The sequence below is a fragment of the Suncus etruscus genome, chromosome 4, assembly GCF_024139225.1.
Source record: "Suncus etruscus isolate mSunEtr1 chromosome 4, mSunEtr1.pri.cur, whole genome shotgun sequence".
Taxonomy (NCBI): domain Eukaryota; kingdom Metazoa; phylum Chordata; class Mammalia; order Eulipotyphla; family Soricidae; genus Suncus; species Suncus etruscus.
Window position 1 is genome coordinate 117,726,978 of NC_064851.1, and position 59,229 is coordinate 117,786,206.

General features: G+C 39.7%; 1 protein-coding gene and 1 pseudogene across 1 annotated transcript; one reads left to right on the plus strand and one right to left on the minus strand.

Annotated features, from left to right (window-relative positions):
* Window positions 1–2,741: 2,741 nt before the first annotated feature.
* On the plus strand, window positions 2,742–30,113 carry AADAT (aminoadipate aminotransferase). The gene is made up of 13 exons (XM_049771298.1): window positions 2,742–2,983; window positions 3,338–3,506; window positions 4,600–4,732; window positions 9,314–9,388; window positions 14,403–14,612; window positions 15,856–15,921; window positions 17,742–17,824; window positions 18,264–18,360; window positions 21,011–21,072; window positions 22,360–22,424; window positions 24,123–24,229; window positions 28,568–28,669; window positions 29,793–30,113. The coding sequence occupies exons 1-13, from the start codon at window positions 2,917–2,919 to the stop codon at window positions 29,832–29,834; spliced, it is 1,278 nt and encodes a 425-aa protein (XP_049627255.1). The 5' UTR covers window positions 2,742–2,916; the 3' UTR covers window positions 29,835–30,113.
* An 18,575-nt stretch (window positions 30,114–48,688) lies between these two features.
* Window positions 48,689–48,798, minus strand: LOC126007990 (uncharacterized; annotated as a pseudogene).
* Between the last annotated feature and the right edge of the window lie 10,431 nt (window positions 48,799–59,229).

Sequence of the window (59,229 nt, forward strand, 5' to 3'; positions counted from 1 at the left end):
TTCCTCCTGGACTAGCCCTCCACCTTGCCCAAATCATGAACCAATTTAGAAAAATAACTCACACCTGAGGCATTTTATCTACCATCCACCCCACCCCAGGCATAGCAGCTGAGAGAATTTGGTGCCAGATTTCAATTTAGAGCAGTGGTCTCTTACCTCATGACTTGATGGTCTTAAATCTGCTTTATTTACAATCTTGGGTTTTAATTGTTTTTTTTTAATTAATTTATTTTTTTTATTTTTTTTGTTTTTGGGCCACACCCGGCAGCGCTCAGGGGTTACTCCTGGCTGTCTGCTCAGAAATAGCTCCTGGCAGGCACGGGGGACCATATGGGACACCGGGATTCGAACCAACCACCTTAGGTCCTGGATTGGCTGCTTGCAAGGCAAACACCACTGTGCTATCTCTCCGGGCCCTAATTGGGTTTTTTTAATTTGATTTCTAGAATTCTGGAATGGAGAGGGTGGAAATAGTTCTGTTTGGTTTTGTTTTGTTTTTTCAGTTACTAATAGTTCATAACTTTTACAAGAATTTTGGATCTGGGCATGTATAAGACTGTAGAGACTTAATCGCAAAAAATTTCCTTGGGCCAGAGCTTGAAACAACTTTCACAAAACTGATCTCTACAATCAAAAAGTAAATGTTTACAAGAGTATATAAAGAAATCAGAGAGAGGGCTGAGGGGGTGAAGTAACATTAATATCTCTAGTCACATTTTATTAAATCATATTAACTCATTTAAATGTATTGAGAGCTTTGGAGCCAATTTCTGGACATTTGCAAAGTCCATCCTTTAAAAGATTAAAAAAAGGTGGGGGGAGTTTCTCAGAAGACTTTTGCTTGCATATATGAGTTGATTAAAGACACAATTTGTCTTGTAAGTTGCCCAATAATTCTTCTAAAAACATCTGGGAGTTGAGTCCCTGAAGATTGACTAAAGGAATTGCTATTAATTCTTTTATTTTTAAATAATTTTTATTGTGACCAAAAGTGAATAACAAATATTTAAAGTACATAGAATCAGGGCCATTCCCACCACCAGGGTTGTCCTCCCTCCACCCCTTTTCCCAGCATGTGTCCCATATATCTCTCCTTTGCCCCCCCACCCCCACCCAGAGTGCTAGTGTGACTGTTCCCCTCTGTGTATAACTTGTTGTAGATAAGGTCTGTTGTTGATTTTGGATTTGGTATTTAAGTCTGATCATTTTTTATTTCCACTCAAGGATCATATGGCTGTTTGGTCCTGATACCATTTTTATTTTTATTTTCCTCAATTTTATTTTCCCTCAATTCATGAGGCAGAACAAAATGAACAGGGGCACTTCCCACCCTGAACATGTGTCATGTGAACCCAATTTAGACTCCATGAGATTAGACAGTGGGATTGCTATTCATTCTTAAAGCCCTGACAATGGGCTACTCGAGCCCTTCACTTAGCCCTACTAACAGCTCCTGGAGAAACCCAAATCTGTCCACCTCCACCAGTTTCAGTGCACACACGCGTGTACATTTCTCCACCTTTGTTCCCTGGTCCCAGATCATATCAAGAAGGTAGCATTAATCCACCTATTATCTTGGCTGCATGTCAGTACTCAGCCAACAAGTATTCAAATGTTTACAGAATCAATGAAACCGGTTTTGGAAAATGCTAACAAAACATACTTTCAGACCCATTAAAAATAAAAGAGACTGCTTCACTCTGTCACTGAGTATCCACCACCATGCAGTCCGTCCTATTTTGATGTCTCACGAAGAAGAAATCTCACAGAAAACCAGGAGGGGTGAGTATTACAGAGGGCAAGGTGAGAGAGAAATGGCTGGATAGAAAACTACCTAAGTTTCCTAGGGAATGGCTGGTAGGTAAGTAGGTAGGTAGATAGATATAGATATATATATAGATGACAGATAGATAGATGATAGATAGATGATAGATAGATAGATAGATAGATAGATAGATAGATAGATAGATAGATAGATAGATAGATAGATAGATAGATGATACATAAAGAATGGTTGGTAGATAGATAGATAGATAGATAGATAGATAGATAGATAGATAGATAGATAGATAGATAGATAGATAGATAGATAGATAGATAGATAGATAGATAGATAGAAACACTGCGCTCTCGTGCTAACCTATTGGTAGTGGTCTTGCAATTCAGTTAATTGCAGGCGGGGGCTAATTAGGATGGCGAAGCTCTAGGTGACCTCCCCCAAGATAACACTTACTTTGGCATTTAGGAAAGGGCTGACTTGAACACAGGGTCTTTAGGCAGGTAACAGGGGCCCGGAGCTCACTGCATTGGCGCAGAGCCGCCGCCGGGGGCCGCCAAAGACAGTCGCACCACCAGCTCCCAGGCCAGCGCCGGGGCCAACCGGGACGCGGCCAAGAGCTAAACTAGGGGGCCGTAGTGGTGGCGCAAGCGTGCTAGCCTAGGACGGACCTCGGTTCGATCCCCCGGCGTCCCAGATGGTCCCCCCAAAGCCAGGCGCGATTTCTGAGCTCTTAGCCAGGAGGAACCCCTGAGCGTCCCCGGGTGTGGCCGAAAAAAAAAAAAAAGAACTGAGCTAGTTTAACAAAATTCCCGGGTCCCGCCCGCGCAAGCCTGGGGCTGGCGGGAGGTCGGTGTCCAGTTCGATGACCGGCCGGGGCAGGGAGGCGAGCGCGGCGGGCGGCGATAGGCCGGCGGCGCGGGGCGGGAAGGGGGCGCGGCGGGGAGGGCCGGGCCGGGCCGGCTCTTGCTGGGGCTCAGCGTGCAAGCAGGCGAGTCTGGGCGGGTTCGGGCCCCTGCGCGCTGCACGCCCCCAGTCCCGAGCTCCGCCAGGCGGGGGGCGGTACTTAACCCTGGTGTTTGGGGGGTGCAGATCGTGGGGGCCAGCTGCAGCTGTCGGCGGAGCAGGGAAGCGGAGACATGAACTACGCGCGCTTCCTCACGGCGGCGAGCGCGGCCAGAAAGCCTTCGGCCCTCCGAGTCCTAAGTGAGTTGGGTCGGGGCTCCCCGGCTCGGGCGGGTACCCCCCTCTTGCATGCATGCCCCGGAGAGTGGCGGGAAACGTGTGTCTGCAGGGAGGTGCGGGCTTGGCTGGACAGCTCCGGGCCTTTCTCCCAGCTCGGGGGAAGCTTTCATCCCGGGAAGAACCTTTCCGACTTCATTTCAGTGTTTCTTCTTTTTGTTTTGGTTTTTGGGCCACCCCCGGTGACGCTCAGGGTTCACTCCTGGCTATGCGCTCAGTGAGGACCATATGGGACGCCGGGGATCGAACCCAAGTCTGTCCTGGGTCAGCCGTGTGCTAGGCAAAAAAGCTCTACCGCTGTGTGTTTCTTCTTTGTAGATGAGCTGGTGAGCAGGTCGCCCAAATCTCTCATCTCCTTGGCTACCGGATCACCAAACCCCAAGATGTTCCCTTTCAAGACCTCTGTCATCACCGTGGAAAATGGAAAACCCATCCACTTCGACGAGGAGAGCATGCATCGAGCCCTTCAATATTCCCAAAGTGCTGGGTGGGTAGTCGGGTCGCAGAGATCCACTGATAAACTCATTTGTGTCTTTTGAAAATAGGGGTTTCATGAGCAGGAGCAATAGTATATTGTTTGCATGCAGCCCACCCGGGTTCGATCTCCCCAGTATCCCAGATGGTCTCCCCGAAGCAGCACTAGGAGTGATTCCCTAGGCATGGAACCAAGAGTAAGCCCTTAGTATAGCCAGGTGTGACCCAAAAATAAGCAATCCTCCCCAAAAAAATATTATTAGGGAACAGAGTCCAAGAGATTGTACAGGGAAGTAGGGAGCTAGTCTTGTAAGAGGCGGACCTGGATTCAATTCCCCAGCATCTGTGTATGGTCCCTGATCATCGCCAGGTGTGGCAAAATAAATAAATAAAAGTATTAGGAAACTTTAGAGACATGTTCGGAGTAAGAGCAGTAAAAATGTCGAATGTCTAACTCTTCTTATTGATTTTCTCAACTTTAAATGACATCAAGAGTCAATGAAGACTTCTAAAGAAGGGTGACAGGGAATGCTCTGGGGGTAGAAACAAATGAGGGAAAAAATGGTCCATAAAGTAGCGATTTTAATTCCTAAAACAATTGTCTGGTGTTTAGGCTCCTTTTCTAGACAGGCACCATTCAAATATGTTATCCTCCTTTGTTCAGATATATTTATTTTTGCCCTTTTTTTGGTTGGGGAGGACACCCAGGAAAATTGTGCAAAGCCTTTTAAGCTGGACTATCTCTCCTGACCTCCAAATATATAATATATATGGTTAACTATAAATTATATATATATTATATGTATATATTATATTATATAGATTTTTTTCTTTCACCATAAGTTTTAGGCCGTGTGTGTGTGTGTGTGTGTGTGTGTGTGTGTGTGTGTGTGTGTGTGTGTGTGGTCTTAAAAACAATCCAATGAAATCACTCATAAATTGAGTAAATTTTCTTAACCTTGAAACCTGTTGTCTTGTCTCTTCAGTAAGGAATTCATAATGATAAAAAGCGTTTGATGATAAAGTACTTGATGTAACGCTACCATTTAGTTTCTACTACTGTGATATTTTTCTTTCATATATTGAAAATGTATTTCATGCTTTAGAATTCCAGAGCTATTATCCTGGCTAAAAGAGTTACAAATAAAAATTCATAATCCTCCTACTGTCAATTATCCATCAAATAAAGGACAAATGGACATATGCATCACATCTGGCAGTCAAGATGGTCTTTGCAAGGTAAGACAATGGAAAGATTTCCCCATACTAAAACTCAAATATACATGGGTCTAGAGACACTGTTCAGCAATAAAGCATGTGCTTCACATAAGTAGGTAACCCTACAGAACTAGGAAAAATGGAGGGGTCTGGAGAGAGAGTACAGCAGATGGGGAACTTGCCTTGCAACAGCCTGAACCGAGTTTGATTCCCCAGCATTTCATGTAGTCTACCAAGAACCATCAGGAGTAATTACTGAGTGCAGGACCAGGACTAATCCCTGAGCATCACCATGTGTGGCCCAATAACAAAAATTTTAAAAATAGAATTTATAAATACAGTGAGCTGATGTCTTACCTAACCACAAGGCAATCTTTTTTTTAAATAAATTCTTTAATTGAATCACTGTGAGATATTAAACACACAGTTACAAAGTTGATAATAATTGAGCTTCAGTCATACAATTTCCAATATAGTGCTCCCATCTCTGCCTTAATTGCACTCCCCTCTTATTCTAGCCACTTCAAACATGAAATGGTCCTCCTGGCCCTTAACTCTATTGTCTTTGAATATTATTATTATCTTTTGTTTGTTTGCTTCTGAGGCAAAATTTTGAATGGGATTTTTTAAATATCTTTCTTCTCTTTCATTATTTGGATATAGTAAAGATTGGACTTTTGCATATTAATTCTGTAGCCTGCCACTTTGCTATAGAAATCTGCCCTAAAGACAATTAGAGTCTTTAGGATTGTCCAGTTTTTAGGATAGTACCATGTTATCTACAAAGAGTGAGAACTTGACTTTTTCCTTTCCAATCTGGATGCCCTTGGTATATTTTTTCTGCCTAATTACTATAGCAAGTATTTCCTATATTGCATAGAAGTGGGAAACCTGGTCTTGTGCCAGATCTTAGAGAAAAGGCTTTTAGTTTTTCCCTTTGAGTATAATGTTTGCCTCGTGGTAAATGACCTTAATTATATTGAGGAAAGTGCCTTCAATTCCCATCTTCTGAGAGGTTTCATCATGAATTGGTGTTTACTCTTGTCAAAAGCTTTCTCTGCATCTATTGATATGATTATATGTTTTTATTTTTACTTTCATTGATGTGGTGTATTATGTTGATTGACTTGTTTATGTTAAACTATGTTTGCATCCCATATTGAATCCTACTTGGTCATGATGTGTGATTTTTTTTTTTTGATGAATTGTTGACTTCTATTTGTTTGAGAATCTTTACATCTGTTTTCTTTAGGGATATTGGACTTTAATTTGTGTGTGTGTGTGTGTGTGTGTGTGTGTGTGTGTGTGTGTGTGTGTGTGTGTGTGTGTGGTGTCTCTGCTGCTTTTAGTATCAGGGTGATGTTAGCTTCATAGAAACTGGGAGTATTTCTGTTTCTTCAATTTTCTGGAGGAGCCTGAAAAAAATTGGCAGTAGGTCTTCTTAAAAATTTAAAAGAATTTACTCATGGGGCTGGAGCGGTGGCACACTGGCGGCACTAGCCTAGGACTGACCACAGTTGGATCTTCAGCATCCCATATGGTCCCTCAAGCCAGGAGTGATTTCTGAGCACAAAGCCAGGAGTAACCCCTGATTGTCACCGGGGTGTGGCCCAAAAAACAAACAAACAAAAAAAAATTTACTCATGAATACATCTGGGTCTGGGCTTTCATTTTTGAGAAACCTTTTGATTAGCATTTTAATTGAAGATGATCATGTTTTATGAGTTACTAGTAGTCTCTCTTATATTCACCCAGAACTAGCAAAGGAGAATGTAAAGCCATTCAGTCTAATTTTTCTGAAATAAATTATATGCTGGAACAATGAGTCATGAAAACAAAATCTCTTTAGGTCCAATCAGAAGTTGACTGACCACTGCTTAATTTTAGTTATCTCAAACACTCAGGCTCCATTTTATACCTGTGCTTATGAAATTTTAATATGAGTTTTAAATTTTTGGCCCCTGAGATGAACTATTTCTCACATGTTTGCTGATGTAGTCATATATTTTCACCAATCCTGCCCTAGTCTGTTTCTCTGCCTCTATGGATTGTCTGTGTCTGCTCTTTGGTCTGTCTCTCCCTCTGAGTTAGTCCATCTGCCTCTCTCAGGATGCCAGGAACTCCATAGATGGGAATTCCTCTATTTTTTTCCACAGTAAAGAGAAGGCACTTAGTTACCAGTTTTATCTTTTTTCTTTGGCTTTTTATAAGTAATTAGCCCTAGATAAACAGTCTCTATTCATCTAAATTAAAATATGATCATAAGAATAATATTCCCCCAAAAAATTGGGATTGAAGAGATAATACATTAGGTAGTATACTTGCCTGTATGCAGCTGACTTGGATTCACCAAGGTTCTATACCTCTATTTCTAGCTTTGTCTCTATCATGTTTTTTGAGTCATGTCTGAATCCCCAGTGGATATGTGGCACCATGAAGGTAAGGTGGGATTGCAGCAATTTAGTCACTAATTCGTTTCCCTTCTAGTTCTCTTGTTCCTTCCACTATATCTGTAATTTTAGTTTTGAAAGTCATCATGATGATTGAAATCAACTTCTTCCAAACCTCTGTGGTGCTACTATTTTGAACTCTTATGGATTACAAATATTCTTCATAGCATCACCAATGGGGAATCCTTTGCAGAAGGTTGCAATTGGTTCTGCTCCTATCCAGCAGAGAAATCCCCCGCCTTATGGCAACCTTTGTCTAATAATGACTTCTAATAAGACGTTTGTCTTACAAATAATGACTTATGAATAATATCCTATAAATAATGACTTTAACATTGAACTTATTCTTGACAGTGCAGCAGAATAGATGCTACTGTTGGGTATCAGTCAAATAAAAATATTGCTGGGGCTGGAGAGAAAGTACAAATATGCTCCCTGGCACCACATATGGTCCCCCACCCCCACCAGGGGTGATATCTAGGCACAGAACCAGTAATACGTCTTGAGGGCAGCCAGATATGCCAGATATGCCCTCACCCCTTGAGCCTCCTCATGACTGCTCTTAGGTGCACTGTCAATGAACAGTAACATTTTGAAGCTCAAGTTCTCAATAGTGGGCTAAAATTATTTCACAAGTTATGTTATAAAGTCATATGCTTATACCCTGCTTTGCTGTTACATTTCCAGAGCACAGGACACCATTCTTAAGGGCCCTAAGATCTTCAGCATAGAAAGGGCAATTGATTTTAGCTTAAAGTTACAAGTTACCTTAAGCCCTCAAAGAAAGTCAGTATATCCCTTGGAGTTCTGAATCCAAGTATTGACTTCTTTCTAACTAGAAAAATCCTCGGTGGCTTTTCTTTCCAATTGAAGGCTGGTTTTTTTCTACAGTGAACATCTATTTTTTTAGCATAGTCCCTTCATCAGAGATCTCACTCAGCTGGATCTTCCAGGGAATTTTCTTCAGCTTCCCCCTCACTTGCTGCTTCTCCTTGAACTTTCATGCTATTATGTTGGTTTCTTCACTTAGACCTCATGAACCAACCTCTGCAGTTTCAGTCATACATAGAATTGAAGAGAGGATGAATCTTGCCCTGCAACAGGCTTGGTGTTTGTTTGAGGACCACACCCAGCAGTGCTCAGTGCTTACTCCTGGCTCTCAAGAATCAATCCTTGCAGTCTTCAGGAACCATATGGGCTGGCTCAAACCATGGTCGGCTCTCCCCACTGTATTAGATTTTGTTTTAAGAGTCGCCAGTCTGATTGAATCTTCTGAGCAGACCATTCACACATTTCTATATTGGCCTGCGGCTCTCCCTTTCTTATCATTCATGCATTTTGTAGAGAAGTACTTAATTTCCTTCCAGAGGTCTTTCTCTGCAATTATATCTTGGGGGATTGTGAAGTTCAGATTTGGACTTATTTCAGCTTCCAAACTGCCTTTTTGAGCCTGGGGAGAGAGTTGAAAGGGCTGGTGCAGGTGTTTTTGGTGCATTAAGAAAAATCCCTGGTACTATATGTTCAGAACAGTGGCCCCTGAGCACTAAGCCAGGAGTAGCCTAGAGCTCCTGGATGTGACCCCAGTTTTTTAAATGCCTTCCTTACTGTTCAAACATTCCTAACTTTTGATTTAAAATGACACATACTTTCTTCTTTCACTTGAACCCTTATATGCCACTGCATGGTTACTTATTGGTCTAATTTTCATATCATCGTGTCTCAGAAAAATAGGTGTATGACTAAGAAAGCAAGGTGGGGATATCTGTGTTGGGGAGCCGACACTTATGTCACCATTTCATATGTCACGGTTCATGGCACCACAAAACGATGGTAGTGCGTGGTAACATCAAAGATCACTGAGCACAGTAGGTCACTTTAAGAGACAAAACAGTCATGAACACATTTGAATTACTGTATGAATAAACACCCCTGAGCGCTGCTGGGTGTGACCCAAAAAAACAAAAACAAACAAACAAACAGAAATACTGTATGAATAACCAAATGTCACCCAGACACAAGTGAGCAAATACGGGTGAGAAATGCTGCTGGGAACTAGATTATTTCAGTTTCCAAAAGGAATCATTGTATGCAAAGTGCAAAGCAGAGGAACAAGTTATATGCCAACTAAGATCCTTTGTGCTTCTTTTCATAGATGTTTGAAATGATGATTAATCCTGGAGATAATGTCCTCTACAATGAGCCCATTTACTCAGGAACACTTCATGCTGTAAGTACACATTTTTGCCAAATGCAGTTTTGTAACAAAGAAGCAGCAAATGTTGCATCTTTAATTAAAGGCCTTGAAAATCAAATATCATCTTTCACCTGTGAGTAGGAGAACTTTAAATTATATATGTGATGCCTAGTAAATTCAGCTTCGGCTTTATGTGTTTCTCTTTACAGAAGGATAAATGCTAAAAAGCACTTGTTTCAATCAAGTCCAGTTTTTTAATATCCACTTTAAATCCAACTTAATTTACAGAACTTATCTTTTTATTATCGTCTTTTATTGTCATCTTCCATTGTATAATTCTATTAAAATGTCAATTTAACCTGACTGAAATCTAATGTTATAATTAGGACTTTCCATTTCCAGTGTTAAATTAATGGGGCTGTAATACCTAGAATGAAGAAGTTCATGTTTTAGTTCTGCTATCGCCTGGTTAGAACATGCTGTTGAGAGTTTATTTGGGGCCTAATCCTATGTCTAGTTCTATGACTAGAGAAGAGTGATTATGATAAGTATGAATAGAGAACTGGAAACCACACTATATCAATAATGGTTATAGAAACTCAGGATACTTCCTCCCAAAAAGTGAAGACTCAGTAGGTACTTAAACTCTGCCCCCAGGCATATGAGAACATATTCTTATGTTGATGAAACTGGAACCAAAGGAGGGAAATCACATGGAAACAATGTCAACCCAGGTTAAGAATTTTCTAGCTTCAGCCCAGAAGAAAGTAATGCATTACCTACCATTGCAGTGTTTAACGAATGTTCAAATGTTCATTGATTTTTACCTCACAGTGTTATAAGAAAAACAAGTATAAGTTAGAATAGGGAAATTAAATGAAATTACCTTTAAATTCTTTTTTTTTTTTTTTTTTTTTGGTTTTTGGGCCACACCCGGCGGTGCTCAGAGGTTACTCCTGGCTGTCTGCTCAGAAATAGCTCCTGGCAGGCATGGGAGACCATATGGGACATGGGATTTGAACCAACCACCTTTGGTCCTGGATCGGCTGCTTGCAAGGCAAATGCTGCTGTGCTATCTCTCCGGGCCCACCTTTAAATTCTTATACAAATCTCTTTATGGATTTGTTTTCAAAGGATTAACTAGTTGTAGTTAAAGGAATATTCGGGGAGCAGAGAGATAATATAGCAGGTAGGGCCCTTGCACACAACTGACCTGGGTTTGAAATCTACTCTCCCATATGGTCCCCTGAGCACTGTCAAGAATAATTCTTGAGTCTCACTGGGTGTGGCCCAAATCAAAATAAAGTATTTTTTCAACATTGTTTTATTTTTGTTTTTGTTTGTTTAACACCTGGCAGTGCTCAGGGGTTGCTCCTAGTTCTGTATTTAGAAATCACTCCTGGCAGGCTCAGGGGACCATATGGGATGCCGGGGATCAAACCCTCGTCAGCCACATGCAAGACAAATGCACTCCCTGCTGTGCTATTGCTCCAACCTATGATTTTAGTTTTATTTTTTAAGAGATTGTCATTAGTCATTAAAGAAACCAAAATCAAAATTATTTGGAGATACTACTATGTACCTACTAGAATAGGTATTATTTTTAATTGAAAAAAGACACACTATGGGTAAACAGTGAGAAATTAAAACAATATAGGCATAAACGTAGGGGCTGGAGTGATAGTATAATGCCATGGCTGTCTTGGTCCAGATATGTTAAGAGAATTTCTCAGAACTGTCTCAGAAAAGTGGATGCACAGAGTTGGCAGATTATGAATTATAAGGAGCCACACACAATTGTGTGGGAGAACAGTATTCTGGTTTATTGCACAACTATCAGGGTATATATTGAGGATTTTTTCCAGTCACAGTTTTTATGGTATGTAAAAATGCTCATGTCTGTTTGTTTTGTTGCAAAGTAAAACATATCTCTCTTATTAACAGGAACTTTATCAGTATACACTGTTTGAGCTTCAAAACAATTTGCATGCCTCTAGGTGGTTTGCAGACACATTTCAATTAAGAGCCCAGAGGATGAAGAGAGGATAAATTTTAACATATCAAAGTTGTTTCTCCCTGGAGAGGCCCTAGGTATCAATTCTGATGTAGATTAAGGGATTTAAGCAAAAAGCCAGGTTTTTCTATCAAAGTTCCTTTTTACCTAAGGAAACAATTTCTTTCCTATAGGCTATTTAGTAGGTAACTAACTTCTTAAAGGTTGACTAAGAAACAGTTTTTAGAAAGAGTCATAAAAGAGACAAGCTTATTTGAAAGAGATGGCAAATCTTTACCTTGTAAAAGTTTTATAAACAATCCATTGCTTCTTCCAGGCCAAACTTTGGAAGTTATATCCAAAGTAAAAAATGAGTTAGCAAGTCACTCTAAGTCCCTTAGAGATGTCCCAAAACAAACATTCCTTTCATCTGACAGTGCATTCTGTTTAAAGCAACAGGGCTTTCTAAAAAACTGTGAGGATTATGGGGCCAGAGCAGTGCATAGTGGTAGGGCATTTGCCTTACACGCAGTTGACCTAGGATGGACCACGGTTCGATCCCCCAGCATCCCATATAGTTCCCCAAGCCAGGAGCGATTTCTGAGCACATAGCCAGGAGTAACCCCTGAGCATCACCAGGTGTGGCCCCCCCAAAAAAATTCCAAAAAGAAAATAAAAGACCATGAGGATTAAAATTGTTTTAAAGTATCTATTGGTGCTGAGTTTTCAAGGTAAAGAGAAATTTAATCAAGGCTATATTTACCTGTATTAATCCTTGTATTTTCAAGTAAATGTTCAAATATATACAGACATTACAGCAGAAGGGAGATTCATATTTAGGTCAAATAAATGTAACTATCTTGAGAAATATCACCCTTACTATCAGGGAAGTCTGGCCAGCTGTCCACATAGCCTCTCAGGGGACCTTCTGACAATATTTCTTTAGACCATGATGGTGAAAGTATAAATTATAGGTATTTGCCTTGTTCAACCCCTAGCATAGACATGGTCCCCAATTCTGCCAGGAATAATTCCTGGGCCTAACTGTACATGGTCCAAAAATAAATCAAAAAATTTTAAGTGACTGCAAAAATTATTTTGTCAGTTTCTCAAAATATTAAACAAAATTATCATGTGACACACTAACTCCATTCATTCTTTATATTTTAAAAGAATTGAAAAATAGGCCTAAATGGTAGCAGAAATGTCATTGCAGCTTTATTCACCAAGGCTAAAAGGTGGCGACAAATCAGGTATACATTGGCAGGCACAGATAAACAAATGTGATCTATAGATACAATGAAATATTATTTGGCCATATAAAAGAACAAAGTTTAGATAAATGCTACAGAAAGATAAATGGTATAAACATTATACCAGAGAATGGAAAGATACTACAGAGTTTGTAGTATTTTGTAGTGCTTAGAAAGATAGTAAGGTGCTTACTCTGCATGCAGCCAACTAGGATTTATTTTCAGAACTATAAATGGTTCTGCCCAGCACCACCAGGAGTGATCCTTGAACACAGAGTAAGCCATAAGCTCCTCCCCCCTAAATGAGGTAATTGAAAGAAATAAGGCCAACTGAGGCCAACTGAAATAAATAAGACACAAAGGGACAAATGCTATAGAATCCTGTTCCTATGGAGAATAGTATTCATAGGGGAAATTTTTAGAGACAAAGCAGATCTGAGGTTAACAGACTAGGAAAGTATCACTTAATAGATGCAGAGACTGAGGTCACTGAATGTTTTGGAAATTATTAGTCATGATACATGTGAAATGCACATTGTGAATATAATTAACACCACTAAGTTGTACATTTTAAAAAAGTTTAGGCCATGTCTATTTTACCACAATTTTTTAAGTAAAATAACATTTTATTATGGATAGGTTTTAATTTTAATTATTTTCTTAGATTCTTAAAACTTAAAGTCCTACTAATGCTTTGAACATATTTACAATAGAAGTTTTATGGGGCCGGGCGGTGGCGCTAAAGGTAAGGTGCCTGCCTTGCCTGCGCTAGCCTCGGACGGACCGCGGTTCGATCCCCCGGCGTCCCATATGGTCCCCCAAGCCAGGAGCGACTTCTGAGCGCATAGCCAGGAGTAACCCCTGAGCGTCACAGGGTGTGGCCCAAAAAGAAAAAAAAAAAAAAAAAAAAAGAAGTTTTAAACATTAATCTATCAAGTTAAACCTTTGAATTCCTTAAGAATAGTTCTCCAAGGATGCCCTTTCTGAAAAATCTGTATATGGATCATTTTTTGTCTGTGAAAATTTGGCCATTTTAGTAATTTATATTGGTTTTGTAAATTATATTCCCCCCTATAAAAAGTAAACATAAAAGCTTACTGCCTATAAATATAAAATTGTGTTTATGCAGACACACATGCTGTATAGTACTCAAAAAGAAACAATATTCCAGACTATGAGAAAATATGTGACTGTTTTATGGTTTGATGTTGATTCATTTTGCTTATAGTAGCTGTAATTTTAAAATTTAAATATTTCACATTTGTTAGAGGTAGTGTCTCGATTGTTTATTCCTGAATACTTAATTCTACATTTACTAAAAAAAAACAACAACCGTGTGTTGCTTATCTTTTGAAAAATTTTTTGTCTGGGAACCTCACCCAACTATTTTTATTTCTTGAATAACATCTTTCCTTTTTATTTATCTGAAAATAAAATTTTACTAAAATAATGTATTAAATTATGTTTAAAAGCAAGGCTATTACTTTTCCAGTTTAGTCTTTATACTCGGTAAATCAATGAAGACTTACCCATTCCTGGGTTTGCTGCTGCTTAGTGAGTTTTCATTTGGAACTTGAATAACTCAAAATGTAGTAGCCAGAGCAAGATACAGCCCCAAGCCTGATATATATGAGCCACATAGGGAACAGCCACACAGACCCTCAGGCTTATGGAAAATAGAGCTTAGGGTGGTTTACAAGTTGAAGGTATAAGTGGTCACCTTCTCAGATAGCATGAAAAAAAATTACATTTTGGTATCATTTTTGAATTTTGGACTTTCTTTCTTACATGTGCCCAATAGCTACAACCACTAGGTTGCAACTTTATTAATGTTGCCAGTGACAATGATGGGATTATTCCAGAATCTCTCAAAGAAGTACTTTCCAGATGGAAACCAGAAGATGCCAGGAATCCTGCCAAAAACACCCCCAAATTTCTTTATACCGTTCCCAATGGCAATAACCCTACTGGAGACTCATTTACAAGTAACCGCAAAAAGGAAATTTATGAGGTACTTGAAAGATTATGTAATATGACTATCCTCTTGTCTCTTTTTTGACTTGTTCAAAGAGTACTGTGCAATTTTCGTTTCTAATAACCTTTTACTTTCAATGAAGCTGTTATTTTAGTGAAGGAAGTCTTCTATACCAAGGGTACTAACAGAAATACCAGTCTTTTGATATTTAAGAGATTTTTATCTTTATTTGATATTTTCATAAAAATAAATATAGGGCTGGAGAGATAGTACAGAGGGTAGGGTTCTTGTTTTGTATGCAACAGACCAGATTCAATCCCCAGCACATTACTCTCCCTCCCCTAAATTCCAGACTCTATCCAACATCCAACATAAATTTGTGTAACAGGAATTTCATACATCCAGGGCCAAAGAGAACACTTTACTATGTCCAGCCATTCTCCAAAACCCCACCCACATTCTGCACTTATCTCCTGTTCCTAATAATCATTTCTTCTCCCTCAGGCCTCCCTGTAGCTAATTTATCCTGTGGGTACCAACCCCAAATTTACTCACATCTTCACCCCTGTCTTACTACCTCTGTCTTCCCAGTTGCCACCTTCTTTTATAGTCTTCTCTGGTTCTCTAATCTTTTCTTCTCCAGATGGTAGTTAGTCTGCACCTTCTCAGACTGACTTGTAAATTTAAAATTAGTTAAGAAATCCTCTTGTTTACAATCACCATATTTGGGCTTCCCCTGGGACCTAGAACAAAATACAGATTCTTGATATCTGTATTGCAAAGCTGTGTGACCTATTTTCAGGCCTTATCATCACTCCTGCAGCAGATACAATGACCATCTTTCTGTCCCACTGATGTGCCTTTTCTCTTGACTATCACTTAGAACAGAATCTTCTTCCCTGGTATTTGCACCAAGTGCTTCTTCCTGTCAATCTGAATTCTCATGTTATCTGGTCAAAGACAACATACAGAAATAACTTCCAATTTCAAATGTCATGTCATTCTTTAAGATTCTGCTTAGCCTAAATACTGCTCCCTGTTTAGTATTTCTTCTGTTTGTGACTGATTGGCTTATGTCCTATCTTTTTCCTTCTTTCCCACAAGAACAGGAGACCTTAAAACCTCTCATTTCTTTATCCTAAGTGTCAACTCTAGGACTATAGGTATGCACTAGCATTTTGGGTGACTGAGTGGACCTATGAAAGAGGACAAAGAATTAGGAGTCCCAATATTTCTGATAACTCTTAAAATACAAATAATCTAATTTGGCCTTTTTCAGCTGGCACAAAAATATGACTTCCTCATAGTTGAAGATGATCCTTACTATTTTCTCCAGTTCAATAAGGTAAGTGACTGTGCAAACTATTTCACCAGGAGAAGATAAATTGTCATAGAAGAATTGCACTGCAGTTAATGTTATTCCAACTGCTGAGTTTCAGCTGGTCCACCTGTACATTCGAATTTAAACAAATGAGACCCCACAGAGATAGTAGAACAGGTAGGGTATTTGACTTGAATGCTCTAACCTGGGTTTGATCTCTAGCATCCTAAAAAGTCCCTGAGCTCAGGAGTAATTCCTGAGTGTAGAGCTAGAAAGTGGTCCAAATATAAAACAAAACAAAGATTAAGTGAGTGTTTATTAGTTACAACATCAAGCCTTTCCCGACAGTTTTATCAAATATGTCAGGATAAAGTCATTGGCTTTATATGGACTACCCATTTTTGGTATTTCTAATCTCTTCAAAAATAATTTACCTTTAAAAGTTAATTTAAGGTTAATTTTTAATTTTTAATTTAATTTGGGCAAACAGGGCCAATCTTGTTGAATCTTCAAATCCTTCAACATCAGATGAGGGTGAAATAGATTTCATCCTGAGTTTCAGCTTCCGTCTCTTGGTCAGGGCTTCTTGGAAGCCTGTTTGGGAGAAGAATCTGGTTGCTGTATTGAAACAAAAGGTGAAAGGGGGAATGTGCTCCTTCATGATGTCATACTGAACATAGGAAAAGGTTTTCCAACTCGTGTTCACATACTTTCACCACTCCAACTGCCCAGATTCTCTGGATTTCTACATTCTTTTTCACAGTTCTTCACACTAATTCCTTATTTTTCCTAGTAGATAGTGGTGCAGGCTCTTTACGTCTAAACCTCTGTAATCACTCTCAGGGCTGCAAAAAACAAATGCATCCCCTCAAACCTCTTGAAAGAAACAAAAACTCCCAGATGTTTTAAGGAGCTTGAATAATTGAATGTGCCTACTTACCCTCTGTCTTTAACAGGACCTTGACCCCCTTTCTTCTTTGTATCTACTTTTGAAGTAAATATTAAAATTAGTACTGAAGGGGGCTGAGCCACAGTCCAGTGGTTAAGGCGCAGGTGGCTGACCTGGGTTCAATCGTCGGCATAATTTATGGTCCCTCATGCACTACCAGGAGTAGTTCCTGAGCATTCCTTGCTGGGTGTGGCCCCAAAAACAAAACCAATAAATAAAATCAGTGCTTCAGGTTTGTTTGTTTGTTTTATATCTTTGTACTTGCTTCAAGGATCTGCATTGTCTATAAAGCCATGTTTCACAAGGTGGGCAATCCATTCCTTTTGGGGATCAGCAGGGCTTAACAAGGGAAAGCAAGGACCTGGGGTGCACTTGAGGGCCCACTTTTTGATTATTCAATTAAAGCCTGTAGATTTTATGGGGTGGGGACTAGAAAGGGTGAGATTGCTCACTGGAACGATTATTTTTTTCTAGAAATGGGTGGTAGCCAAATGAGTTTGGAATCCTTTGTTTTAATAATCCTGACACTCTTCATTTTGGAGCTTATCTAAATTAGTATTTCTTGACTCCTTCCTTCTAAATCAATTCATCTTGAATTTCAACCCTTGAGGTACTAAGGGCTTGTTTGAGATTTTCCTCAATTCAGTTTGATGTCTCCTTTGAGATTCCTTAAACATGGTCTCTTGGGCAAAGGAGAAAACCCTAGTGCATGTTTTTTTGGCGAAAAGGTCTTGATAGACAGGCAGATGCTACTGAAGGAACCTCTGTCTCTGGTTTCATGTTAAAGGCAATGAGGGGGTGATTTGCCACATTTATTCAAATCATCTTGTCCTCAGTCTCTACCAAATTACAGTTGCTGTCCAAAATCAATAGTTTAGTTTTGTTTCCTTTCTAGCCCTGGGTGCCAACATTTCTTTCCATGGATGTTGATGGCCGCGTCATCCGGGCTGACACTTTCTCAAAAATCCTATCCTCTGGGTAAGTTTCTGACTTAAGGTGACATGGGGATGGGAGACACACAATACCTAAGATCCAAACAATGTGGTTACTCAATTTGCTTGTATTTTGCTTGACTTCAGACAACAATCTAATTATTAACATGACTGTAGACCTATTCCAGTTTGTCCAAGGTTGGGGAGGGGCAGGTGAGCTTTCTAGTTTGCTGTCCAAAAGAACACATTTAATGAGACTTGATTAGACTAGTAGTATATATTAACTATCCATCTACATTTCAGTTTGCATTTTAAACTAAGTGTAGTTCATTTTATTAGCTTGTTTTCATGGTCTGGGTTCATTTGTCCTCAGTGAACCACCCACTTAATGGAAGCAATGAAGTGAAATGCAATTAGTTGTTAGTACAAGATTAAATTAAGCTTCTTTGTTGTTATTGTTTTTATTTGTTGTTATTTGTTTTTAGGTTGAGAATAGGGTTTCTAACTGGCCCCAAACCCTTAATAGAGAGAATTGTTTTACATACGCAAGTTTCAAGTGTCCACAGCAGCACTTTTGCACAGGTAAGAATAATTTAATAAATCAGAGGGTGTTTATCTTTCTTATTAATCAGAATTGAGGGTAGATATTGGCTCCAAAAAAATGAATAAGTAAATAAGACTGTTAAGGTGATGAAGAGAAAAGTCATTGATATAGATTTACAATACAAACTGAATTACAAGACCACATACTGTTGCTGGTGACTCTAAATAGCACATGAGGAGCCAGAGAGATGCAAGCACCTAGCAGCCAACCAACCTTATTTCACCTGGTTCCTTGAGCATTATTAGGTGCAATCTTGGAGACCTGGAAGCACCGTCAGAGAATTCAACATAACAGGTACAAGGCCTAAAGCAGCAGCACATGTCTCAGTTCATCCCTGGAGGTCTCCTAAATACTGGTAGAGAAACCCTAACATTTAATAAATATAAACAGAAGGCACATGAGGATTGAACTCACCTAGTGTTATTTGTGGTAAGACCAAATTCCTTGGGCCAGAGCATTAGTATAGCAGGGAGGACACTTGTTTTGCCATAAGTAAGCCCAAAGAATTGCCAGGTGTGACCAAAATAAAAATAAAAATACCCAGATCAAATGCCTGATGAGACAGGGTACCTTATTCATGTTTTATCCCTAGTATCTTGCCCAGGGAATCTAAAAATCTTTATTGATCAGAAAATAGAAATAGGGATGATAAAAGAAATACAAGTGAAGAAATAAGCTCAGGGACAGTTGGGAACCCTGATTTTTTATGGCACATGACTTTGCACTATTGTGAATGCACATGACAGTGCCGTGAGCCTAATGAAGAGCAATGAAGAATAACTAATAAATTAACAATTATCCCAAGAGCCTTTGTTTGGACTGATAGTTCTGGAGTTGTAGCATCTTATCTATGTCATTCTACTTCTGGAGTATTTTCTTGAAAGAAATCACCAAGCTGAGTTCTTTGTTAATCCTGTCTCTGTGAACAGGCGGAAAATACATGTGAATATCTACATTATGGCAGATTTCCCTGACTCTTGCCAGTTCTTTATACCTCTGGGCATCTATACTTTTGTTTTTGAAAATGAATACAATTATACAATTTATATTTTACAAAGAGCTATAAAATGCTTCAACAGTTAGAATTGCTTTATAATAGAAAGTATTCTTGTGGAACATTTATAATTGAAGTCTTCCATTGCAATTTTTTGAGAGAAACTTTTCAAAATTATTTAATGATTTTCCTACTCTGTTAAATGCCTTTTTTATGTTTATAGTTTCAACATTTTGTAAAATCTTAAGACAATTATAATGATATTATGCCCTTGCAGATTTTTGTAACTTGTAACAGTTTTTGTAACTTTTGTAACAGTTCTTAGTTGTTGGTTGTTATTTCATATGCATCAAGATAACTGTCAATTTAATTTAGTCAATTTAATTATCTAAAAATTATCTAGTATTTTTATGGAAATAAACAGATTTTGAGGATACATAAGCTTCAAGGAATTATTGAATGAGATGTTCAAGATGTTAAAGATGATATAGCTACCTAAAAAACACAAAAGCATTAGGAATGAAAACTATCTGGACACTTATGAATCAGAGAGAAAACTCTCTGAGCCTGGGTTCAGTTATGAGCATCACATGGTCCCCCTGAACACAACAGAGAATGAACTCTGAGCCATGAGGATCAAGTCTGCCCTCCCAAATTTGGATACCCTTGTGATACTGTACATTTCATAAATAAAGATATGCTTATGTTTTACCACTTTGAGAACTTTTTCATATTTTGTATATTATCAAAAAAACTTCACAATCTATTTGTAGCATTGAGAACTTCTTTTTTTTTTTTTTGGTTTTGGGGCCACACCCAGCGGTGCTCAGGGGTTACTCCTGGCTGTCTGCTCAGAAATAGCTCCTGGCAGGCACGGGGGACCATATGGGACACCGGGATTCGAACCAACCACCTTTGGTCCTGGATTGGCTGCTTGCAAGGCAAATGCCACTGTGCTATCTCTCCGGGCCCGAGAACTTCTATTCTTAATTTAAAAAAAAAAAACTCAAATAATTTATAACCTTATAAAGATACTATTTAACACCGAAAAGGTCCTGCAAATGTTAATAATTAAAGGCCTGGATCTGGAGCTGGACAGCCTGTCTCAAATCAAAGTCCTGTGACTTACCAGGTGTTACCAGTTGGACTCTTCTGAGGCCAGAGCATTAGTACAGTGGGTAGGGCGCTGGCCTTGCACAAGGCTAATCTGGGTTTGATCCCCAACACCACATTTGGTCCTCCAGTCCCATGAAAGAGTGATTCCTGAGCACAGAGCCAGGAATCCAAAAAATGAAATAAAAAATGAAATAAAGAAAATGTCTATCTTCTGCCTTGACTTTCCCACCAATAACAACTAAACTAAGTCACAATGGCAAGTAGGATGATTAAGAATCCTGAATTGTCTAAAATCTGTTACTATTTTACCATCTTTTCAGGAAAATAGCAAGAACTGAGTAAATGCTTGCTATTGGTTATTGTTAATACTTATCGTTTGTGATAAATCACTCTATAAAGCTAGGTTCTCATTATGTTTTTTTCCTTATGGTGATTTGCATGTGACCGAGAGAGATCGGTCAAGAAGCACATTTTTTAAGGATGAATCATGCCATTTGCTATGGTTTTGTCTTTTTCAGATGCTTGTTTCAGAGCTGCTATACCAGTGGGGTGAAAAGGGATTCATGGATCATGTGGAGAGGTACTGGCGCATTTTCTCAAATGTCTATGACCAGCAGAGGATCCCAGTGGCCATAGTTTATGGCATTGCCTCATTGCTCTACCTTCCCATGTACCCTAAGACAGACAGGAGGAAGAGTCTATTAGAAGCCAACATGTGCTTGTTTTAGTGAGTCTCCACCTAGTAAATCTGCAAGGATTATCCTGGGCCCAGTCTGAAAGTCGTCCCCAGCCTACCTAAAGTAACCAGTAATGCCTTGCACTTTAGGGCTCACTGATTTAACTGATTTTGAGGGTTTAGTATCCAGACACCTATGCATTTGATTTTATTTAACACTCTGTAACTGTGAGGGATAAGATTTAGATCCAATACAAATGAGTGAGAATGTAATTTCTCTAATAATCCTCCATTGGTGCACATTATGAGTTATGCCAAAATGTTATATACTGGGTGATTGAGAAATAAGGGAGAAATGTGATATCCATCTTCATTTTGATCGTATTTTCATTGGTTCTGAGAGGTCTCTCTCTCTTTTTTTTTTTTTTGGAGGGGGGGTCACATCCAGTGATGCTGGCTATGCAGGGAAATTGCTCAGAAATCGCTCCTGGCTTGGGGGACCACATGGGACACTGGGGGATCGAACCGTGGTCCATCCTGGGTCAACCATGTGCAAGGCAAACACCCTACCACTGTGCCATCACTCCGGCCTCGCCGAGAGGTCTCTTAACCCACAATTGATGATTATTATCTGGACCACTCTTTACCAAAGTGGGCAAAACCTGTCATAGGGCCACTGGACTTAGCACTTAGGAATTGCTCCTGACAGACTTCAGGGACCCTCTGAGATATCAGGGATCAAATCTGGATTTGCAAGGAAAATACCACTTGCAAGGAAAATGCCCCACCTGCTGTATTATTTCTCCAGTCTCAATTTCCTTTTAAAATTATTCCACTGCAGAGGTCTGAGCGATAGCACAGTAGGCAGAGCGCTTGCCTGTTACGCAGCCAGCCCAAGTTCAGTCCCCAGCATCCCAAATCATCCTCTGAGAACCACTGGGAATGATGCCTAGGCATAAGCCCTGAGCATTGCTGGCTGTGGCCACCAAAAGAAAAAAAAGAGAAAAATACTGTAATTATTTAAAATTTTCCACCAAACAGATCAAATGAACATGCCCTAATCTTCCCTTATAAAGCATGTTCGATTGTAATCAAGCTAGAAAACAAATTATTTGTTTGGACTTTATAGTTTTTGCATTTCTCCAAGTAATGTACTAACCACATACATTTCATTGCTTTTTCTCCTCCTAGGGTTACTGAGTTCTATAGGTCCCAGAAGGACGCAATGCTGGCAGCTGCAGACAAGTGGTTGAGTGGTATGTGATAAGGAAAAGTAGCTTTAGGGGGTGGTGAACACTACATAGGATTGTTAATTCTAGAGAAAAGAAACAAGAGTTCAGGGTTACTCTAATTTTTTTTTAATATAAAATCTTTATTTCAGCACCATGATTACAAGCATGATTATTGTTGGGTTTCAGTCATAAACAGACAACCCCCTTCACCAGTGCAACACTCTTGACATGAAAAATGTTGCCCTATCAATAATTTCAGAAGTAACAATCTGAAAGCTTTGGCACAAAATCTACCTTCCTTTATCGATAGCTCAAAGAGCTTGAGTGATTTTTGGAAAAGTCCCATTAATCAAAAATCTATCAACAGGGCCAGAGAGATAGTACAGTGGGTAAATCATCTGTCTTGTAAGTAGATGATTCGGGTGTGATTTGAGGTGTGGCCCAAAAAACAACAACAAAAATCTTAACTTAATACAAAAGACCATCTAAATGCAAAAGGTTTTAGACTTAACTCAAAGTTCTATACCAAAGAAAGTGTCAAACAAATAATACATTGCTTTTATATAGAATGTCAAAATAGTAAATCTAGAGTGGTTCTGATAATACAAAGTATTTTGCTTGCCTTTTGTTTTTTGTTGGTTTTGTGTTTTTTTTGTTTTTTTATTTTTGTTTGTTTGTTCTTTGGGCCACACCCTGTCAGCCTCATGGGTTACCCCTGGCTATGCATTCAAAAATCACTCCTGGCTTTGTTCTCAGGAATTACTCCTGGTAGTGCTCAGGGGCCCATATGCTGGGGACTGAACCCTGGTCAGCCAGGTGCAGAACAAGCACCCTACCCACTGTGCTATCTCTGCAACCCTAGAATTGTCTTTTTGATGAAAGTACTATTCAGTCACTTTGTAGTGTGAGTATAAAGAAGACTTGATTCAATAGCAAGTTTAAAAAAAAAGAAATGATTCAATCAAAATAATTATTTTTCTTGGCTTTTCTTTTATTCTTCTGTTTTATTTTGTAGGCCACTTCCAGCAGTGCTCAGGGCTTACTCCTGGCTCTGCATTTGGGAATTACCCCTGGCAGACTAAGGGGATTATAGAGGGTGCTGGGATCAAACCGGGGTCTAATGCAAATGTGATTTTCATCTTAACATTCATGAAACATAAATCCTAAGAATGCACCTGGAAATTTTGAATTGTAAGCACTTCCTTATATAATCAACTATTTTTTGATTAAAATTCTTATTCATTAGACTCCTAAACTATTGCATATGTGAGAAGACTTATTGAAATTCTATCATTTACTAGCTTAGGTACTTCCTAACTGCCAGGAAACATTAGCACTAATAATATAAATTATTAGTTCTTCTCTTCATCTTCCCTTCCTTACCTTTTGAAATGAAACTCAAAACATCAATTTTCATTAGTCCCTAAAATTAAATATAGTTAAAGTCCCATCAGTTGGAAGCAGAGAGAGAGATCACAAAGATCTAAGTGCATGGAGCACCTATATTGTATCACAGGAGACCCAGGTTCAGTCCCTGGCACCACACGGCCACCTGAGTACCACTAGGAGCAAACCCAGAGCACTATTCTGGGAGTAACTCCTAAGCACTGCCAGTGTGGACCAAAACATAAAGCAAATAAGTATAATAAACATTCTTGAAAACTTACAGTTAGTGTTATTACATCGTTGTAGATGACTTTAGAACGTGTTCTTTGTTTGTAGGTTTGGCAGAATGGAATGAACCCACCGCGGGAATGTTTTTATGGGTTAAAATTAAGGGCATTTCTGATGCAACAAAACTGATTGAAGAAAAGGCCTATAAGAAAGATGTAAGAAGGGAAGGGGGGGAGGGGTAATACATTTTCCTTAAAGTATTTTCTAAGCAAAAAAAAATGGCAGGCGATGTTTGTAGTTATCCAGCATCCAACTCATCATGTTTTAATATCAAAGATCTTATCTCACTGCTAAAAATAAGAACATTATTTTAGTTACATGTTTTTTCTGCTGGTTTAAATCAGTGATATCTGCCGTGATTTATTTCACTACTATTCATTTATTTCACTACTATTATTCATTTCACTACTATTTAGTAGCTAAGATATGAATCCACATCCTTTTGCTTAAATCACAGTCCTATTGCATGCTAGATATGTGGCTCTGGGTAAGATATCCTGCAAAATATTTATAAGAGCGAGATAATAAGAATCCACCTCAGATTGCTGTAATGAATCACAAACACAAAGGACCTAGACTAACACCTGGTGCATATTAAAATACTGCCTTTAGTAGTAGTATTGATTATTAATGACTATTACTTATTATTAATCATGACTATGATTAATAATATTTATTTTTCATATTATTTAGTATCTTTAGAAATTTCCTGATTATGAAAGTAAAACATACTCATGGCAGGAAATTTGGAAGGAGCATATGTGTGCAAAAAATTATTAAATAATTCCTGCTTTTACAAGGGAAAATTTACAGAGAAAAGCTTTAATTCTTTTTTCTTTTTTAGTTAAAATGAGCCATAGTATTTCTTCTAGGCTTGCTTTTCTCCATTTGCACTTAAATCGTAAGTTTACTTAAAATATCATTAGGGATCTCACTTAAGCTGGGAACTCTTAAATACTTACCCTTAAATATGTGTAACTTCCCAATATACCAAACAGATCCTTTCTCCTTTCTCTATTAATGAATTCTTTTTTTTGGGGGGGGGTGTCACACCCGGCAGTGCTCAGGGGTTACTCCTGGCTCTATGCTCAGAAATCGCCCGTCAGGCACAGGGGACCATATGGGATGACAGGATTCGAACCACCGTCCTTCTGCATGAAAGGCAAACGCCTTACCTCCATGCTATCTCTCTGGCCCCAAATGAAGAATTCTTTATCAATGATATCAATGTTGGGACTGAAGTGATAGCACAGCAGTAAGGCATTTGTCTTACATGTGGCTGACCTAGGACAGACCCGGGTTCGATACCCAACATCCCATATGTTCCCCCAAGCCTATCAGGAGCAATTTCTGATTTTTTTATTTTTTTGGTTTTTGGGCCACACCCGGCGGCGCTCAGGGGTTATTCCTGGCTATCTGCTCAGAAATAGCTCCTGGCAGGCACAGGGGACCGTATGGGACAACCGGATTCGAACCAACCACCTTTGGTCCTGGATCGGCTGCTTGCAAGGCAAACGCTGTTGTGCTATCTCTCCGGGCCCAGGAGCAATTTCTGAGCCAGGAATAACCTCTGAGCATTGCCCGGTGTGGATTCCACCTCCCAGAATGTAAAAATATAATTTAAAAATATATTTCAAAAATTGATGCCAATATTTTATAAACACTATACTCTTAGATCCTGGTTTCTAAGATGACTTTAGCCTTGAAGCAGTAAACAGAAAAGAAAAAATTGTGTTTTCAATATTTGGTCTGTGGCAAGTGGAAAAAGCTTGAAATCTCTGAGATCTGAATTTTATCAGACTAGGGAGTGGTTAAGCATAAGCCCAACATGTTCAAGGCCCTAACTTCTACCCATGACACAACATGATCCCCCTCACCTCCACTGATGTAGACATGTAGCCCACCATCCACTTCTCTGGCAAACCTCTGCAGGACTGGCTTCCAGATCATCAACTCTGCCTACTGTGCCCTTAAAAGAGACACCAGCAGAATTAAGCAGAGGCTTTGAAGGAGGAGCTAGTTGGGGTTATTTTTTGGGTTCAGGGACGATACCTGGCAGTTCTCAGGGCTCCTGGCTCCGTCCTCAGGAATCACTCCTAGTAGCAGTCAGGAGACCAAATGGGAGGCCAGAGATCAAACCCAGGTCATTAGTTTGCAAGGCAGACACTATCTCTCTGGCTCCAAAAACAGGCTTTTGATCTTTTGGTTTTTAACCTTTTGCACCAGCAGATAGTGAAAATAAGAGAATGATTTTTCAGATCACTAATGCAGAAGTGAAAAGCATTTATCTGTAATTGACAATATAGCAATATTTATAGTAGTACATGCATGATCATTGAGGCATGCACTGTTAAGCAGCAATCATTTTTTTCAAGGGTCACTAGATATTACTGAGCATTTGTGTCAGTTGAAAACAACTGGTCTAAGGTTAGATGTCACTTCTAGGCCTGCTGGACCCTGGCACCAGCTCCATTTCCTGGGGAAAGTCATTTAACCTTCTTACAGTTTTACGCAGCAAGTGCTTTGTAAACTATATTCTCATTTATTTCAAAACAATATTTAATTTTGGAGAGAGAGAGAGGAAAGGACCCACACCCAGCTGAGCTCAGTGGTTACTCCTGGCTCTGCTCTCTTGAAACAGTATTTGGGGAACCAATATATTTGGAATACTAAATATATAAATATATGGATGCTGGGATCAAGCACACATCAGCCTATGCCAGGCAAGTGCTTTACCCACTGTACTATCATTCTGTCCACTCGAAACAATACATCTTAGAGTAATAATTCAAGGTTAATGTTTACTTTGCTTTTCTACCAATGTCATTATCATCTAAAGTTGTTAAAAGTCTATTTATATCTCTTATCTAATTTGATCTAATCTGACTTCATATTTTATAATTTTTAATATTTTCACATTTATTCCATATATCGTGCTGTACAAGCCTTTTACCAAATACTCTCCAAGTTGATCAAATTTTTTTAAACCTGACTTAGTCCCGACTGATGACCTTACAAAGAGATTACTACCATTCATTTTTTACAGCAATTTTTTAATCAGATCTCCTAATTTCCTTCCACTCTATTTGGAGAAACAACCTTCACTTTATTAATGGAACATACACACACACAGAAATTCTGCCTTGAAATATTTTCTCTAGGGACCACCAAATCATTGTCCTCAGCGCCTCTTAGCACTGATGTATCTGATGCAACAAAAAGTTTCTTGATGGTTTTGAAAATCACGATTACAGGAAACAATCTCAAAGATTTAACATTTTCAGTGGGTTCGACTTGTAACTTCACATCCAGTGTTTAAAGCTGTGACCTGCAGGGGCCATACTTGCACAGCTATTCTGTCCCTTTCCTCTTCAGTGCCTGAATCCCCTGGTGGAGGGTCTATGGAAAAGGTCTCATGGACCACCAATGAGAAGATAATTCAGGGCAAATCTGAAAGTAGCACGCAACACTTTCATCCACTGATGAAGATTTAGTTCCGTGGCACACAGAACTAGAAAGGGGGCTAGGAGGAAAGTGTGCTGATTGCCCACAGCAGAGGAAGTGAGTTCACAGTCAGCCACCTGCAGCCGGTGCCCCACCCTCTGTCTTGACACAATGTTTTGGGTTTTTTTGGGGGGGTTTGATTTGGTTTAGGGGCCACACTCAGAGTTACTCAGGGGTTACTCCTGGCTAGAGGAAACATGGGATGCCGGGGACCAAACCCCAGTCAGCTGCATGCAAGGCAAGCACTTTCCCCACTGTACTATCATGCCAGCCCCCTACAGTGTGTTTTTATTCCTTCACTTTATATATGATCATTTCTTTCAGCTCCTGTGAGCTTGCTATGTAGTAAATCTTCCTATCTTAGGGCTTTACCCTCTAAATCTTCTCCCTAAAATATTCTTCCTTTACCGTTGGCTTGGTCAGTACAACATCTCTTTCAGGTCTTGGTTTAAACATTATTTCCCAGTTGGATAACTTTTAAAAAGTACCTTGGGTTTAGAGTAAGTAAAGTTGTTACAGAGGGCAGGGGTTTCACTTGCACATGCCCACCTGGTTTTTGATTCTTGGAGAATTTGTGAGTGTAGAGCCAGAAGATACCTCCCCAAAAAATTACTTTAAAAAATTGTTTCTCATTATTTTAGTATACATGACTTCTCTAACTGGACCTAACATGTGTTAGTGTTGATTATTATCTTCACTTTTAGACAGTTTCCTTTGCTGCTCATGTAAGCAAGAAATTCAATATTTTACATCTCAATTGCTGCATATTCTTTACATACAGCAATGAGATGCATTAGCCTTGCTTCAGTCAAACACTTTTAAATTTTGTATTTTAGCCTTTTAATTGTATGATATACAGAATGTTGAAACTTTTCTCACAGTTTTAAAACTTTGTTTTTAAACTTAAAAAGGTCTTTTAAGATTACATTTGCCTCTACTTCCCTTCACTGTTTCCTTAATGTTCACTTATTTTCCTTAAACTGTTTTAGGTATTAATGGTTCCTGGAAGTGTTTTCTACAATGACTGCAAAGCTCCCAGCCCTTACTTCAGAGCTTCCTTCTCTTTAGCTTCTCCAGAACAACTGGATGTGGTGAGTATGATGTTCTCTCTAGAACAATGTTAGTATCGTCAGGAAAGCTTGGGTTTGTGTTTAGCCCAAATGACAAGAATCCAAGAAGCAATTCCCTGAGAAATGCATATATGAGAAACCAAACACAAGTGCCATATATTTTAACAGTACCATTACCCTTGAAAAGATTTTCAACTTAACATGGAGAAGTTTGGTCTTTTATGCCTTCTTTATTTCATATCTCATGTCATTAGAGATGTATTTCTTTTTTGTTTGTTTTTGTTTTTGTTTAGATATGTATTTCATTGTTAACTCTACTTTTGTATTATAGAGTTAACAGGAACTATATAGAACATAGGTTAGAGAGTATATGAAAATATAAGAATGTATATTGTGGAGAAAATAGAAAATAATAAGCTTGAGAACTGTATAAAATATCCCGGATGAGGACAGGGAGCAAGTGGAGTAGGTACTCAGCATCCCTTAAAGTTCCCTCAGCACCACCAGGAATGATTCCTGAGTGCAAAGCCATGAGTAATTCATAAGAATGGCCAGGTGTGACCCCCCCAAAAAAAACACAAACAAATATTTTATACATCTTATATATGGATATATCTTGGAGGGCCCTAAGAGATAGAGCACTTGCCTTGCACACAGGCAACTGGGGTTCGACCCCAGGACCCTAAGCACAAAGCCAGGAGTAAGCTCTGACCACTATTAGATGTGACGAAAAACAAACAAAAACATCTTTGAAATATGACAGTCTTGCATCCATGTAATTAGGGCATTAACATAATCTTACCCAAATAAGACTATATTATACTTGAGTTTTCTTAATTGAAGATTAATACTCTGAACTTTTTAAATTATTAAGTTATTGCTTAACTTCTTGAGTAGCATCTAGAATTTTATTTTATTTTATTTTTGTTATTTTTGGGCCACACACAGCGGTGCTCAGGGGTTACTCTGCACTCAGAAATCAGTCCTGGCTCAGGGGACCATATGGGATGCCGGATATCGAACTGGTATTTATCCTGAATCAGCCACATGCAAGGCAAACACTCTACTACTGTGCTACCACTCCAGTTCCATTGAGGGATCTGTTCTCGGGATTTTATTAATTAATATGTTTTTGTAATTCTAGGCATGCCAAAGATTAGCCGAACTCATAAAAGAAAATATATGAAGAAATTAAAGTCGTCGCATAGAATTAAAGTATTTGTGGATTTTTTGAGTTAAATCATTTTTGATTTATCAGGAAGAAATGATGATTGGATCAGACTTACAGATTTAATTTCATCAAGTATGTTATGTCTGTAATAATTTGAACACTATTTAAAGCTATCAGATTTTATATATATTTGTAATCCACGCAGATCTTTTGATAACTGTTCAACTTGCAAAATATCACTTTTAGTCTGAATTTTATACAGAATTTTGTAGATGTTTTATAATTGCCCATAAATTTTATTTGATGCTCTCATTTTACAATAAAATATTTTGAAAAAAAAATTTAAATTATGTATAATGTGAACTTCTCTATTTTTAAGAAAATATAATGATAAAAAGGCTATTGTAAAAACTGCTCGCATTTGACCATCACAAATGATTTTTAGTAACAGTGCCACAGAAAATAATATATTCCCACAGAAACTATTTAAAATCAAATTCTTAAATTAAACATACCTAAAGATATCAGATCTAAATTAAGAGATACGATTAAGGACTTAGAAACTATTGCGGGGGGGGGGGGGGCAGAAGCAATAGTACAGAAGGTCAGAAGGTAGGGTGCTTCCCTTGCATACAGCGAGCTTGGGTTTGATCCTCAGCATCCTATATGGTCTCCTGAGCTTCATAAATAATACTAAAATAATGAAGAAATGTTTCAACTACCAAGCTGCACTGCCTGAGGCCAACTCTGAGTTCCCAGACTCCAATCTGAGAAATTGAACCTTTTGCAATAGTCATACCGATGGTCCTTGAGATGAAAAAAAAACATGAAATGTCTTGCGAATGATAATTGTTATAATGTTCAATAATTTGTGGAAACCTAGGAAGTATCAAGAAATCTATGGAATATTGTTTCCCATTCTGTTTTCCTCTGCAGTACTGAAAGAAACAAAAAACAGTAAGTGAAGTAACAAATTCTAACCGGTAGGTGGCAGGGTTGCCTGCGATCTTCAGTTTTCCAAAAGGATTAACAGTAAATTTTTGGTCCTAAGAAAGCATTTTAAAATGTCCCCAAATATCTTAAATCTAGCAAGAATTATGAGGACAAAATTATTTAACCATAATGTATCTTGTAGTTGTAGGAATAAATATTGATTCAAAGGTTTAATCAATTATCTAAAAGAATAGAAGATAATACATGCAGGTATTAATGAATTTAGCATCAAGACATTTCTGCACTGAAATAGAGTGCGATATGTAGACCATTCTAAATGATGGTGGTGAGAAATTATACAGTGACATTTATTTTCTCATTAAGACCTTTGGCATTTTGTCTACCTATGTAATTTATATTACATACCCTACAAAATTTCTATTTTTATTTCTAGAAAAATATTAAAATTTATACTCAGTTTTTAAAATATTTATTTAGTATGTTGTTGATGATCTTACAATATTAAAAGAACACTTCACATACTATTTATAATTAAAGTGGCAAACACCATGGGATGATCATTTTATATATACTCTCAGAATAATTATGTACTTATATAAATATATTTTACCATCAGAATTTTTATTTACACTAATATAAATTTATATTTAATCTCTTTATATATATATATATATATAAAATCCTTCACCAGTGCAACCTTCCCATGACCAATATCCCAAGTGTCCTTCCTCCCCACCCCACACCGGCCTGTACTCTAGACAGGCTTTCTATATTTAATCTCATAGTATATTTACATTACCATGAATTTATATCTACTTTCAGAATAATTGCTGAGTCTTATAGAGAAATGCATTTATTTTATTTACCTTCATTTTATTTGGGGGGGGCACACCAGGTGACGCTCAGGGGTTACTCTTACTCCTGGCTATGTGCTCAGAAATCACTCCTGGCTTGGGGGATCATATGGGATGCCAGGGGATTGAAGCATAGTCCATCCTAGGCTAGCGTGAGCAAGGCAAACCTTACCGCTTGCGCCACTGCTCCAGCCTCTACCTTCATTGTAGTAAAACACTTTGTGGCTTTCTTAAAACAGTTTATTACTAGTATAATAAGGTAACAAGTACATCTTATTAACTTGCATCAGCTGCTATGAAGGAAAAGAGAAATATCCTTCCTTCAAGGAATATATATATATATATATATATATATATATATATATATATATATATATTATATATATATATATATATATATGGCTTTGTTCCAGAGCCAAGACCAATAGAACCTTACCAGCCTAGAAACTTTCTCAAAGTCCTGTCATATTTTAGTGAACCTTCTAACTATTGATGGCAATAAAAAATGTAGTGACTCACTTCAGGTCAATGAATAATAATAATAATAATGATAATAATAATAATGAAGATAATAGTTTGCAGGCTTTAGCTAACAATAGTCTTAATGATGACATGCCTATTGCAGGATAGCTACAAAGGCTTGAATTACCAAATAACAGAAAGCAGCTAGTTTGATCTATGGGTTATAAATGGTTATCTGGGCACACATTAACTTGATTAACCACTACCACCTTATCACTCAGATAGGCCCTCACACATTATCACATCTCCTAAAGATCACAAAATCAATACACTTAAGTCTGTTACATTTCTGAATAAGAACACAGAAAGAAAATGGAATTTAAAAGAACAATCCCATTTTCAATTATTTCAAAAATTACTGCCATGTATTTGATATCTTTTGAAATAACTGGAAATGGGATTGTTCTCTTAACGTGGCAGTAATCTTTATAAATGAGGTGAAAAACCAACACACTGAAACTTGAGATGTTTCTAAAAGAAAAAGAAGAGGCCCCCTAATTGGAAAGATACTCTCATTCATGGAAGAATAAATATTATAAAATTAGTCTTCTTACCCAAAGCAATCTACAGGTTCTATGCAGTAACTATTCAAAATACCAATGACAGTTTTTGAGGGAAGAGAATAAATGCTTTAAAATTGTCATGAAACCATGAAAGTCCCCAAATAACCAAACTAATTTGGAGGGAAATAATTTAAAAAAGAAAAGGAAATTGTGTTTTCTGACTTTAAACTATGCTACAAAGCAGCAATTTCTAGGAAGTATGCTACTGAAATTAAAATGGGCACATAAACTAATGGGACAGACTAGAGGACCCAGAAATGAAGCCACAAATATGTGACCATCTAATTCATGACAATACAATACAGTACATGCAAGTAATGGCAACATGTAAAAGCAAAGGAAGGAAGAAAGGAGGGTGTCACTACAACTGTCTAAAGAAAGCTGTCAGAAGGCCTGCTGAGAGGCCCTTCCTCAGTGCGGATGGCTGACCAGACTTCCCTGATCGTGAGGGTGATATTTCTCATACTTAATTACAAACATTTTTTGGCTTAAATATGAATCTCCCTTCTGCTGTACTAAGTCTGTATATATTTGAGCATTTGCTTACAATATAAGGATTAATATAGGCAAATAGAGCCTTATTACATTTCTCTTCCCCTGGAAAACTCAGCACCAAGAGATACTTAAAAACAACTTTAATCCTCTAGTCTTTTAAAACAAAACAAAACAAAACCCTGTATCTTTAAGCAAACTGCTCTGTCGGATATAAGAAATGTTTGTTTTGGGACATCTCTAAAGGAATCGGAGTGACTTGCTGACTAATTTTTTACCTTGGATATAACATCCAAAGTTTGGCCTGGAAATAGCAATGGGTTGTTAAGAAAATTTTTACCAGGTAAAGATTTGCCATCAATTTCAAATTATTTTGTCTCTTTTTTAAAAATATATTTATTTAAGCACCATGATTACCAGCATATTTGTAGTTGGGTTTTAGTTATTAAAAAAAAAATAAAAAAAACCTTCACCAGTGCACATTCCCACCACCAGTGCCCTCCATCTCCCTCTTCCCCACCCCTTGCCTATATTCAAGACAGGCATTCTGTTTCTCCCCTTAGTACCATTTTTATGGTAGTTGTCAGTATAGTTATTTCTCTAACTGAACTCACCACTCCTTGTAGTAAGCTTCATATTGTAGGTTGACCTTTTAGCCCTCATCTCTATTATCTCTGTGTATTATTACAATAATGTCTTTTATTTTTCTAAAAACTCATAGATGAGTGAGACTATTCTGAGTATATCTCTCTCTTCTCTGACGTATTTCATTCAGCATATAGTTTCCATGTCCATTCATGTATAAGAAAATTTCATGACTTCATTTTTTTCTGATGGCTGCATAGTATTCTATTGTGTATCATGGTTTCTTTAGCGGTTCATCTGTTGTCAGGCATCTGGGTTGTTTCTAGATTCTGGCTACTGTAAATAGTGCTGCAATGAATATAGGTGTAAGGAAGGGATTTTTGTATTGTATTTTTGTGTTCTTAGTATATCTCTAGGAGTGGTATAACTGGACCATATGGGAGCTCAATTTCCAGTTTTTTGAAGAATCTCCATATTTTTTTTGGACTAGGCGGCATTCCCATCAGCAACGAATGAGAGTTCCTTTCTCCCCACACCCATGCCAGTACTGATTGTTCTTATTTGTTGTGATGTGTGCCAGTCTATGTGGCATGAGATGGTACATCATTGTTGTCTTGATTTGCATCTCCCTGCACGTGCTAGACCAGGTGCGATCCCCAGAATCCCAGATATACTATCCCTCAAGCTCCCCCATACATATATACATATGTATATATGTATGTATATATATATATAATAAAACAAGCATAAGTTACCACAACAATAAAAGCAAGCTGGATTAAAAAAATAAAAGACCCCAGTAGACAAAAAAAGGCTTACAGGTGGCCCACAAATTTATTAAAAAATTATCTCAAGAGGGGCCAGAAAGCATTAGAACAATAGGCAGGCCATTAGCCTTGTACCTGGCCAACCCAAGTTCAGTTCAATCCCCAACAACTATATGTTTCTCTGAGCACACCAGGAGTGATCTTTGAACACAGAGCTGTGAGTAAATCCTGAGCACCACCTATTATGACCTCCCAAAAAAATCTCAATATCCCTTACTGTTAGGGAAATGTAAATCAAAATAATAGTGAAATATTGGAAACAATTATTGGCAAGAATGTGGAGATAATGTAAATTGGTGCCAACTATATTAAAAACTGGATAGAGGTTTATTTAAAAGATAAAAATGGAAATATTGGGGGGTCAGAGATATAGTATGGTGGGTAGGCACTTGGAGGCAATTGGATTCAATACCTAACACCCCATAAGGTCCCCCAGTAATTCCAGGAATGATCCTTGAGAACAGAGGGAAGTAAATACTGAGCATCACTAGGTATGGCACAAAAATAAACAACAACAAAAAAAGGAAATATGGGCTAGAATACTAGTCCTGGATACTTATCTGAGAGATATGAAAACACTAATTTGAATAGGTGTTTGCAGTCCTGTATACACAGCAGCATTATTTGTAATAGTCAAAACATGGAATAAACCTCAGCAACTGGGAGGAGCCTGGATAAAGAAGATTTGGACAATGATATTACTGCCATTAGAAGGGATATAATTGTACTATAGGCTGGAATGATGATTTTGCTCTGTGAAGTAAAAATAGGAAAAATGGGCCAGAGAGATAGCATGGAGGTAAGGTGTTTGCCCTGCATGCAGAAGGACGGTGGTTCAAATCCCAGCATCCCATAAGGTCCCCCCCGAGCCTGCTGGTGGCAATTTCTGAGTGTAGTACTACTGGGTGTGGCCTCAAAACAAACATTCAAAATGGACTTGCATTCACTATAGACTTTCAAGATTTTTTAGTACCTCTATACGACTGTAGGATTCACCATGCTTACCCTCAGCATTCCAGTACAATCCCATAACTACAAAGAACCTACTCCCCATTTCTGCTAGTTACTCCATTTCCTCCAGTAACTGCCATATCTTTTTCCTAAGGCAGTTTTAATTATTGGGGTATGCTTAATTTAGGTATTTATATTGTACATATGGTAAAACTACAAGGTAATTGTCTTTTATATTTTTTTGTTTGTTTGTTTTTGGGTCTCATCCAGCAGCGCTCAGGGGCTACTCCTGGCTCTGCACTCAGAAATAGCTCCCAGCTTGGGGGACCATATGGGAGGCTTGGGGGACCATATGGGATGCAGGGGGATCAAACCTCGGTTCATCCTAGGTCAGCTGCGTGCAAGGCAAATGCCCTAATGCTGCACCACCGCTCAGGCCCCACAAATTAGAATTTTTAAGTCACAGAACATTCTCAAATGACAAATGCCAGAAACATAGTAAATGCAGACATGAGAAATAAGTAGTGTACATTTTTCAAATGGCAGTTAGGATAAATCAGGGACCAGAATGAATCAAGTTACTGAAGACTGGGAGTGCAGACTACAGATTCAGAGATAGACACAGTCTCTGCCTGACATTAGCAAAAGGAGAATTTCTTATGGCAATCAAGGTAAATTGATGGGAAATTTTCCGGAGAAAAAGAAGAGGAGAGAATTTTTCTGTGAGGAAAGAAGGGGGGCCAGGAAACAAGATAAAGGAGCTATAATATTTCAGAATATTTAGGGGGCTTGTGACCTCATTTTTAAAAATACACTATTTACTATCCATGGATATGTTTTAAGATATGATTTATACCAATGGCCTCCCAGGCCCTTACAAGTGTCAATCTTCTGGGAGCTGATCATCTTAGTGCCACATTCACTGTTATATACCACCAGCCCAACAAGCTCCACCCAATTAATATGCTGAAGTTCAAACCGAAAGCCCCTTGAATGTGTTCTCCTTGGAAATTGGGTTATTTGCAGGAGTAAAGAGCAGATATAAGATAAGATGTCACCTTATCTTATTAACATTCTCAGTGGAATGTGACTGAGTGGACCTTTAACCCAACAGGACTAATGTCTTGAAAAAAAAAAAAAAAAGGAATTTGGAGGAGCCAGAGTGGGAGCACAGTGGTAAGGTGTTTGCCTTGCATACAACTGAACCAGAATGGATGTTGGTTCCATCCCAGGCATTCTCTATGGTCCCCCAAGCCAGGAGCAATTTCTGAGCACAGAGCCAGGAGTAATCCCTAAATGCCACCAGGTGTGACTCCCTTCCACCACAATAATAATAATAATAATAACAATAATAATAATAATAACAATAATAATAATTTGGAACGGTTGGAGCAATAGTACAGAACGTAGAGCATTTGCCTTGAAAAATGCTGACCAGAGTTTAGTTCTTAGCACCCTGTACTCCTCCAGAAATAATCCCTGAGCACCACCTGGTGTGACAAAAAAAAATTTCTTTTTAATTTAGACACACAGAAACACTAGAATGTTCCATGACAACTGGAGTGATGCACCACTAGCTAGAAGAAATGCTTAACAAAAAAAAAAAAAAAACCCTGCAATAGAATCAAGCATCTTTAAAAGTGACACCCTAATCTTATACTCTGAGCTGATAGAGTATGAGACACATTTCTGTTTGGACCACTTGGCTTATGTGTGGTACTTTGTCATAGACACACCAGCACAGGAATAATACACACCAACCAACATACTGATAAATATTCACCAAAATGTACAATAAAAGGGCTAGGTGCATGAAATGGAGCAAGGAAAGTCTTTTCAATAAAATGAGGCTGAGAAAACTGGTTAGCCTCATCCAAGAAAATAAAACCAAAGCCCAATTTCACACGAGCCATGAGACTAATTCCAAATGGATTCAAGACCTTGTTCTCTGGCCCGCATCAATAAAAGGTACTGAGGAAAATGTATAAGCAGAGAGCTCCGTAATCATAAAGGGAACCTTCAAAGAAGTGGGCCCACTGGCCAAGAAAATGAATGCAGAAATAAACAAATGGCACTATAGCAAATTAAAAAGGGTTGGCATGAAAAAAATAAATCAGACTCTTTAGACTGGATATTTTCAAAGCTATAAAATCCATGGATCACTATTTCAGACTGACAACTATCAAGGCTATTATGTAAACTGGAGATTTCACTCTTTTAGTCAACATAAATAAGTGACAGGAAAGGACCTTCACCCATGTACTCCTTAAAGATTTAATGGGTGACATCTTTATGGGGGAAATGTTGCTGGCAAATAGATGGGGGAGCTGGTAGTGGGCTTTTAGAAAATAATAAATCTGGGGCCGGAGAGATAGCATGGAGGTAAGGCGTTTGCCTTGCGTGCAGAAGGTCAGTGGTTCCAATGCCGGCATCCCATATGGTCCCCCAAGCCTGCCAGGAACAATTTCTGAGCTTGACCCCTGAGTGCTGCCGGGTGTGACCCCCCCCCCAAAAAAAAATAAAAAATAATAATAAATCTAAGGAGAAATTGCCAAACCCTGAGGTAACCCTAAGTCACAAGGTACATAGTACTTTTGAGATGTCAATTCTGGGCATTTCTAGAGGAACTAATACACCATCAGAGAAGAGAAGAGACAAGAGACTCTGAAGATCATCCTAAGAATGTGGAAGGGACATCATGAGGGCAAGGTTAGGCTAGAGCTGTTAGACAAATAGTACAGCAGGGAAGCTGCTTGCATTCATCATGGTCAACCCAAGTTTAATCCCTAGAACCTCAGTTGAACCCCTCCAGGACTGATTCCTGAGTTCAGAGCTATGTTGAATTCCCTGAGCTCTGCCAAAAAACAAAACAATAAAAAGGATTTTGTGGCTTTTCTTGTGACAACACCCAGATTAACTCTGTTTTGGGGCTAAAGTCATAGATGCATAGATGTGCATGGGATTACTCCCTGCTCTGCACTCAGGAATTACCTCTAGTGGTGCTCAGGGTGGGGGTGGGGGGACATAGGAGATAACTGAGATTAAACACAGGTAGGCTACATGCAAGACCTATCAGCTATACTATCTCCAGCCCCAGATTAATTTTTATGTATGCAGAGAACTCCAGGCCAGGACAACATTCTCTCAATAGCCTTTCTCTGATTCTCTCTCTCTCTCTCTCTCTCTCTCTCTCTCTCTCTCTCTCTCTCTCTCTCTCTCTCTCTCTCTCTCTCTCTCTACCTTCTTTCTTATTACCTTGGCTCTCTCCCCTCACATTTCTCAAAACCTCCTTTTTATTATTACATTTGTCTTTTAATTTTTAAGAGTAATTTTAATTAAAACACAAAGTAATCCATTTACAAAGTAATTCATAGTTTAGCTTTTGACATTCAATATTCCACACTAATCCCACCACGTGTGTCAACTTCCCTCCCATACCTCTGCCTCCCTGCTTGCCATTTTGACAAGCACCTTTTAAACTATGGTTGTTAAAGTTTGAATCTCATAATTGCTTGATGGTTGAAGTTCAATTTTCAGTGATGTTGGCTCTGTGGTTTGAATATTTAGATATGTACTTTAATATCATCAATGTGCCTGACTCCCCTTGATCCCTGCCCTTCTCCCACCTCCCCATTGTTTCACATCAGTTTTTATCCCCTTTATTTCTTTCCTTCTCTTTAATATACTTTGGGGCAAAAATGATCTAGACAGCCCTCCTTTAAACCACTATATTCCTTCATGCAGCCATTCTAAATACCACACATAAGTGAGATTATCCTATGTTTGTTGTTCTTCTTTCTTACTTCATTTAACATGATATCTCCAGTTTTATCCATGCTACAATAAATTGCATGACTGCATCATTTCTTATAACTATGTAGTATTCTATTGTATGTATATACCACATCTCCATAATCCACTTATCTGCTGTTGGACACCTAGGCTGATTCCAATTCTTAGCTATGTACTGTGTGCTGCAATGAATAGCAGTGTGCATACATCCTTTTGAATCAATATTTTTCTGTTCTAGGGATACCCAGAAGTAGAATACCTAGTCATAGGGCAGCTCAATTCTGAGTTTACTGAAAAAAAAAATCTCCTTAGTGTTTTCCATGTGGGTTGGACTTTCCCACCAAGAGTGGATGAGAGTTCCCTTTTTACTTCAACCCACCACACAGATTATCCCCAATAATTTTGGTTAACATATTGCTCTTCTGTATTTGTGATTTTGAAAGTCTTGGGACGGCCACCTCTGCTGGTTGTTACATGACCCTACAATGAAATATTCTGGGTGATGTTCCTGTCACCCACCACATGATTTCAAACAAATAACCTAACCTTAGTTACCCTACTTCCGCTGAGCCTCTGAGTCCAATAATGGCTAATAAACATTTGAGCTGCTCTTTGGTTGTGAGCCATAGAATAATCCCTCTTGCCAAATAATTATATTAAAAATTTTAATGTGCTATTCTTACTGGTAAAAGATGATATCACATTGTCTATCTTTAGATTTCCCTAATGATAAGTGATGATGAGCATTTTTTTTCATGTGCCTATGGCCTTTTAAAGCTTTTTCAATAAAAACACTTCCGCAGATCCAGAGAGATAGAAGAATGAGGGAGGGCACTTGTCTTACAGGTGGCTGACTCAGGTTCAATTCTCAGCATCCCATATCATCCCTTATACCCACCAAGAGTAATTCCTGAGTGAAGAAATAGGAGTACTTGAGTACTTCTGGGTGTATCCCAAGACGCTTAAGCAAAAACAACAACAACAACGAATATTTTTCTCCACTAAACAAAAGTAAAAGAAAAAAACCCTCAGGTAAAATCAAAAAACCTTAAATAATGGAAGAAAATATTTGCATCAGGAAAAGGGCTAATATCCAAGATATATAAAGCACTCATATAGTTTAACTACCAAAGCAAATAGCCCTGTCAGAAATGGGACTGGATAGAGAGATAGTATAACTGTCGGTTGGTGCTTGTTTTACACACAGTTGAGCTTGGCTCAAGCCCCAACACCATATAATTCCTGAACATCGCCAGAAGTGATCCCTGAGCACAGAGCCAGGAGTAAGCCTTGAGCACAGCTATGTGTGGAGTCCCCAAACCAAAACTTAGTTAAGAATAGTTAGTAAAAAACGAAAATTTCTTCATTATTGGTAGGACTAGTATCTTTATAGGTAATGGTTTGGAGATTTTTCAAAAAATTAATAACAGAACTTCATATGACCCAGTACTAACAATCATAACCATCTACCCCCCAAATACTAAAACATTAATCTGCAAGAATATATGCACATCTGGGCCAGAGTGAAAGAGAGCACAGTGGGTAAGGTGCTTGCCTTGTACATAGCTGACCAAGATTCATCCCTGAAATCCATATGACCCCTTAAGTCCAGCCAGGAATGATTCCTGAGTTCAGAACCAGGAATAAGTCCTGAGCACCGCTGACAGTGACCCAAAAACAAAACAAAAAAAGATATGCACTCCTACTCCTATGTTCACTGCAGCATTATTTAAATTAGTCAAGATCTGTGCTAATTTAGTGTCCCCAAACAGATGAATGAAGAAACAATGATATGTACAAAATAAAATGCGACTAAACTATAAAGAAATATTTTTGTTTGTTTGTTTGAGGGACACACTTGGTTGTCCTCGGGAGTTACTCCTGGCTCTGCTCTCAGGAATTAATCCTGATAGTGCTCAAAGGACCCTATAGGATGCCAAGGGGACATATGGGATGGGATCCAGTAGATCATATACAAGAAGAGCACCCTAACTGCTGTACTATTGCTCCAGCCCCTTAAATTTTTTTCTTTTTATTATTTTATGGTTGTTTTTGTTTTGTTTTGTTTTGTCAAATTTAGTGGTGCTCAGAGCTGAGCTTACTCCTGGATCTTCATACAGGAAATCAGAATTCAGGGGACCATGACCTATGTTGAGATCTTACCCAGTTGGGCCATGTGCCTACTGTAGAATTACTTCAATTCCAATAATACTTCTTCTTTTGGGGGAGGGAGGGTTATTTTGCTCTTCTGGTAAGAAATGCTCTGAATTATCCAGATTTCTCAAGACAAATAGAAAATAGAACCACTTGTTCAACAGAGATAGTGCACATTACACCAGATCAGAATTTGGTACAGAACACATGCAAACCGCTCCATGGCAACACAGCAGGCTCGATCTGGGGCGCCTCATTAAACTGCATCACTTCAGAAAATCAAGCTTCTCAGTCCCTCCCAGGGCAGCGCAGTGCACCAACACCGCCACCAAAGCTGGTCCCTTCTTCATTGGTTACATCCTGTGCTGCTGCAAGCTGGTTCTTCTATAAGAGAGGCATGAGTCAGAGGAATAAACCTGAAGGATGATACTAGTTCTAGACAAATGTTTTCTGGAAACATATTGTCTTAGTCAGCCGGAGTTGCTATAATAAAACGCCAGACTGGGGGACTTAAACAATAGACATTTATTCCTCACAGTCTGAAAGCTCGGAAGGCGGAGAACAGGAGCCAGATCTGTCAGGCTTTGCTGAGCATCCTCTTCCTGGCTGGCCTTCTGATTGGCATCCTCGCTTGGTGCAGAGAGAGAGTCAGGATGCCTTTGCTAATAATAAGGCCACTATTTCTGACAAGAAGTTCTATCCTTGTGACCTCATTGCTTTCCCACTCCACGAACCAACATCATCTCATGGATGGGTCCAGCTTCCACCTGTAGATTTGGCCAACACATAACTCATGCAAATCACAGAATCCTGTGGCAGGGAGGTCAACCTACTGAGGTCCTCTCGACCTCATTACTCAGCTCTCTAGACCAATGTCAACTGGCACACAACACAATCCCAGCAGGACTAGAATACCAGCAGGTTTGAATCTGTACCTTCCACCTCCCAAGGGCTGGCATGTTTGCGTGCATTTGAGGACAGGACTTTAGACAGTAGACACCCTTACTGCTGCCACAGCCACATGCAGGAGCCTGGGAGAAGACAAGAGTCTGACCTTCTCAGAAATTGAAAGAACTCAAATGGGAAGGGGGCAAAGGAGGGAAGGTGGAGTTTGTCCTTGGAAGGGGAGGAGGTCAGAGGGTGCTGGCCGGAGAAGCAGTAAGCAGAAGACCTCACTCCTGAGTAAGTCACCATGCGGGGCCCAGCTATTCTTCTGCTGCAGTATATCAGGTCTATTGGAAAAAGGCTTGATTAGAAAATATTATCTGTGAGTAAAATACAAAGTTATTAGTTGGGGGACCAGAGAGATAGTACAGTGATATGCCATTTGCCTTGCACACAGTCGATCCAGGATGGACGGTGGTTCAAATCCCAGCATCCCCTATGGTCCCCCAAGCCTTCCAGGAGCAATTTCTGAGTGCAGAGCCAGGATTAACCCCTGAGCACTGACGCCGTCGCCGGGTGTGATCCAAAAACAGAAACAAAGGTCATTAATTGGTGAATTCAGCTTTGACTCACAGTCTTTTAAGTATCGATGCCCTAGTACCCCATAGGAAAATGTTGAACAGCTGACGTTTGTTTGCTCTAAACTTGGCAGGAAATGTCATTGCTAAAATGGACCAACATGGTCTTTGATGTATGGAGCTTAAACTTAGGTCAGTCTTCCTGATGACTAGATTGTCAGATTGTTTCAGGATCCATTCTCTGCAAGCATTAATCAACCCCAGTTCCCTTTTATTATTTTTGTGGTGCGGGGTCACACCTACCAGTTCTTAGGGCTTACTCCCAAAGATCCCTCTTAGGAGGGTTCAGGTGACCCTATGTAGTGCCGGAGGTCCAACCTGGGTCAGCCACGTTGTCAGAAGCCTGTCAATATTTACTGGAATTATCATTAAACTGCCAAAAGCTGAAAACAGTGAGGTGTTCTTGCCCCATCAGGCTTTGCACATGGACCCTAAAAGGCCCCATCACCAAGATTTGTGACAAATGCCTGTCTTGCAGCTGCACAATCAGCTTCAAATACATCGTGCAAGGGGATGGGAAACTTGGGGCAGGGGGGCCTCCCTGGAAGCTGATCAACAAGCTGTATCGCTGGGCGCTTCTCCTTCCTGTGGCCCAGTTCCAAGGCAAGGCAATTGCCCTACCTGATGTACTATCTCTTAAGTCACTCAACCAGATGCCTTATATAGTTTACAAACAGGGTCCTGGATTGCACTTAAATTGATAAGAATGTCACTTAGCAAAGGCTAATAAATATTCAGAGTGCCCAGATGGATGGGACAGAAATATGATATCTTCTTCCAAAAATAGCATCAATGGTGAACCTTAGATAAAATAATTAACTTCAAATTGCCCACAAAATTTTTTTGTTCATTAATTTTTGTTTTGTTTTGTTTGGGGCCACACCTGGTAATGCTTAAGGCTTACTCTTGATTCTGTGCTCAGGATCATTGCTAGAAGGCTTAGGGGACCACAGAAGGTTCTGGAGATTGAACCCAGGTCATCCATATGCAAGGTAAGGATCCACCTACTGTGCTATCTCTCTGGTCCCTACTATTATATTTTTTATAATAGTAATGGCATGTTACATACCAATCCATTGTACCTTATGCCACTTCCTTGTAGCCATCCTTAAAAATGACTGGACTGGGGCCAGAGAGATAGCACAGTTGGTAGGGATTTTGCCTTGTACACGGCCGACCCAGGACTGATGGTGGTTGGATTCCCAACATCCCATATGATCTCCCAAGCCTGCCATGAGCTACTTTTAAACACAGAGCCAGGAGTAACACCTGTACCCCACCAGATGTGACCAAAAACCAAATATAAAATAAATAAAATAAAGACTGGACTGAGTCTTTCTAAAACCTCAGAAAAGTGATACTATGGGCCAGCATGATAGTGCAGCGGTAGGGCATTTGCCTTGCTCATGTCTGACCCAGGACAGACCTGGGTTCAATTGCTGGTGTTCCATATGATTTCCATGCCAGGAGTAATTTCTGAGCTCCTAGCCAGGAATAACCACTGAGCATCACCGGTGTGGCCCAAAAACAAACAAAAAAGAGTGATATTAAATTCCACACATGGATGATATGAATGATGTCTTGGTTTAGCTCTGACCCTGTAGGATGTTGGAGTCTGAGAGCAATAACTGAATAAGCCTTCCTTAGACCATTCAAGATGAGTGATAACACAATGGGTAGTATGTTTGCCTTGCACATGGCCGACCCAGGTTTAATTCCCAGCAACCCATATGGTCCCACGAGCCTGCCAAGAGTATGAGCACAAAACCAGGAATAACCTCTGAGCACTGTCAGGTGTGACCCCCCCCCCAAAAAAAAAGACGTATCTAAACCTATCAGCCTCAGTTTCACTCAGAATAACCACTACACAGAGTTACAATCCCCATGTAAGTTAACAGAATCAAAGGAGTGTGTGGATTCATGAAATTTCTTCTCATTATCAGAAAAATTCATATGTGAGCCTCAGAGGATGACTCAGTGACTAAATGCATCTACCTTGCAATCATAAGGCCCCGAGTTTGGTCCCTAATGCTGTCCAAATGTGCCAAGTGTGGTTCCCACAGCACTGCCATCTGAACCCATGGTGCTGCAATAGGATGTTGGAGATTTGGCCAATAAGTTGTAAGAATCACAATTATAGAGGTGTGGGCGCCACAGTCACCCTGAAGAATACTACAACCATATTATACATAAGAACCACAAATAAATCAGTTTTCCCCAACCCCCACCAGGAAAACATGTCCTGGTACAGTAATTAAGATGGTACTGGGGGCTGGAGTCACAATATAGGCAGTAAAGCTCTTGCCTTGCACACTACAGACCCAAGCTTGCTTTGTTTTTGTTTTGTTTTGTTTATGAGCCACACCCAGCAGCAATCAGGGCTTACTCCTGACTGCATTGAGAAATCTCTCCTGGCAGGCTTGGGAACCATATGGGATGCTGGGGATCAAACCCTGGTCTGTCCCTGATCTGCCATGTGCAAGGCAAATGCCTACCACTGTGCAATAACTCTGGCCCCTGACCCAAGATTTGATCTGTGCCACCCCATAAGGTGTTCTGAGCCCCCAAAAATGTGTGTGTGTCTGTGTGTATGTGTATGTCTGTGTGTATAAAGTATTCAACCTCCAGAAGCTTCAACTACCAAGTGTGCAATTTCTGATTATCTTAAAAACAGTAACATAGGAAAATTCTCAGGATTTTGGTTCTGCACTCAGGAATCATTCCTGGGGGTGTTCAGGGGACCATATGCAACCAGGATTTGAACTCTAGTCAGCCACATGCAAAGTAAGTGCCTTACTCACTGTGCTATTTCTATGACCCCACTCTTTATAAGGTCAAAAGAAATTGAATATCTAATTTCAGTATCTGACCCCCTATGCAAAATAGGGAAAACATGATTTGTGATTAGCTTAATCCTCAAAGTGAAAAACTACAAAGAAAAACTATAAATGTTTCCTATTAAGCCAAAATAGAGTAAATCTTGTACACAAGCAAAATTCCTGGAATATCTCACCCTAACCTGCATTTTCCTGGGAATCTCATAGGTCTAAAAATCTGGAACACATGTATGGATACTTTGTTTTCATCACCTTCCTTTAAAAATTTATTACATAGGGGCCACAGCTATAGCACAGCATGTAGGGCATATGCCTTGTATGTGGCTGACCCAGGCTAAAAACCCCGGCATCCCATACGGTCCCCAGAGTCCGCCTGGGATAATTTCTGAGGAGCCAGGAGTCTGAGCCAGGAGTAACCCCTGCGTGCTTCTGGGTGTGGTCCCCCACACCCAGATTAAAATTGATTAGCTATGCAACCGGTTTGTGACATTTTATGCTCTACTAAAGGGATTTTCTAGGTTGATTTTCACCAGATATATACTCTTTATAACCTACTAGCATATGAAACCTCCTCCCCAAAAACCTACTCCTTAAACAAACATTCTATTGGGAAAAGCAAAGCAAGAGTAGAAAGCAGCTATTGAGAATAAAGTCACTGTTTTCCTTTCATTACTGCCTTTCCTTATATAGACTAGCTTCATTGAAAGTGTTATAAATTGCTAATAAGTCCATATTTTATTTAACAGACCTTCAGCAAGTACCTGTCATGTGTAGAATGCAGGGGCTGAAAAAATATTTGACATACCTCACTTCTAAAGGATTTTTTAACTAGTTGAGAAGAAATGGCTCTGTGTGTTAAACATAAATTGCATGATAAAATCATTTTAATGTACTAGATAGAAACAAAATCGCTTAATTTTCTCTTTAGCAAAATTCCCCAGACTGATTAAAAATATAAAATCCACTATATTTTTATTATAATAGAATTTATTTCAGCTTGTAATAATGTCACTAAAAATTCATTCACAATTTAATATTTTTTATTAATCTTCAACCATAAATAACTCATGGGATGAAAGTCATTCTCAACTCGTTTTATGGCTTTGTTAAAAAAAATGACTGTACATGTTCTGTCACTATAAATAATTCAATGTTTTTCAATTGTTAGATAAATCTGGCATATTTGTTTTATAATAAGTTAAAGTGTATGTTCTGGACTTGATTTTTCCACTTACCTGCAATATTGGTTTTGCTGGCCAAAAATATTGCAACTAATACATTCTAAAATTCTATGAATCATAGAACTAATTTCTTGTGCTGATAAATTCTATGGTTGTTCAGACAGCATTGCCAACTGACCCCCTTATCATAGCATGAAGTGAAGGATGAACAAGTTAATGTGTAGAACAATTCAACCAAATGCAGGAAAATAGCCTTAACTCTAAGCTTCCAATAGACTTTTATTGATAAGATATTGATTCAGTTTCATTGTTTTTTGTTTTTGTTTTGTTTTGTTTTGTTTTTTTACTTTGGGGCCACTTCTAGCAATGCTTAGAGGTTACTCCTGACTCTGTGCCTCAGGAATCACTCCTGGTGGGCTCAGAAGGCCATATAGGATGCCAGGGATTGAATTTATGTTGGCCACATGCAAGATCAGTGCCCTACCCTCTGTACTATCACTTCAGTTCTGTAGGTTACACCTTATTTTATCTAAAACAAAGACCATCCTTGGTTCCTTTGTATGTTTGTTTACAACTTGGATTCACCTCAAAACAGAAATTGTCTTACTTGTAAACCTGGGTGGAACTGGCTCAGGATAGCCTGAGCTGTCTGTTCTTACTGCCCCACCCAGGAGTGGTCTCTGTACTCAATAAAAATGGCAGTCCTGGCAGGCAGCAGGCTCTTCATACTAAAAAGAAGACTGTTAGAATACATGTGTTTTACCCTCAGCCTGGTTTAGATTTCATGAGTGACCCTAATTCAGATTCATTCACCTGGGGTTCAAATTACTGCATGTGGGGTGATTATATACAGTCCCTTTGATTTCATTTAAAAGTCATATAGTAATGGATGAAGTCATACAGACTCCCATTTAAATGTGTCTTCTATCTCACCAAAGATGTAGCTCTATCTCTCTCTCAAGAAACTTAGGTTTGGCTAAATTGATACCTGTTCCTAGAACTCTAAGCTAGAACCTTAGAGAAACTTTAACTCCTTCAAAGATACATTTGTCCCTTCCCTTCTTAGTTTTAGGGTCACACCCAGCATTGCTCAGGGATCACATCTGGCTCTGTATTAAGGAAATATTCCTAGGCTTTCAGGGAACCATATGGGATGCCTGGGATAAAACCCAGGTCTGACAAGTGCAAGGCTACTTCTTAACCAGTGTACTGTCTCTTCAGCCCCCCTCCCTTTTTTTTCAGCCATACCTGTTTGATGCTCAGAGGTTACTCCTGGCTAAGCACTCAGAAATTGCCCCTGACTTGGGGGGGACCATATGGGACGCCGGGGGATCGAACCGCGGTCCTTCCTTGGCTAGCGCTTGCAAGGCAGACACCTTACCTCTAGCGCCACCTTGCAGGCCCCCTCTTCAGCCCCTTTTCCCTCTTTTTTTTACTTATATGTTGTCATTTTTAGTTTTAGGTTTGGGGTGAGGGGAGGACATTCAGTGGTGCTCAGGGTTACTCCTGGCTCTGTGCTTAGGGATCATTTTTGAGTGTGTGTTTGGGTGAATACAGCAGTGCTGAGGATCTGCCATAGTCAACCTTATGCAAGGTAAGCACCTTAAACCCTATACTATCTCTGTTTTTTTATTTTTTGTCCCCCAATTCACAATACAGACCAGGCAAAGGGCCTGTGTTGAGGTGTATATGGGGTTCATTTACTATACAGTCAGTGTAAAGAACACAGCCTGTGGTAAGAATTGGGAGGCTTTATCTTGTTTTTTTTTTTGGATATATATATATAAATCCTTCACCAGTGCAACATTCCAATGACCAATATCACAAGTGTCCTTCCTCCCCACCCTACACCGGCCTGTACTCTAGACAGGCTTTCTACTTCCCTCATTCAGTCACATTTTGTTATGATAGTTCTCAGTGTAATTATTTCTGGGATGGCACTAAATGATCCCTGTGGTGAGCTTCATGTCAGGAGCTAGACCCTCCAGTCCTCCTCTATTTTGTCTCTGAGAATTATTACGCATATGTTTTTCATTTTTCTCAAAACCCATAGATGAGTGAGACCATTCTGTGTTTATCTCTCTCCCTCTGACTTATTTCACTCAGCATAATAGATTCCATATACATCCATGTATAGGAAAATTTCATGACTTCATCTCTTCTGATGGCTGCATAATATTCCATTGTGTATATGTACCATAGTTTCTTTAACCATTCATCTATTGAGGAGCATCTAGGCTGTTTCCAGGGTCTGGTTATTATAAATAATGCTGCTATGAATATAGGTGTGAGAAAGGGATTTTTGTATTGTATTTTTGTGTCCCTAGTATATATCCCTAGGAGTGGTATAGTTGGATCGTATGGGAGATTTGGAGAAATCTCCATATCACTTTCCACAAAGGTTGGACCAGATGGCATTCCCACCAATAGTGAATAAGAGTTCCTTTCTCTCCACATCTCCGCCAGCATGGCTTGTTCTCATTCTTCCTGATGTGTTCTCCAGATATACCAACACCTAATTTTTAATAAAGGTGCAAGAAATCCTAAATGGAACAGGGAAGGCCTCTTCAATACGTGGTTTTGGCATAACTGGCTAGCCACTTGTAAAAAAGCAAATTTAGACCTCCAGTTAACATCATGTACAAAGGTAAAATCCAAATGGATTAAAGACCTAGATATCAGACCTGAAACCGTAAAGTATATAGAACAACATGTAGGTCAAACACTCCATGACATTGAGACTAAGGTATCTTTAAAGAGAAAACCGCACTCTCCAAACAAGTGAAAACAGAAATAAATAAATGGGACTATATTAAGCTGAGAAGCTTCTGCACCTCAAAGGAAATAGTGCCCAGAATACAAGAGCCACCCACTGAGTGGGAGAAACTATTCACCCAATACCCATCAGATAAGAGATAAATATCCAAAATATACAAGGCACTGACAGAACTTTACAAGAAAAAAACATCTAACCCCATCAAAAAATGGGGAGAAGAAATGAACAGACATTTTGACAAAAAAGAAATACAAATGGCTAAAAGGCACATGAAAAAGTGCTCTGCATCACTAATCATCAGGGAGATGCAAATCAAAACAACCATGAGGTACCATCTCACTCCACAGAGGTTGGCACCTATACTATCTCTGAATACCTGGTTTCCTTAGAAGGTCTGAGTTAGGTGTCCCAGCTTTTGAAGCTGGGACATCATCCTATGCGTGAAGAAACAAGCATTAGAGGAAGGAAGACAGGGGAGGTGGCATTTCATCCTTGATTTCGGTTTTAGGGATCTCAGGTGAGGGTAGTCAAGAACAGAGGTAGAGACCATGACATTCTTTTATCATTTCAGTCCAGCAGGAAGGAGATAGGGGCAGAAAATAGCAAGAATGGAGACAACTGGCTGGCCCTAAGGCACTGGCCATCTCTATTTCTTGGCTCCAGGAGAGAAAGATTTTCTGAACCAGGATCCAGAGAGAGGAAGACCTCTGTAGTGCCCAGGCAGGGATGCTGGCAGCTTGCACAAAGGAACCCTACAAAGGTATTGGTAACATAGTTGCCTCTTTAAAGTCAGCAAGCTGGTTTGTTATGTTGGGTTGTTTTGTTGTTGTTGTTGTTGTTGTTGTTGTTGTTTTTAACCAATTCAAGGCATATGGATCCCACAACTCTGATGGACTTTTTTGTGAGGTTCCAAAAGTTCATAATTTTGTGCCAGAGCATTTGTACAGTGGGGTAAGGTACTTGGCTTGCACACGTCAACCTGGGTTTGATCCCCAGCCTCCCATGCGGTCTCAGAGTCCACCGGGAGTGATCCCTGAGCACAAAGCCAGAATTTAGCCCTGAATACTGCCAGATGTGTCCCAAAGCAAACAAAAAAGTTTATAATTTTATAATTAGTGTCTGTGATGTTCTGTATGTGCCTATTTAACCAGAGTTTTAACACTTTAGGGTAGAGAACCAGCACAATTGAAAAGCAATAAAAGTTTGAGTCAAATACCAGGAATCAATCGATTCAAGCCCAAGTATGTGGTGTCTGGGAACAAATGTGTCTGTCCTGAAGTCAGGCCACCAGGAGGACTTCGAGTGGCTGGCTCGCCTCTGAGAAGGCTATGAAGATTCCAGTAATGTCTCTGGATCCCTATTTCCCCAGTGGTCTCCTCTAGAGTCTTCCCAGAATATTGTGAAAGAAGAGCAACAACACTCTCAAGATAAATAGTATGATGGTGAATATGAGCCAAAACCAGAGGCAGAAAACAAAATAGTTACCTGAACCCTGAGCACCAGATACTGGAAGGGGGACAAGAACTAAAGCTATGATCCAGCCAATAAGTGCAGAGTAGAGAAGGAGGAGGCACCTTTGTGATGCTAACACTCTCAGAACTGTCTCTGGTTTTCTTGTTTCCTGGTGGCTTCAGAACCCGGTTCCCAGTGCCTATGTAAATTATGGTTTACTAAGTAAATGGTTCAGTGGGGACAGTTTTGCTCAAGGGCACCTGGTAATCATTTCTCTTACGGACAATATGCAAAAGAGGACTTTTACAGTAATTAAATGTAATATTCATGTGTCAAAGCTTCTTAAAGACAAAGTGAGTATTCCCCTTTCGAGCTGGGTCCATTTTCAGTAATTAATGCTGTGGGCCAATTCACACATGGATTTAGAAATCCCAAATCAATTACATCAAGGGATCTGCAAGGTCCTTTCACCCTCTGCTTTCTCCCTGTCATCAATAACCAATGCCATTACATGTATAAGCAATTATTTTATTTTATTTTTTATTTAAAATTTTTAATTTAAGTTTTTGGGTTACACCCAGCAATGCTCAGCTCAGCTCACACCTGGCTCTGCATTCAGAAGTTACTCCTGGTGGTACTCAGGTAACCCTGTGGGATGCCAAGGATCGAACTCGGATCATGTACACGCAAGGCTTTACCTGCTAGAATATCTCTCCAGCCCACTTATTAGCAATTCTTAGCAGCATTCCTGAGCTTCTCCAGTGTCAGTGGACATTTCATTAGTTTGAGCTGCAAAACATAATTTTCCTTTAGTGTAAAGAAACTGGCCTGTCTAGTTCATAAATGCAACCATAACTTGCCTCTGGTTTTAGAACATTATTAATATCAAGAAACCTTTAAAAGTCCTACTTTAATACAAAAGAAGACTTGTTGCATTCATTGCACAGACTTGTAGACAAAACTATCCTATTACAAAAGAGGCCATGATCATGATGCCAAAACAGAAGTCACTAGATTTTTCCTCCAGAACCTTCTTTCAGAAGGTGCCATGCATGCTGCCATAACTTCACTGGGGTGGCCTAGAAGCTTTGCCACCATGCTAGTCACTCAGAGCAGGGATAATTATGCAGAAAGCAGGTCAGAAACTCCCACTAGAAAGAAAGGAAGAATCAGTATCTCACAGATGAGACCAAAGTCTGAAGGAAATTTTTTTTCGAACCAAGCAAATAACTGGCGGTCTTTCAATTTTTACACCTACCTTCAAGGTTCTCCAACATATACATAATCTGGCAGAGTGTTTTGGCACCAATGTACATGACCAAAACTTTTCAGTTGTAACTGAAAATAGAAGCCAAGAAGGGCTGTGGTGCTTCTGTGTGCTAGAGAAGCAGGTATGGTCCAAATGAGGAACTCTGTTTCCTCAGCCTGGTAGTCAGCCAGGTCTTAACCACCAAGATATCTGGATTTTGGCTTTTGTTTTTTGTTATTTATTAATTGATTGATTGGTTTCTGAACCACTCCCATTGGTGCTCAGGGGTTACTCCTGGCTCTGCATTCAGAAATCACCCCTGAGGGGCCATATGGGATGCTGGGAATCAAACCAGGTTTCTCCTGGTTTGGCCACATGCAAAGCAAATGCCCTACCACTCTCTGGCCCTATAGATTTTGGCTTTTGTGATGAGAAAGAAGATTCTCCATTAGTTGGGAAATTTCCTTCCTCAGGTTGAAGCAGGCACAGTTGTGACATGGACTAATACAAAGTTTAGTCCTCCCCTTAGTCCTTTCCCTAGTGACAACTCACGGTAGAGTCTCAGGCCCCCTTAAGGAACATCTCAGGCCATTTGTATTTCTTCTTTGTCAAAGTGTCTGGCGGGGATGTGGAGAGAAAGGAACCCTTATCCACTGCTGGTGGCAATGCCGTCTAGTTCAACCTTTATGGAAAGCAATATGGAGATTCCTCCAAAAACTGGAAATCGAGCTCCCATACGATCCAGCTATACCACTCCTAGGAATATACCCTAAGAACACAAAAATACAATACAAAAATCCCTTCCTTACACCTATATTCATTGCAGCACTATTTACCATAGCAAGACTCTGGAAACAACCAAGATGCCCTTCAACAGACGAATGGCTAAAGAAACTGTGGTACATATACACAATGGAATATTATGCAGCTGTCAGGAGAGATGAAGTCATGAAAATTTCCTATACATGGATGTACACAGAATCTATTATGCTGAGTGAAATAAGTCAGAGAGAGAGAGAGAGAGAGAGAAAAATGCAGAATTGTCTCACTCATCTATGGGTTTTAAGAAAAATGAAAGACATTCTTGCAATAATAAATTTCAGACACAAAAGAGAAAAGAGCTGGAAGTTCCAGCTCACCTCAGGAAGCTCACCACAAAGAGTGCTGAGTTTAGTTAGAGAAATAACTACATTTTGAACTGTCCTAATATTGAGAATGTATGAGGGAAATGCAGAGCCTGTTTAGAGTACAGGCGAGGGTCGGGTGGGGAGGAGGGAGATTTGGGACATGGGTGATGGGAATGTTGCACTGGTGATGGGTGGTGTTCCTTTTATTACTGAAACCCAAACACAATCATGTATGTAATCAAGGTGTTTAAATAAAAAAAAAAAAAGGAACATCTCAGGAAAGGGCCAGGTGGTACCCTGCTCTACTGGACTCTGGGCCAAGTGGAGGACAAAGCCCAGAAAGGAAGCTACAAACTAGCTTTCCAGCAGCCTTGAAATCCCATGAAAGTTTCACCACATTGCTGGACAATATTATAACCGTGCATACTTCAGTGAATCTACCAGGTCCCTGCAAAAAGGTCCATGTCCCACCTTTAATGCACCCTGACTTCCACCCTCTCTGCTTCTGCCCCTCTAGGGATTTCTTTCTAGCCTCCGCCCTTACATGTCCACCCAGACCCAGATTCACATGTGCATTTTTCTTGTCACATTTATACACAAGAAGAAGATGATATAACAGCGAGAACAATAATACAGCCAACAAGATCTTGCCTTGCATGCAACAGATTCTTTCCTGCATGTGGCTAACCTAGGTTCATTCCTTGGCATCCCATATGGTCTCCTCAGCCTTGCCAGGAGTGATTCCTGAATATAGAGCAAGAGCAATGAGTGAATCCCTGAACACCACCCTGGTTTTGCTCCAAAATCAAAATAAATAAATAAATATAGAGAAAATATTTTTTTTTGTTTCTTTTCGGGACCCACCTATTTGATGCTCAGGGATTACTCCTGGCTAAGCGCTCAGAAATTGCCCCTGGCTTGGGGGTACCATATGGGATGCCGGGGGATCGAACTGTGGTCCTTCCTTGGCTAGCGCTTGCAAGGCAGACACCTTACCTCTAGCGCCACCTCGCCAGCCCCAAGAAAAGATTTTTTAAATATAGGAGCCAGAGCAAAAGCACAGCAGTAGGGTTCCATCCTCAGCATACCATATGGTCCCCCAAGCCTGCCAGGAGCAATTTCTGAGCACAGAGCCAGGAGTAACCCCTGAGAGCCACCAAGTGTGGAACAAAAAAATGATTTTTTTTTAAAATATAGGGTGATACAACTAGATCCCTGGCTACACCTATGGCTCATCCTATGCCTCATCAGACTGGAATGCAGCCTGGAATGCAGGAGGCCCTAGATTCTATCCCCAACACCGGCAGCATCAAGCACTAACAAGGCTAGCTTTGGTGAGGCTGCTGTCCCCTCCCCAAAGACATAATGCTGAGTCTTCTTTCTTCTCCTAACTGTCATAAATAACCACTCAGGAAGAAGAGAGGCCCAGAGAAAGACCACCCAGCATTCTGATGTGGCCTCGGCATCCTCAGCATGTGGACTCAAGGAAGCTGTGGCAGTGGCTCCAACTAAAAGCATTGTCCTTGGGGGTGTCACACCCTTGAAACATGCTGTATTCTCCTTTTCCATGTCTTCCAGTGACTCGTTTGTTAGTTTGAACATATGAGACCCACCTTCTTTCCTTCCCCCCAATGCAGGAACATAAATGCTGAGCTTTCCCTCTTGTCTGAAGCAACTCCAAAGTAAAACCAAATTCTTGCTAAACCCAACTTTCCCAGGATCCACAGTGAAAGAACCTGGAAAGACAAGGTGTTTGGGGTTTCTATTTTGTGTTGGGGAGACACTCACAGTGGTGCTCAGGGTTTACTTCTGACTGTTCACAGAGATCACTCCTGGCAGGGGACAATATTTCGTGTGGGGAATTGAACCTGGGGTCAGCCATCTGTAAGGCTAGAGTACTGTTGCTTCAATCCCAAAGCAATTATTTTAGCAAAAAGTCTCATCTCAGACTTAGCCTGTCTTTGCCCCCATCAGCCTCTCCTCACTTTCCCTGCAAATACCCCTCCACCATCAGGAAGCCTCACCCCTGAGATTCCTGGACTTATCCCTTTTTCTGCCAATATTTCATATCCTGAGTCATTGTTCTCGGCGTCATTATAATAGTGAATTTGAGTCATTGGTTGGAACTGAGCCCTGGAGGGGGCTGTGAAAGATATGGCTGGGATGGCCTCTCATGGCCCAGCTGTGTGAGAGGAAGGGTTTTGGTGTAGTCCTCAAGGAATTTGGCTTCATTTGGGCGAAATTTCTGCCACCTGGAGATGCCACACACTGCTGGCTTTCCTGAATTTGCAGCTGGCTAATGCAGGGACCACACACAGGCAAACCTCCCAAGCACCAAACTCTGTGCTTCCTCTAAGCCCATAATAACAAAGAGTATTTTCCAAACGTTGACTAGGGATCTTCAAGGAGCTTCATGCTTAGCAGTCACAAGATTATAGAGGAAATAATGTGCTTCCGTCCAAGCCTTCCCATTCCCCTTCCTATTCATGTCCTTTCAAAGTCCCAAAACTACCAGGAAGCCCTAATGGCAAGTCATCTACCTCTTCTTTTCCTTTATCAAGAAGGGGGATGTCAAAACTTCCTCTGTCTCTTTCTTCCTGTGTTGACTTGGGAGAACTGACTTGGAAGAACTACTGAACCACACCACCAGCCTATGCTGCGTGGCTCACAGTAAAATCCCACTTGGCCCATAAATGAACACACGGACCCACCCTCTCCTACCCTTCCATGCTCTCCAGCTTCTCTATGATGACTTCAAAAACAAACAGAGAAACAAAACAATAAAGGAGCCTCAGATTGAGGAATGTGGTCCCAGACCCAGGAACCCATCTGGGGAAAATGGCCTCATTTCCCTTGGGAGGTGCCAGCCAGAAGGCCTCTCTTTGGCTTTCTGATTATGCCTGTGTGGGCACCCTCCGGCCTTCCAAGCTCATTTCCATAGAGTTCTGAATATTCATGCTCACACCTCTCTGAGCCAACGCTATAGAAAAAGCACAAACATAGATAATATTCTGAACAAAGAACCTAGATCCGTCCCACTCACATATATATCTCAACCAAAGTAGTATTGGGATCATTTGAAGTTTTCTGTACAAGCAAATATTATTTTTTAGTTAGCCAATTAATACATTTTTGCTTTTTTGGGAGGGTTATGCTTGAAGTTTACTCTTGGCTCTATGCTCAAGGATCACTTCTGGCAGGGCAGGAGGGGTATTGGTATATGGAAAGCTGGTGATTAAACCAGGGTCATCACATGCAAGACACAGCCTTACAGTCTGTCTTGTCTCTCTGGATCCCATTTTCTTCTTGTGAGGTTTGTTTTGGGGCCATACCCAGTGGTGCTCAGGAATTTCTACTGGCTTTATGCTCAAGGATCACTCCTAAGAGTGTTCAGAGGTCCACATGGGGTGTCAGGGATGGAACCTGGGTCACCACATGCAAAATAAGCACTTTACCTAGTGCACTATCTCACTGGCACTGCTATTTTCTTTTAATATTCTATTTGGTACTGTGATTCAAAAATGTAATGTTTGGAATCTCCTGGAGAACTTGTTAAAATCTCTGTACTCTGGACAAGTTGAGAACCACTGCCTAGAACATTTTTCTTAGGAGGGAGGATTTGGGGTCCTGCTCCTCAACTACTCTGAAGCAGATTCCCTCCATTATCAGATATCAATGTGCTCACAGACAATGTGAGCTGACAGAACTGTAGACATTCTTATACCTAATTGGTTGATTTGCCTTCCCAGAATGCCATACTTTTCAACAGACAAAAACAACAAATCTATTCTAAAGTGTAACAATATAATTAGGAGATTTGAACTATTCTGTGGAAGGTGAGAGAGGACAATAGAATATGTGGATAAATGAACAACCTAATGTTGGGCTTCCTGATCTCCTTTATTCTTTCTTTCTTTTTTTGTTTTTTTTTTCTTTTTGAGTCACACTTAGTGGTGCTCAGGAATTACTGCTAGCAGATTCAGGGACCAAATGGGATGCTGGAGATTGAATCTAGATTGGACTCATGTAAGGCAAGCACCCTACCTGTAGTCCTATCTCTCCAGCTCTCTTCCTGTTTTCTTTCTGAAGCTGAAGACAATTCCCTTAGGTCTAAGGTCAAATCTGAAATCTCCTTATAACTCTCAAAGGAATATAATCATTTATTACATTGTAAATGCTGTGATTTTTGGCTTTTCTTTTTGGCCTTCTAGTTGCAATTCTCTGGGAGAATTATAAAAACTACTAAGCATTAATAATAGACTGGCTATGGCTTTATCATTCATTTACTAAATAAAGTTTAATTAAGAATGATAAACAAAGAGACAAAGAGGGCTGAGACAATTTCTTGTGATTGCACATTTATACTAAGAGGCAGTATAAATGAAGAAAAATTAGTCAAGTAGGTGTCAAAGTATTCAAGAGCATCTTGAAAGGTCAGCAAAAATACAGGTAGAATTGAGTCTTAACACTTTGCTTGTTGGGTGAAAAAAATAGGAGATAGACTCAAAGGAGAAATAAAACAGATAATATGTAGGTATGAATCTGGTGTGGTTGTAAAATTCTGCATGTGGTAATCCCACCCTGGGAATATTGGGTTTGGAGCAGGAGTCACTGCTGGAAATAATCTAAAGCAAGTTGAGGAGGGTGAAAAGCATGTGGTCCGGGAGGGAACTTTCCACCTTGTCAAGCAAGTGAGAAAAAAACCTCCAAAACCACAATTTTTAATTCATTGCCAGAATCCACAAGGGGGGGACAAGGAAGAGTGGCAGACAAAAAAACTTCTCTCTAGCCCTGGTCCAATATAGGTAGCTTTAGAAATGTAAAGAGAAGGACATAGGCCAGAAACAAGCTTTGTTTAGGGTGAAAACCAGTAGTAACCCAATACATGGCCAGTAATTGGGATTGTCTAGGCAGGGAATGGGACAGTAGGAAATATTAGTCAGAGATTAATAAGGAGAGAGCAACTTGGTCTTGATCCTGAAGGCACTACATAGGAACCCACTGAAGGCTTCAAAAGATAAACTGAAGTACAATTTGCTTAAGAAGAAAAGTATGGGCCCGAGAGATAGCATAGAGGTAGGGCATTTGCCTTGCATGCAGAAGGATGGTGGTTCAAATTCCGGCATCCCATATGGTCCCCTGAGCCTGCCAAGAGTGATCTCTGAGTATAGAGCCAGGAGTAACCACTGAGTGCTGTCGGGTGTGACTGAAAGGAAAAAACAAAGAAGAAAAGTCCAAGTTGGCACAAAGAATTGATGGGATTGATTATTGTTCTTTGAGATGGGTGATGATAGTACCCAGGTGGTTGGTGCAGACAGAGAGTTTTGAGAAATGTCTAAGGACATATGGGCAGTACCAATGCTTAATGACTGGAAGAAATTAGATGAAGAAATTAACTGTAGCATCCATATTAATTTGTAGCATGTGGCATCAGTACGAGTAAACCAAAGCAGGATGCATTGATTAAATGCAACTACAACTTGTAGTTGGGACATAGCTTAAACTTTCTGAGGATTAAGCAGTCAAGGTATCTGTTAATTATCTGTGATCTATAAGATGGGCTGGTTTTGT

Excerpts from the sequence above, each read along its gene's own strand:
- AADAT (XM_049771298.1), top strand. The coding sequence starts at position 2,917 with ATGAACTACGCGCGCTTCCTCACGGCGGCGAGCGCGGCCAGAAAGCCT. Across the intron at positions 2,984-3,337 it reads TTCGGCCCTCCGAGTCCTAA|ATGAGCTGGTGAGCAGGTCG; the intron begins GTGAGTTGGGTC and ends TCTTCTTTGTAG. Across the intron at positions 18,361-21,010 it reads ACAGCAGCACTTTTGCACAG|ATGCTTGTTTCAGAGCTGCT; the intron begins GTAAGAATAATT and ends TGTCTTTTTCAG.